Source organism: Sorex araneus, chromosome X, assembly GCF_027595985.1.
Source record: "Sorex araneus isolate mSorAra2 chromosome X, mSorAra2.pri, whole genome shotgun sequence".
Classification (NCBI taxonomy): Eukaryota; Metazoa; Chordata; class Mammalia; order Eulipotyphla; family Soricidae; genus Sorex; species Sorex araneus.
The window spans coordinates 313,880,152-313,952,240 of NC_073313.1; the positions used below are offsets into that span (position 1 = coordinate 313,880,152).

Consider the following 72,089-nt stretch of genomic DNA (forward strand, 5'->3'; position numbering starts at 1 on the left):
CTATACAAAATTGATTTCCTTCACCAAAAATAACAGTAATATTTTCATATTATTCCCAGGAAATCCACAAAACAATAATTCTTGTGGGTTCTCCAAGTTTTTCTTATAAATCAAGATGAGGCAGTAGATAATAGTCATGGAGCAAAGACAAGAAAGCAAAACAAATCAGTTGTCAGTATCCATGGCCTCTGATTCTCTTTTGACCATGAAACAGAAGTTCAATATATAGTTGCTAAAAGCTTATGGAGGCTCAACAAAGGAATGTAAACAGCAACAACCAGTTATGGAACAACAATGGCAGACTTGTCCATTCAAACTATAACCTGTCTCTTTAAGTTCACTTGCTAAAGACAAAATCTACACTTAAAATCTACACTTTGGCAAGCTCACATTTCTCTGCTAATTCTCTTAACTGTCCAGTACAGATTTTTAATAGTAATACTTAGAACTCTTACCAGTCAAAGGTCAGTTGTGAGCTTTATTGTAACATTTTATAAAATGAATTCCTTCCTCCCACACATCTTCAAAATTCATTTCTTCAAGGAACTGGTAACTCAATACCCAAATACGACATCCACAGTGATAATGTTATGTCTAAAATGACTTAACTAAAGACAACTCCAAAGAGCCACTAGCAGATTTCACACAGAAGTGTGATGTGACACTTTCAATGCTATCTTTTAGAACAGTTCAGTCTCCAAAGCATGAATTCAAACTGGAGCCACTTAACTAGGAGTATGAATGAACATACTCAATGGGAGATCTACTGGTCAAGACAGTCAGTGACTGGGTGGCCTACACACATCATAGCTTTTCTGTAAGATGCTTTCAAATGGAAGATAAGCCCTATTTTAAAGTCTCTTAGGTATTTTCAATGGTTTCTGAATTATCTGTAGGAAGCTCTGACTTAGTTGTGTAAAGTTTGATATATGTGCCCACCATTAAATCCAAATCATGTTTTATATCAAAATTTATATTAAGTAAAGCCAAATTACTCGACCTTTGGTCTCTCAAAGTGTTCCTCAGATAAGCTTTGAGATGCCTCCGCCCATTTTCATAGCGTTCATTCTCAACTTTCATCACAAGAAGAATGCATAGGACTTTTAGCAATGCATAAACATTTGGAAAAAAATTGATGTCTGGCAAATGGAGGGCTTCATAGATAGTAGAAGGAAGTTCTATGTCTTTCCCTCTGTGTTTCCACTTGATTCTCCAACAATGCAGCTCTGCTGAGAGAGTATCAGGATTCGGCAAGTCACTTCTGTACATGTCCGCATGGTGTTCCTCTGACGTGTTGAATTTGAGTTGACCCATGACAGAGGGCATCAGAGCTAAGCATTTAAGAGCTTTGAGGTGCTGTTCTGAGAAAATGTCCTTCAGTTCCTGAATAATGTGCTCCACTGTGGGAACACTTAGAGTTTCTTTATAGTAAATCTCAGAAGTCAGCTGAGATTCCAGGTTACTTTGCTGAGCTCTGCGGAATTTCCCAGGGAGTTTCATCTGAACATCAAGTTTGGTTGCCAAATTTGTGGCTTCCTCAAACCAAAATTCATGATAAACTTCGATATTTTTCATCACTTCACATCATTATTATTTTTAAGCACCACAGGTAAGCCAAATTACAACTACAAATCTAGTCTAGTCTCCATTTCCCCCTTTCTTGTACATATATATTTCAATTGATGTATAATTGATATAGTCTATTACTTTCAAGTATATAACACAATGCTTAGATGTTTGTGTGTTGCATTGTGAAATAATTATCAATTATGTCTCACTAACATCCATTAGTGCCTTCTCCCTTTAAGATCTATTATTCTCTGAGCATCCTTAATATGCAATCTCTACACTCACTGTTTCTTATTCAGTCACTATGCAGTACATTTGCATGTTGCATTACACAGTTTAATTACTATTAACTGGAAATATGTATGTTCCTTTTTTTGCATATTTGAAGACACTCAGCAGTGCTTAGGGGTTATTTCTGACTTGGTGCTCAGAGATCACTCCTGATGGTGCTCAGGGAACTATAGGTGGGTCCAGGGAGTGAATCAGGATCAGGAACATGCAAGGCAAGTTTCTTACCCCCTCTACTATCTTCCTGGTCCTAAAAAAAATTCTTTCTTTTTAAATGTCTTCTACCTTTTTTTTTTAAAAATAATACTTATTTATAATTTTTATTTCACCAATTTTTCCCATTCTAACCCCTGTCCCATCTCTGGCAACCTCCAATCTGTTCTCTCTGAGTTGTTCAATTTTTAGACACCTCCTACAAGTGACTTTGTGTAAAACGTGTTTCTCTCTGTCTGACTTACAACACTTGGAAGAGTCCAGCACACTTCATGTCCATCCATATTACCATAAATGGCAGCATTATCTTTTCATGGCTAAATAATACTGCAGAGTATATGTTTGTGAGAAACACTGAATTAGTTATAGTTCCACCTGTCAGATTTTGCTCTTGATGCCTTTTGAAGTGAGACAGGAAGGCCCAGGGAGAGAAGGTTGCTTGAGCATGAGGCAGCTGTGACAGGCTGAGCATGTGTGAGTGTCCAGCTTCATTTACCTGTTCTGTGACTCTGTGTCTCAGAGTGTCCTCAGGCCCAGCAGCAAGAACAAGACCTCTTGGTCTTTTATCTCTGGCTTCCTCTCTCACCTGAGCTGCCTGCTCACTCTCTGGGGCTCCTGCGCCTCATTGCAAGAAACCCTCCCCTGAATGCTCCAGAGCCTTCTTCCAGGCCCTGAGCTTTATAAAAGAGCCAAAGATGGTCTGTCTGCACTGCCCCTAGCTCTTTGGTTTCCTTTGAGCAGGCTTAGAGCTAAATGGTCCATTGGATATCAAATTCTGTTTCCACAGCTAGCTATTTTAAACGTCACCTAAGGCTTAGCCACGCAGGGGCCTACCTTGAAATTGTACTGAGGTCTTTAGCCATGCAGAAGTCCCAGACCAGGAGGACCTCACATGGTCCTGTGTTTGGAGCATCTGACCTGCTGCAGGACTGAGGGAGACATTTAACCAACTTTTGCCAAAGTGAGCAATGCCGCCTGCAAAGGCGAGGGCCACTGAGATGATCCAGGGGGGCAGTAGGAGTCTCAGGTGCCATTGGGAAGGATGTGCCCTTTATTCAGTCACTTGAAGAAGGTAGAATTTCAGGGCGGCACTAAGTAATTTTTATTTTATTTTTATTTGAATGAATCACGGTGACAGACTAGTAGAGATAAGGGCCAGTAATTTTCTTCTGAAAGGCAATGATAAGCCAATACATTTGGGAACCTTGACCTGAAGCTTGAGGCTCCATTCCGATTCTCCTCCCTGCCAGAGTCCCTGTTTTCTCCTTTTCTAAGTGGTATTGCCCAGTGGCCACTGGACAGGTCTCTGCTGAGATGCAGGACTGCAAGAAAGACCACCTGCCCCTCTGTCCCATGGTGAAGCTTGTGTGTGAGGCTACTGCCTCTATTTCACCTTTTCCCTTGATCAGCCCTGAGTCTCAGGAAATTCTAACAGTCCTGAACCCTGCCCTTTCCAGATCCCTTGGAAAGCCCTGACGCTCAAGTTCCCTGTCTTCTTAAATTGTCTGACCTACGAAATACATTGACCATAATGAATAAATATTAGGGACAGTTCATTCATTCATCCATCCATCCATCCATCCATCCATCCATCCATCCATTCATTCATTCATTCATTCTGCAGCTGAGGGTTACTCCTATGACTCCTGGGGATTCCTTATGGGTCTATGCTAACTCCTGATAGTTCTCTGGGGACTGTATGCAGTGCTGGGAATTTAACTTGGGTCAGACGAGTTGAAGACAAGCACTTTAACCCCTGTACTATCTTCTGCTTCCCAACCCATTCATTTACCAACTGTTTCGTGGAACACACAACAAACGCCAAGCACTGATTTGGGTGCTCAGGATATATCATAGAAGAACAGTGAGGATCCACATGTGTGTGACAACATGGCTGTGGGGTGACCATGAAAGCTTCAAAATTCTTCAGCCCTTGAAGAACACTTGAAGCCAAAGAGTCCTTCAAGGGGAATTTTTGGTATTATCAGAGAGCTAGTGGGAGGGACAGTAAGAACAGGGATTGGGATCACAATTGTGAAAGTCAGTCCAACAAATATGCCCATGCTTGTAGACTGAATGAAGGCTGGGCTTTAAATGAGGGCTTCTCCAGGGGGTGGCTGCAGATCTGGTTAAGAAGGAACCATCCAGGAGAACTGATCCATGGTTGGAAACTTGCCACAAGTGGGGGGTGGGGAGAGGGCAATTGGGATAGAGAAGGGACCATGATGACAATGATAATTGGAAATGATCACTCTAGACATGAAATGAGTGCTGAAAATAAGTAAAGTGATATACATAATAACCTTCCAGTACCTGTATTGCAAACCATAGCAACGGGATTCCATGGGATATCAAAAGAACTCCTGGCCACCCACCTACTAGATGGTCGGACTTCTTCGTCAAGACCCTGAATGAACACGTTGAGGCTCTTTGTGCTCCTGGAGTGAGCAGACGCCATTGGGCTACACTAGCACACAAACAGGGACGAATGGACACATTACTGGCACCCGCTTGAGCAAATCCATGCACAAAGGGATGACAAGTGAAGTGAAGTGATTGCAAACCATAAAGACCAGAGGGATAGAGTGAGAGTGCAAGAGTGAGTGAGTGAGTGAGAGAGAGAGACAGACAGAGGGGCAGAAAGAGGAAAAAAGTGTCTGCCATAGAGGCAGGCTGTGGGGAGGCAGTGGGAGGGAAACTGGGGATACTGGTGGTGGGAAATGTAGGTCCATTGGTGAAGGGACAGGTGTTGGCACATTGCATGACTAAAACCATGACCAACTTAATCACCTCATGGTGATTCAAATGAAAATTCAACAAAAAATTCAAATTCAATAAGAGAAATTAAAATAAAACCCGGTGGGGAGGGGAGGAATCCTTAAAGTCTGGTAAGTCAACAAGGAGGCCTGCCATGCTCTCTGGAGAACAAACTCTTCCAGGAATGACCCAGGCAGTGAGAATATGCCCACTTATTGCAAAGATGAAATGACATAACTCAGCTGTTTGCACTGTTAGGTGCACTGAGAAATGAGGAGATGGCATCTCAGGATTGGGCTGTTCTTCAGCACATATTGCGAGCTCCTAGGAGGGCCAGAAAGTGGCTCTGTAGTCCCAGGGCTGACTGTGCAGGACTGCTGGCTGCCACGCCTCTGCCTAAACCAGAAGTGGTTATTATGGGTTATTATAGCAAATAGGTGTGTCGCTGCTGCAGCGAATTGTGTGAGGAGTCTGTCCCCTGAAACCTGATGGGAGCCAACTCTAGGGCTCTGCGGAACTGAGCCGCCCTTTCCGCCGTTCAGACTTGACAGACTGGCTTCCCTCAGTTCTCCTTTAGCTGGGACTGGAAACACGCCAGTCCTACCCAGCCTTCGGTCACACACCGCGTCTGGCTGGTGTCACCGTGTCCAAGCAGGAGTGGCTACTTCCGGTTAGCAGGCGAGAAAGCAGAAGTGGAAATACTACGGTGTCACTGATGTCAGTCTTCGAACAACACAAGCTCCGGCGTGCTCCAGTCCATTGTATTTTCTTTCTTTTTTTTTGTGGTATATATATGTATATTTTAACTTATTATATAATAATTTTTTAAAAATGATAACAAAATACATGATTTTTATTTTATTTTATTAATGAATCACCATGAGACAAAGTTACAGACTTACAGGTTTTCATGCTTATGTTTTAGTCATACAATGATCGAGTGCCCATCCCTCCACCAGTGCCCATTTTCCACCACCAATGGTCCCAGCACCCCTCCCACCACCTTCACCCTGTCCCCTTCACCCCACCCTGCCTCTGTGGCAGGGCATTCCCATTTGCTCGCTCTCTCTTTTTGGGTGTTGTGGTTTGCTACAGAGGTATTAAGTAGGCATCTTGTTTGGTCTATAGTCTATTTTCAGCTCATATCTCCCATCCCTAGTGAACCCACGTAGCACCCTTTGCTTTGTGATCCCTTCTCTATCAGAGCTGCTTCTTCACCTAGCATGTGAGGTCAGCTTCCAATCTGTGGAGTACTCTTCTTGACACTTATCTCTACTGTTCTTGGGTGTTAGTCTCCCATTCTGTTACTTTATATTCCACAGATGAGTGCAATCTTTCTATGATGTCCCTCTCTTTCTGACTCATTTCACTTAGCATGATACTTTCCATGTTGATCCACCTATATGCAAATTTCATGATTTCATCTTTTCTAACAGCTGCATAGTATTCCATTGTATAGATGTACCAATGTTTCTTTAACCAGCCATCTGTTCTCGGGCACTTTGGTATTTTCCAGATTCTGGCTATTGTGAACAGTGCTGCAATGAACATATAGGTGGAGATGTCACTTTTACTATACTTTTTTTTGCATCTCCGGGATATATTCCCAGAAGTGGTATTACTGGGACAAATGGGAGCTCAATTTCTAATTTTTTGAGAAGCGTCCATACTGTTTTCCAAAAGGGCTGAACCAGTCGGCATTCCCACCAGCAGTGAAGGGGAGTCCCTTTCTCCCCACATCCGCGCCAACATCGGTCACTTTTGTTCTTTTGGATGTGGGCCAGTCTCTGTGGTGTGAGATGATATCTCATTGTTGTTTGATCTACATCTCCCTGATGATCATTGATGAGGAAACATTTTTTCATGTGTCTTTTAGCCATTCGGATTTCTTTCTTGAGAAAGTTTCTGTTCATTTCATTGCCCCATTTTCTGATGGGGTTGGATGTTTTCTTCTTGTGGAGTTTAACCAGTGCCTTGTAAATCCTTGAAATCAACCCCTTATCTGATGGGTATTGGGTGAATATCCTTTCCCATTTTGTAGACTGTCTTTGTATTCTGGTTGCTGTATCTTTTGGGGTACAGAAGCTTCTCAGTTTAAGATAGTCCCACTTGTTTATCTCTGTTTCCACTTGCCTGGTCAGTGGCGAGTCCTCTTTGAAGATACCTGTAGCTTCAATGTCGTGGAGGGTTTTACCGACCTTATCTTCAATGTACCTTATGGATTCTGGTCTAATATTGAGGTCTTTAGTCCATTTTGATCTCACTTTTGTGCATGGTGTTAGGTATAAGTCTGAGCCCATTCTTTTGCATGTAGCTCTCCAGTGTTGCCAGCACCATTGTTAAAGAGGCTTTCCTTGCTCCACTTTACCTTTCTTGCTCCCTTATCAAAGACTAGATGATCATATATTTGAGGTTGTGTAGACCCTGTTCCATTGGTCTACTGCTCTGCCTTTGTTCCAGCACCATGCAGTTTTAATTATTACCGCTTTGTAGTAAAGCATTATACAGATTCAATGCGATCCCTATAAGGATATTCATGACATTCTTCAAGGAAGTGGACCAAACACTCCTAAAATTCATCTGGAACAACAAACCCCCACAAATAGCTAAAGCAATTTTGGGGAAAAAGAAGATGGGAGGCATCACCTTCCCCAACCTCAAGCTCTACTACAAAGTGGTAATAATTAAAACAATCCATTGCATTTTCACCTGCTTTCTCTGGTTTGTTTCTTAGCCGTGGGAGCTTCTTCTCACAAAAGCCGTGCAGAAAGGCAGACAGAAGCCACTACCTCTGGCTAGGGATGGATTTCAGTCTGCTCAGTCGTCTCTATGGGATTGTTTCCAGAGACCTTGGAAAGTACTCCAGTTGCCTGGAAAACAATTCCAAAAATATGCCAACAGTCTGCAAACAAATGAGGAACGGGCCCCAGGAGGGAGCTGACAGTCCAAAGAACAGGTTCATGGCCCATCCCGAGACACTTCCCAAAGACAGGGAAAGAGGAGTCATAGGAAGAACCGTGCCCTCTCTCAGATGATGCAGGCACCCAAGCCAGGTCTGTGGGCTCTCACCATCTTGCTCTCTTTTCTTTTTTCTTAATTTTTTGTGTGTTTGCTTTTTGGGTCACACCTGGTGATGTTCAGGGGTTACTCCTGGCTCTGCACTCAGGAATCACTCCTGGCAATGCTCAGGGGGCCATATGGGATGCTGGGAATTGAACCCGGGTTGGCTGCGTGCAAGGCAAACACCCTGTCTGCTGTGTTCTCACTCCAGTCCCTTGCTCGCGCTTTTCTTAAGGGCCAAAATGCATGATTTCTGATCCTGCCATTGCACACATGACATCTGGGATCATAACAGGCAGTGCCGCCTCTTAGGGTTGTGAGGTGGGAGGTATGGGGTGGGGGGCAGTGAACTAGCAGCCTCATGCATGTAAGGCAGGCACTGTCCCACTGAGCCACATTTCTGGGCCCTGAGGCTTTTTATCTTTAAGAAACTTCAGAGTGACAATGTATGGTGGCCTATGCCAAAGCAAAGAGCATTCCCTGAGCTCCCGTGGTCCCTGAATATACCAGCCACTGGCTGTCAGAGAAAGCATCTCTCTACTTCTTTCTTGGTTTGTTCCCCCTGTCTAGGGACCCTTTCACACAAGCTTCTCCATCTGATGTGTTTGGAGCCTTATGTAAGTGGAATCACACTTGGAGTGCTGTGCATCATGATTGTAAGATTCATCCGTCTCATTGAGCTCAGCCGGCCATGGTTCATCCATTTTCTTTGCTGTCTTTGCTCTGAGAACAAAAATGATTTATGTTTTCATTCCCATGACGGGCATTTGTGTTGTTTCTGGTTGGGTGCTATCGTGGATGATGGAGCATGGCGTGGATAATGCCATGTACCTTCCCAGAAGGGGAAGAGTGAGACAGGGAGAATGAAGCCTGAGGAAGGAAAGGAAAGAGAAGCCAGAGGGAGTGGGCCTGGGCCTAGGCCAGAAAAAGTTCTCTCCATTTCCTGGTACTCCAAGCCCCCAGCCCCCAGGCTATGGGCACAACCAGCAAAGTCGATGAATGTTCAAGGTTTTATTGTAAAACAGAGTTGAAATCACGTGGATTTCACTTACATGGACAACAGACATTCACTGAACACCTGCCAGGCACCAGGCCCCATGGAGGCTCTCAGCCTCCTGCTCTCAGGATCTTGCCATCTGGTGCAGAGAAGACAGAGGCGTCGCCATCTTCCATGCAACTTATAAAGTGCCACCAGGGCCAACAATGAGGAACAGAGCATCCCTCCTGGGCCATGAAGGAGGAAAAGGCCCAGAGCCACAGCTGTTCTCTGGGTGGGTTCTGGAGCAGCCTTGGAGTGAGGGAGGTGTCTGAAGAGGGTCAGTACAACTGCCACAGGAAGCTGACCAGCTGGAGTGAACATGGTGTGCCAGGCCTGGGCAGTGGGGTCAGGTGTGCAGGAAACAGAACATGTGGGCACCAATAGAGGACAGTTTTTCCATTTTTACAGGCATGACAAAAGCCAGACAGAAAAATGAAAAGGGAGACTTGTTTTCAAAAGTAAGACAGGAAACTTTTCTCCTGCAATCCCCCTTCAGAGAGAACGTACTTTCCGAAGGCAGGCCTTACTTTTGCCTGGATTTAAGTTGGCTTAACTTCAAAAATTTCCATGAAACCCTCATTTCCCATTTTTCTCAAAGGCTCTAAAAATCTTTCCTCAAGGAGCAGCATCAATTTGCACAACTAGGTGATGTGGGTGACACAAGGTGTGGTGGGGGGAGTGATGAGTGACGTTGGGATCTGGGGTGTGGACACTACGGCAAGGTGCAGGAAACCCAGAGGCAACAGAATTGACCTGTGGCCTGGGTTTCACCCTGAAGGCACAGGCCTTCAGGGTTCTGAACTGCCACCAGATTGGGTCTATGTTTGGGAGGCAGCCTGGAAGATGGTTAGCTGAGGATGCGAGAGACAGAGACATGTTTCCAGGGCTCTTGTCCCTCCTTTGGTGGCTCCACCTCACCAAGGCTGTTCCTCAGAGCTTGTGAGAGCGCAGGAGACCCCGAACAGGAGGACAGAGGCAGTCTCTAGAGTCATTAGTGGCTGGAGTGGGAGAGGGGAGTGGGCAGTGCTATTACTCCTGCTGGAAGTAGAACTTGGTGACTTTGATGGCCGCATCGGGTGTGTTGGTGAGGCTGACAGGTCGGTCGGCCTCCAGCGCCGTGCAGAGATACCAGCCTGGGCAGGCCACTGACTCAAAGCTGGTGGTGGGGCCGTTGTCTGAGCGGATGAAGGTGAAGCGCTTGTCCTGCTCATTGTTCTTGCTCAGGTCAGTGATGTCAACAGGCTGGAGGTTGAGAGATGAGGGAATAAGAGCTGAGGAGCTGAGCAGACATCTCTGCACCTCACCTTGACATAGGCCTTCAGCTGGCCTCAAGCGAGTGCTAGAGAGAGGCTGACCCGGAGATCCCAGTGGGAGCCATGTCAGCTGACCCCCATCTCTTAGGCAGTAACGACACAAAGCAACTGTCTCATTGTCGCTTTTTGGCTTTGGGAAATCTGGGCATTCTAGTCACAGGCAAATAGGTTGAGTATATGACACTGTAAACAGAGGCCCAGGCCTGTGAAGGCTTCCCTTTGCCATGTTCTGTGCCTTGGAGGAGAGGGATGGAAGAGGATATTGGCAGGACATTGTGGTCATTCACTGTACAACATACAATGTTCTGGCCAGGCCATATCTTCATATATCGGCATCCCCCAAACAAGTGTTCTATCTGTGGATGAAGGTTCATGTTGTGGTTGTTCATATTGGAATCAAAATCTTATCCAATAAGGCCCTGAGACAAAGTCATCCTCTCTTAGGACTGGTAGCCTATTAGATAATAGAGAATCCAGGAGAATGGGGTCCAGGATGGATCCCCAACTTGGGGTTTGAAAAGATAAGGATTGGCAGAGAAAGGCAGAAAGGCTAGCAATGTTGGCATTACTATGTCATTGCTGGATCATGAGGGCAAGTCTAAGAAGGTTTGAAGCCCTTGGGAGAGAGGGTCACGGGGAGACTTGAGATCCCAGGTCCTTAAGTGAAGTCAGATTTCTGAGTTCACATTCTGTATGGTCCCCTCCTTCATTGAGCCATATGACTGGTTTTTGCCCATGGGGTGCAAATAAAAGTTTAATAAGTGTTTCCACACTTAGGATGGGTTTTGGGGGGAAGATGCCCCTTGGAGCCAGTAGCCTGGTTGAAAGGAAGCTCAAGGTAATTAGGAGTCTCCATGAGTCTGGAGGATGAAAAACCATCTGGGAGACTCCAGCACCCTCTCCAGCACCTGCTGAGTCCACACTGTAGGAGTGATCCCAGCAACGCTAAGTGGAACAGAATTGCCCAGCAAATCCTTGTCTACTCACAGAATGTTGGGAAAGAATATGCTGTGGTTGCCTTAAGCTACTGGGGCTTGGGCAGTTACTTTCTGAGTGAGGTCCTTACCTCCAACTGGAGCTTCATCTCATCACCAGACTTGACACAAGACAGACACAGCTTCCCCTCGTGGATCCCCAGGAACACAGTATGAGGCTCAATAGGCACCACATCTATCTTCTCTGGGGAAGAGCAAAGGAATAGGTCAGATGCAGAGAAAATGAGTCAACCTGAATTTTTTTCCTGGGGAACTTCTGTCTCCCTAATTAAAGCCAGTTCAGCAGGACAATGCAGCACCTTCTTGCAGATATCCAAATAGCAGATAAATGCACATGCACCATCTAGCTGCTCCTTGAGGACCAAACTGCCTAGATTCTGTCCTATGTGATTTCAGTCCTTTCCTCACTCCCACAAAATACCTGTGCTCCAGGTCAGTAGACAAGCTGCCCATGGATGAAAGACTAATATCCCAGGTCATGAGTGGGGGTCCCAGGACTTGGTCCACATAATCTGGCTGTCTGTGAGCCTGCCTTTCACCTGGGGATCTCATCTCCACTTGTAGCTGTGAAAGATCTCAGCTTCTCTCTCCTTCTGAGTTTCATTAGAATTACCAGAACAGGAAACACAGATTTCACTCTCTTTCAGAGAGAGGCCACGGTCGAGTTAGGGAAGAAAACTGAGGGTGGGGCAGAGTGGGGAGATAGGGAGTTGGAGACAATGCCCATCCTGCCAGCAAGAACATAAAAAAATTCTAGAAGGCTAGGGCAAAAAAAGAATCTCACATCACTTATCCAAATGCCCTCATTTTATTAATGGAGTGAGAGGGTAAAGCATTCCAAGTTCATCCAGCCCATTCCAAACACCAACCAGAATCTCAATATGGCAGATACATGTTGAGTATGAGTCAAGATTTGAACAATAGGAACAGGTACAGGGGGCAGAAGGGGTCTATCTCTGAACCCCATGTCCCAATGCTGGGCCTGAGACCGCCGTGCTATATGTGTGGTAGTGAAGTGAAGTGTGAAGTATCTCCCATCACTCTGTGAAGTGTGATAGTATCTCCCATCCTGGACTCTGCCCCTCCCTGCCTTCTTGAGCTTGTCCTCCAGTGTGCCCTCCAGTGGGTCAGACTTCTGCAGCTTCAAAACTTGACCACATAAATTCAAAGGATATGAGAACAGCAGCAAAGAGACCCCATGCCTACACATCATCATTCCCAGCAACCACTCACCTTCCAATTCAGTATTGGACCCTTGCAAGTATCCAGCCACTAGTTGGTTATTCCTCAGGTAGAATGTCTTCTGGTTGATATCCCAGATTCTGAAAAGCAAAGGACTCTGCTGTAATAGACCCCTGCTGTGGGCCTGGCCCTGTGCTCAGTTGTTGTTGAATGTGCCTCCTCCTTTCTGCCAAAGGTGTGGTCTTCTGGTTTACCAATGGCATGGAGGAGGAGGAGGAGGAAGAGGAGGAGGATGACACTGGTGAAGAGCCAGTCTCAATCCCACAACTAATGGGTGGTGTACCCATAATACACTCTTCTCTTTACCTCCCCCTATCATCTTAGGACAAGGCCACATAAGTGGAACACCCTCCAGTAGGATTCTCAGAGGGCATCGAGTCTCTCTTTCCACTGTCTAATATGGTAGCTCCCACCACTTATGGTTGTCCCCCTCTTGCTATATGGCACAACCTAGCCTCTCTCAGTTCACTCTATTTCTTAAAACTTAAAATGTAAATTTAGAACCACAGGATACCAGTGGCCAACACAGCAGAGTGTCAGATGCATCCAGGGACACTCCAAGCTTTAGATTCTTGTCCCCAGAGTCTCTCGTCCATCACCCAGTGAGCTGTTTCTGGCACCCTGTCTTGTGTGTGTGTGTGTGTGTGTGTGTGTGTGTGTGTGTGTGTGTGTGTGTAAGGGCCCTGGACTGAGATCAGGGCTTGCAGCTGTGGAGAAGGTGAGCAGAGAGTTCAGGATATGCCCTCTCCACTCCCTGATGCCTACTAAAGCAGGCTTGGACTTGGGCCCTTGTCCTTCTCTGTGAAGTGTGGCCAAGGACACTGACCATGCCAAGAGGCTGGAAAGTGAACACGAGGTGGACAAGGGGTGATCAGGTGATCTCATCACTTCTCCCTACCTCATTCTGTGATTACTTTTAGTTCCTGGACCAGTGTGAGGCTCAATTTTCCTTACTAGAACCCTCTAGAGGCAGCTCTTGGGCTTATTGTGATGAACGGCAGCTCCCATCTTTGATTGGATGCACAAACAAATATAAGTACACACTCACAAGGACGCACACATGCACTTATACGTATTCATGCAGGTACATATGCAAGCACCTGATCAACTGCCTCAAGCCAGTGAAACTCTGAGATGCCAAATGAAAGGACTCAAATATGACTTTAGCCCTGGGGCATCCATGACAGAGGGAACATAGAGAGGGTTCTCTAACCAACTCCACAGCCCGTCATTTCCACTACTATCAGCAGTGGTGAAATCATTCTCCCAAAGCTCCTTGCCCTGTTTGAAATAATCATGATAGTTTCCCTGTACCTTACAGTTCAGAGAACACTCTGCGGTTATACATTAGCCCCTTCTGGTAGGCAGAGAGCCAGGCTGTGCTTTCTCAGCCAGATGAGAAAACCAGGTATACCTACACCAAAGGCACTGTCCAAAACCAGTCCTGGACTTTTGCAATTGGTTCTGTGTCACTGTCTCCTCCTGGCTAGGCCCATATCTCAGAAAGTGTCCAGGGTCAGTCAGTCACTGAGTTGTCTGAGTCCCTGGACAAGTAAGGAGATGCTCCAGCCAAGCTTGGAATGTCTGGAATGCTTTAAAATGAAGACCTGAAGACCACGATGGGATGTGGCAGTCCCTTCCTTCAACAACAGACCCAAAGCTACAGTAGCCCCCGGGAGCTGCACTGGAGAGTCTTCCTCACCGCTTTCTCCCCCACCTCCTCACCACCTTACCTGAAGGCCTGCATCTTGCACAGTCTCTTCCCTGTGGGGTGGCAGTCTGCCTCTGAATGAAACAGGAAAAGGAAGAGCGCAATCAGGTGACTGTAGTTCTTGCGGATGTTCATCCTGTGAACCTCAACAAGGCAAGGGTGACTGCCATGGCAGGTCCAGAAGAGCAGCTTTTAAAAAGAGGCACGCTAGTGAACTTGCCCTTTTTTGAGAAGTGGAAATGACCCAAACCAGAGACATTTCCAAAAACGGAATGCTGCTGTCACTTTCAAGCCTTTAGAGTGTTGCAATAGGATGTTGTAACTGATTTCTCTCCCCTCCTTCACTGTGCAATTTCCTCAAAGTTCCATTTCCCCTTGAATGGGTTCCTGGGAAAAAAAGGGCAGGGTGAAAAGCCAACTCTCCCCTCTGCCTGCAGGGACCCTGAGACTGTGGGCTGACCTTTACAGAGTCAAGTTTTGAGCAGAAATGTCAATGTGTACCCACACCACGTGGTTAAAGCCAAGGGTAAGGCTTCCAACACAGGGAACAGTCAGCTGTCACAAGGTGTTCCTGGAAAGAGGGACAAACCTGCAGGACTCCTGAGTGGGGGCTGGCAAACACTCTGTGAAGGACCAGTCAGTAAACATTCTAGCACCATGATGACTTGAGTCTCCTGTCACCACTTTGACATACTGGTGGACAATCCGTAATAAAATATGCAGTGTTTTTGTTCCAATATAACCTCTATTTACAAACCCAGTAAGTGGGCAAGTGGTCTGAAGCTTTACTACTTCCAGAACACTGGAAATTTGAAGCCACTGCCCCTGTTCCTGCAGTTCATCCTGGAAAGTGGCTGAAGGCAGCACAGGGCCAGACTGGGGTTCTCATCCCGTCTGAGTCTCTTGTCACTTCATTCATTCAAGTCCCTGACTCTGCCTCTTCACGCTAATCTCATGTGGTGAGCTGGACTATCTTCCTCACATGTGCAAGGAAGGAAGCAAGGAGACAAAAGAGGAAGGGAAGGGAAAAGGAAGCCAGACAGGCAGAAGGGAGAGAGGCAAGGAGAAAATGTTCCCTAGTGAGCACTTATGAACCTTAGCTTCCTTCCTGACTGCATCCTAGACAGTTATACAGAGTAAGCACACTCCCTTTTTTGGATAGAAAAATGGTGGAGAGTGTCTACCAGATCTGTAGTAGTGTGGGAATATCGAACACTAGTGCAGAAGCATTCATTATGGCGTACATTGTGGCAACTTGCATAGTCATCCACTTGCACCCTAACACTGTCTTGAAAAAAAAAAAAAAAAACGAAGAAAGATCCAGAAGTGGTACGGCCTGGCCCACAGTCACCCAACTTGTCAATAGCAAAGGTATTTCCAGGAATCCAGACTGACTCCCAAGAATCACCCTGATGCTGTCATTGGTCTTGATCAGACTGACTTTATTGCCAATTAACCAATCTGGGTTTGGGTTTGAAGGAAGGTAAAATCTCCAAGGAAGAAGGCATGAATCTCCCAATCCCTGAAGAAGTTCCTTTTTCAGAGCAAATGAAATATTCTGAAAAAAAGAATGTATCATGCCCCTGGGAGTTTGCTTTGAAGGGAAAAATGGCACAAAGATATATACATGATCAAGCTGTGTCATTTTAAAGTAGCCAAGACCCTCTCTGGAACACACGAAGAGAACATAGAGACCTACTCTGAAGGTCAGTGAAGTATTTTATTTTACCTTGTTTTTATTGAAAGAGTCTCTTGCCCGCATGCCTGGCTGTCTTCCCTGGGGCCCCTCTGAGGGGGTGAGCTTCAGCTTCCCTCCCTGTCCTGAGCAGAGCTCCGGTGGCTGAAGACCTCCGGAGCCTAGCCACAGCCATGCTCAAGGCCCCTCTCCACATGTTTGGACGAGCCTCATGAATGAAGGTACCGGCAGAGGAGCCCTGGTGTATGGGATCCTGGGGTGAGACCTCCAAGCCTGCTCGGATCGGGACTGGGCCTCTTCAGCCCAGATTTCCCATTTTCCAGTAGGTAGGCAGTCACACTCAGGGACTGCCCCAGCGCCATATAATCCTACCAATGGCCAACATCCAGAGACTTAAAACCAAGCTCCTGGAAGACATCTTATAGCCTACTTCTCTCTCTGGGAGAACCTGGCAAGCTACTGAGAGTTTTCTGCCCACAGGGGAAAGCCTCACAAACTTCCCATGGTGTATTCATATGCTAAAACCAGTAACAATGCTGGGTTTCATTCCCCTGACCCTGAAAGATCTTCCAATGCGCCATAGTTAGGAAGGACAAGTAAAGAGAGGCTTCTAAAATCTCAGGGCTAGGATGAATGAAGATGTTATTGAGACTGCTCAAGATATTCGATGATCAGCGGGATGATGATGATGATGATGATGATGATTTATTGAAAGCTGACCAATGGAGGTGATGCATACCAACCTGTTTGTTACCTGTCAACTAAGCAGAATTTGCTGAGTTGGAGGTTGTACTTCCTGGAAAATTTATGAATCATCAGGTATAATTTGCTCATCAGACCTGTTAAAAGGGAAGGCAATATCCACTCCATGGTGATAAGCTTACTCTTACTGTCTCTATTATGCTACTTCTGGAAACTGTCCTCAAATGTTAAAGCAGGATTCCTCGAAAAGAAAAGAAAAGAAAAGAAAAGAAAAGAAAAGAAAAGAAAAGAAAAGAAAAGAAGAGAAGAGAAGAGAAGAGAAGAGAAGAGAAGAGAAGAGAAGAGAAGAGAAGAGAAGAGAAGAGAAGAGAAAAGAAAAGAAAAGAAAAGAAAAGAAAAGAAAAGAAAAGAAAACCCTCAAGGACCAAAAGAGAGAAGAAACTTTCCACAGCAAGACAGAGGAGCTCCTGACAGCCTCCTAGTCAAGGCACCACCTAGCCTGTCATCCTGGGTGAATGTCCTTCTGTCCCCAACCTAAAATCAGAATAGCAGAAACCCTAGTTATTTTCTCATTCTACCCACCCCAGGAAAGAAGAAAAGAGAGAGAGAAAGAAAGAAAGAAAGAAAGAAAGAAAGAAAGAAAGAAAGAAAGAAAGAAAGAAAGAAAGAAAGAAAGAAAGAAGGAAGGAAGGAAGGAAGGAAGGAAGGAAGGAAGGAAGGAAGGAAGGAAGGAAGGAAGGAAGGAAGGAAGGAAGGAAGGAAGGAAGGAAGGAAGAAGAGAAAGAAGGAAGGAAATTCTCAAGAGTATCATCGAGTATCATGCTGCTTAGAGTCAGTCAGAGGGATAGATACAAAATGATCTTTCTCATTTATCTTTCTAAATTTAGACTTTCCCCATTTAGTCACAGGTCTGTACTCTTTCCACACAGAGCATAGAAAATTGCCCCTTGGGCTCTTGAGGAGAGGGAGCCCCTGGAGTCTGGCCATGAAATTGGACCCACCTGGTATATACTGCTACTAACTAGCTGGAATCCTTGCTTGAGGTGCCAGAGCACTCCTGGTCGCAGCCATTATCTGGTACACAAGCTAATGCTAGAAGTTTTGTCCTGGGTTGCTATGAGAGCTGAGGTACTGCACATGATGTCCTTGGCCGGAAAAACAGTGCTTGCATAGTTTCTCCACACTGGGTGGGGATTACACTGTGGTTGGAACCCAGTCAGCCCAGACCTGGACTCTGGACACTCTTATTCATTCCATATTCAAGAGAAACCCTCATTCCCTATTCACAGGGAAGAAAGAAAAGGGAGAGGACTATCTCCATCCCTTTCCTTATGCTTGTGGCTACAATACAACTTTTGATTCTATCTTGTCAAAAACCAGTTGATGTTCCTGTGAGTTCTGCCCAGGGGAAATCTCTGTATCCTCAGTTCTTGGTGCTCAGTCCCTACTCCCCTTTCTGAATTAATAAAGGACCAAGATGCCTTAAAAGGGAAACATGACAAACCGGTTAAGTCCACATGCTGGGAGCAACGCAGAACAAGCTGTATGGAGACAGCATGGGGACTGTCTGGCAAAAGATGGCACCTGCTACTCAGAACTTGTTCAACTAATGGAGTTGTGTCTCCACTGTCACTTATTATTATTGATATAATAATATATTACTTCTTTCTAAATTAGAATTTAGAAAATGCTCCCGGAAGCATTGTGGCTGCATGACATCTGATAGCCTAGTTCTCCCTCTTGGAGAACTTGGCAAGCTACCGAGAGTTTACTGCCCACACAAGAGAGCCTGGCAAGCTCTCTGTGGCATATTCGTATGCCAATTACAGGAACAATGATGGATCTCATTCCCCTGATCATGAAGAGCCCTAATGTGGCACCATTGGGAAGAATGAGTAAAGAGAGGCTGCTAAAGTCTCAGGGCTAGGATAAATGGAGATGTACTGGGCCCGCTCAAGCAAATCATTGATCAATGCGATGACAGTGTACACATACCTTTTGGAGAGCCCGGCAAGCTACCGAGAGTATCCCACCCGCACGGGCAGAGCCTGGCAAGCTCCCCGTAGCATATTGGATATGTCAAAAACAGTAACAATAGGTCTCATTCTCCTGACCTTAAAGAGCCTTCAATCGTTGGGAAAGACGAGTAAGGACAGGCTCTAAAATCTCAGGGCTGAGAGGAATACAGACGTTACTGGTGTCCGCTCGAGTAAATCGACGAACAATGGGATGACAGTGACAGTCACAGTGATCATGAATCATGAATCATGAAAATTCGTGATATAATATTTTATTTTCACTTACTATGTCGGTGTCTTTCCATTTCAGGAGCTCCATTTGGTTCCTTGTTGGGATAGGTTTTAGTTTTCTGCCAAAATCATCATTCTTGTCTTTTAAATCCTCAAACAGGTAATTCATGGTTCTTGTAAAGTCTTCCCCAGGTAACACCATAACTGAAACCCCACTTTTTGTCTGTCTTTTTTCTGTATTGTCTGTTTTTTCTCTGGCACATAGGTTGTCTTGCAAACAGCCTAAATATTATTGCTTACTGAATACTGCAGAACAAGACCTGTAAAGATCACTTAATGCTTTGAGGGATGTTCTGTTTACCTAGAGACACTTGTATCTCCCTGCTAGTGGCCAAGGGCACTTTCTCCAAAAAAACCTTAAAATAATATTCAGAACTAGACTCATCACTGTTGACTCCTACACTTCAGGTTTCCTCCTAACATTTGACACACACCCTGGGATGCTTTACTGTAACTTTCTTCTCAGTGAAAGCAAAAGTACAAATTTGTTCACCCTGCTACCCCCAAGCCTCTTAAGTCTGCCTCAAGCTCAACTACAGCCTTGAAACCAGCAAATGCTCCAGTGAAAAGGCCCCCAGTGCTCAGCTTTGCTTCTCTGGCACCCTGAGGATCTTCCAAGCCTTGGTTCTCCTTGGAACCAAGAAGAACCTTAGGGTAGAAGAAGTGACTGGAAATTGGGGCAAGAAGCAGAAAAGGCAGAGCCTTTAATGCCACCCTCAGGCACAAAAAGGGTTTGCTATTTTTAGAGAAGAATGAGTTACAGAGGGACCTGGTCAAACTTGCTAATTTAAATTCCTTTAATCATCTGGGGGTCCGTAGACAGATGGATTGTGGTTTGGGTTGACTGGGTCTACAGGCAGGGCAGTGCTGTGCTGGAGAGTGACCGCCCAGTTTCCAGAACACTGTTCTGACATGAGACATCCGCCTACTCTGATGTAAACAATTACTCTCACTGCAGATGATTCCAAGCCACTGGCATGCCGTCACTTGTATGCAGAGCTGCGAAGAGATGTGTACCATGGCTCTCACTGGTTCCAATACGCCCCACAAAGATAAGGAGGACTGACTACTTTTCATCCTTTCCAAAGAAAACTCATCCCATTTTCCATTCCCCTTCTCCTTCTTCCTCCATCTGAATATGTCTCCTCACAGGTTCTATCCTCTGAATGTTCCTCCTCACAGGTTCTAACCTTGCCAGTCAACCCAGTTTGTCAGAATACTTTAATGGACCTTAGTATGGCCATATTTGCTGTGCCTCACGGAGCTGTTTGGGATCATCTGACAGCATTGGTACTAAATATGTGAGCAGCTGGCACTGGCTGTGCTTTATAAATAATGGTGATTTTAATGTGATTTTTATATACTCCAGGCAGCTCTTAATGTTGCCTAAAGGTTGTACTGCCCAGTGCACAATGTGGGTGGTCTCATCATCTAAAATAGGTAAATGTTTACTGAGATGATGGTGCAAAGACCCTGTCACTGTCACTGTCATCCCATTGCTCATCGATTTGCTCGAGTGAGCACCAGTATATGTCTCCATTGTGAGACTTGTTGTTACTGTTTTTGGTGTATCAAATATGCCATGGGCAGCTTGCCAGGCTCTGCTCTGTGGGCAGGATACTCTAGATAGCTTGCCGGGCTCTCTGAGAGGGATGGAGGAATTGGATCTGGGTCGGCTGTGTGCAAGGCAAATGCCCTACCTGCTGTGCTATCGCTCCAGCCCGCAAAGACCCTAAAATGGGTAAATATATTTGTACAAAGGGAAAGAAGGACAAGTCCCATTAGATGGCTTCCCTTTGCCCATCTCTATCAGCCCAACCGTACTAGGTAGCAAGTCAAATTAGTCAATTTAACCAAATCTAGCAGTTCATGGAAAGGTTCCTATAACAGCAGTTCACATTTGGAGGCAGGAGTTTACCCAAACATCTCTGCTCACCAAGCAGCAGTCAACAAAATGACTATGTTCTCCTGGCTGATGGAGAACATTGTGGATGAAGTAACATATGGTTACTTTATAGGGACCCTGCGCTCTTCCTAGGACTACATGGCAAACTTGTTCTGAATCCTTTCTGAGCCTCAGCATTATCTAAGATGGGGTTTTGCTCCAGCACTTTCTAGGTTTGATAGAGATCTGCATTGAAAGCCACTATTTATCAAGTTAGCATGCATTTGCAAAGGTACATGTTTCCTCTTGTGTTTTTGGCTTTGATTATTTACTTTAAAACTCTACTTCTCCATAGACAGAAGGTGAAGGAAATGGTCAGAGACCCGGGAAAGGGGGCAAATGTGCTTCCTGTGTGCTGTGCTTCAGACTTTTGAGTTCTATACTCCTAGAGATATTCTCTGCTCCTCACAACAGCTATGCACAGTGATTTTATTCATTTAACTTTAATGATGTGATTTTCATACATAACTTTGTATTCTAAGATACTAAATATACTCAGAAAAATCATATACTGACTTTGTATACTAAGCAACCAAGGCTAAGAAAGATTAAATCATTCACTCCAGGTCCTGGCTGAGGTAGAACTCAAACCTGACTTCTTCCTTTTCTGCTTCATCACACAGTTAAATGAAATGAGAATTGTTTATTTTTATGTTGTTTCTTTTAGTTTTAATTCACATTATATAGTAATTCACATTATATAGTAATGAATTACTACAGACTTTCTTGAACATTTAATTTTTTTTTAAATAAGAATTAAATGACTCTAATACCATACTTAGTTTAGAGAGAAAATACTTTGACTGATTATGAACAATGGTAGACAATTGTCTGGGCATTTCTAGGAGTTTCCAAGTTTCAGTCTTGAAAGTTCTACATCCCGGGAAACCTCTCAGCTACTAGAAAATGGAGATAAATGTACACTTTACAATATGAATCCTTAAAATAAGAATGCAACATAAGGTGGCAAAATCTGACACAAATATCAGGCACAGTCATTTACCAGTCACTGAACCTTACTATTTAGCCTGCTTGCAGTAATAGAGGCACGATTGACTTTATTAAACAAATAAATAGATTAAAGCACACAATAATGGCCCCAAACATTAGTTAGTCTTCCTCTCAATTAAACAGGCCATAACAGATACAGTGTTTCTCTATCAGGCTTCTTCCAATTAAGTTAATTTTTAATTAAAACTTTTATATTTTATGTCCTCCAATTATATAATCAAGACCTGGTCAATATCTACCATGTTTATATTTTAAGAAACAAGAATTATTTCCTAATTCTTTTCAAGAATATTTTCAAGGGACCAGAGAGATAGTGAAGGAGTTAAGATGCTTGCCTTATATGCAGCTTCCCTCAGATTAAATCCTGGCACCACATATGGGTCCCTTGGAGTAGTAAATCCTGAGCACTTCCAGAAGCAAGCAAGAAAAAGAAGGAAAGAAGGAAAGAAAGAAAGAAAGAAAGAAAGAAAGAAAGAAAGAAAGAAAGAAAGAAAGAAAGAGAGAGAGAGAAAGAAAGAAAGAGAGAGAGAAAGAAAGAAAGAAAGAAAGAAAGAAAGAAAGAAAGAAAGAAAGAAAGAAAGAAAGAAAGAAAGAAAGAAAGAAAGAAAGAAAGAAAGAAAGAGAGAGAGAGAGAGGGAGGGAGGGAGGGAGGGAGGGAGGGGGAAAGAAGGAAGGAAGGAAGGGAGGGAGGGAGGGAGGGAGGGAGGTAGAAGGAAAGAAGGAGGGAGGGAGAAGGAAAGAAGGAAAGAAAAAGGGACCCAGCCACGGCAGCCAAAAATCTCTATAATTCAGCCACCGCCATGCTCATGGCTATTCTCCACATGCTCGGGCTGAGCCTCACCCATGACCCACGAGTGAACCTATTCCTGGACCGTGCGGTCACATTTGCTTCATACCACACCCCCTACCCATACTCCAAGAGTATCGCACCACATTTTATGGGGGTTCAAAGTAGGAGGCAATCAATCTTAGAAGGACATATTGTTTTTACAGATATCTATCTATCTATCTATCTATCTATCTATCTATCTATCTATCTATCTATCTATCTATCTATCTATCTATAAGCACACAAGGATCAACCTTTAACCACATGTTAGTGATCTCTTACAGAAATGCTTAATGGTCCCTGGCTAAAATACAACAATCTTCACACTCTTTCTCCTAAGGAAACTTTTTTGTAGCATTTTCAGCATTTTTCATTACAAACAATACAAAATAAATAATTTCAGCTCTGCTTTGAGACAGGGGTTGGGACTCAGGATGAAGACATCTGAAATATGGTGGTGGTAAGGTGCAATGGTGATGATATTGGTGTTTGAATATAAAATGTAATAAAATATTGTGAACTACTTTATAAAATAAAAAATAAATAAAGGATAAAAAGCAAGGAAGGGAGAGAGAAGGAATGAAAGAAAAAAAAGAAAGAAAGAAAGAAATAGAAAGAAAGAAAGAAAGAAAGAAAGAAAGAAAGAAAGAAAGAAAGAAAGAAAGAAAGAAAGAAAGAAAGAAAGAAAGAAAGAAAGGAGAAAGTAGGTTCTCAAGTCTATCATTGGGTATCATGCTGCTTAGAGTCAGTCAGAGGGATAGATACAGAATGATCTTTCTCATATGTGGAATAAAAAGAAATATAGTAAAGGCAAAAAATGGTTAAAGGGAACAGAACATGAGGACTAGCCTACAGAAGTGAGTTCACCACGGCAGGCTGAGTGGGGATTGAGGGAAGGGGTATCTGGTGGAGGGTAGCGGACACTGGTGGAGGGTATATGGTATTGGGACATTTTATGCATGAAACACCATCATTGATGGCACTATTAATATTGGTGCCTCAAATAAACTTTTTATAAAAAGGTTTTCCTGGGTTCCCCAAAATGGTTTGTTTTTTCATAATATTTTTCTTCTGCTTTTCCCTCTCCTTTATCTGTATACATATTCACCATAAGGTCCATCCTGTAGAGACGAGAGGAGATCATGCAAGCCAATCGACCTGTTCAAGGTACACACTTGGCAGTCCCACCTTCACCCTTGATCCTCTGTTGTCACTCTTTTAGTTCTTGATTTCTTCGTGGATTTTTCCCTGTTCTTTCTTCTAGAACCCATGGGGCTAGTACAGTTGGTAAAGTGTTTGCCTTGCAGATGGTTTGATCTCTGGCATCCCATATGATTCCCAAAGACCACTAGGAGTGAGTGATTCCTGTGTACAGGGATTCTTGAATCCCTGAGAACTGACAAGCGTAAACCCAAAACAAAACAAAAAAAAAGAATAGAACCCTAACTTTCTAATGGTACCTCCTGACAAGCTCTTGGTCTTGAATATGTGGTTTCTTCTCCCAGGAAACATGGTGTCTTCAGTAGACTTACATGCACTTGTCTCCAAAATTCAATCCAAATTCACACATTTATTTAGCAGGTGCTATACTGCACCTACTACATGTCAGCATTAAATATGTTAGAATAAATCATTTTCTGGTAGAAAAAATGCTTCACGTTATGTCACAGACTAGTTCCAATGATCTTCTTTACACATTTTTTAAAACATCCATAGGTTTTAGAAATGAGTTAACATTTTATCCTTCTGACAATAAATGTACCAAATCTCAATGGAGAAGGCTATGGATTTGCCGCCCATGCATGTGGTTTACAAAAGCTTCTCCCTTCATGATCTCATTCAGTGTCTGTGCCATGATAAAGTGGTTTGAGACTCCAGCTCCTCCCCTTTACCAACTGTCTGGCCTTGGTTGAATTACCTAAACTGTTTTTACTTCAGTTTCCTCTTCTAAAAGTGTGAACAGTACTTGTACTTCCTCACATGGTTATTTTGAAGGTTAAATGAGATAAACCATGTAGAGAACTCAGCAGAACATTAATAGTATGCTCTATAGAAGACTTAGCCATCATTGTGCGTCTGAAATCCTGAGCACTTTAGGCTTCCTCTTGCCATTGTGAAATGTGAGGTCCAGAAAGGAGACATATTTCACATCATAGAGGTCAACTCCAAATTTATAGTACAGTCTTTAGACTACTGATCTTAAGTTCTTTCCTGTACCCCACTTGTACCTTAATCAGAGGTTGCAAACTGGTAGGTTAAAACAACCTCGTTGGCTAAATTTTTATTTGTCCACTTTATTATTTGATTTATAATAAATACTACACATTAAAAATAAGAATATCTTCTTATTGAGAAAGGAGAGGTCTGGACATCTGGGTCTATATTTTCACATGACAACCATCTGATGGAACTAAGTACTGATAGTCGGGTCTCATTGGTAATTTTCCACAGTCCCTCCCCTTCCCTATTATCCCTGAGATCTTATGGCTAAACACCAGATTCTATCATATTTCTCACTGAGCACATATTGTTATTTCTCTCATTTGACAAAAATGCCCCTAATTTCCACTTTCTATCAACAGGAGAGAAGACCAGCAGAGTCCGCAAGAGCTTAGGTTTTTCTCACAGTCGATGTGCTTTCTCTGCTGGCCCATGTTCAACTGCTGGCCCAACAAGTATTGAGTTTTCTGCCACTCCCTCAGAATGTCTTCCTGGTCTTCTGGAAGACAGCTACCTCTGCAGCAGTCAGAACTCTCCCAGACAGGCCCAGACACTAGGACACTCACATTCTTGCCATTTCCCTGCAAGCCTGTTCTTCAGAGTGTGACACATTTGGTAAACTCTAGACATTTATCTCCTAGTTTTTCAGATGGAAAACAGGAGTGAAATAGCTTACCTAACGCCATGGAGAGTGTCCGACAGGATGCGTGACCTTCTGGTGTCTCCTGGACGCTGACTCCCGTTGAGCAGCTTTCTCTGCACCACCCGTCCCTTCTAGGGCAGAGCAGCTCCTGCTCTCCTGAATACCTGAGGAGAGGAAGAGGAGGAGCCGAGGTTGCCTTTCCCACACACCCATCCAGGGCTTGCCATCCTAAAGAGGTGGGCAGGCCCAGCTTCCAGAAAGGTGACTCATGCTAACAGGAGCTAAACTTGTTCTTATCGTCATAGCAGTGGAGGTCACATGAAAGGAACTGAGCTGGCTTAGTGAGCTGGCCTCGCTAGGCCCCCAAACACATGGCACATGTAGTTAGGCATCTGTCTATCCCATCAATCTGAATTGATATGTACATGGGTATTATTCCAAGAACCAAGGACCAATCAGGTAGGGCAGCACTGTCATTGTCTTTCATTCCGTTGTTCATCGATTTGCTCAAGCGGGTACCTGTAATGTCTCCATTTGTGAGATTTGTAGTTACTGTTTTTGGCATATCGAATACACCACGGGTAGCTTGCCAGGCTCTGCCGTGCGGGCGAGATACTCTCGGTAGTCTGCTGGGCTCTCTGAGAGGGGAGATAGGATTCCAGGATCCAAAATTCCATAATGTCCTCATTTTCCTAAATGAGGAAAGCATATAAGGAATGATTCAACAAAAACATGCTCTTCTTATAGTAAGAAGGGCTGGTGGGGAAATGAAATGCCTAATGCTTTTCAAGGGGCTTATGGGTAGAAGCACGTTTGGGGGCATGTGATTGGGAAGGTTTCTCTGAGGAGGTGTTGGCTGAGCAGAGACTTGTGTCATGTCTGGTGGGGGATGAATGATTCAGGTGGAGAAGGCTCTGAGGTGGCAATATTTGTAGCCCATCTGCGGATCATGAGAAGGCCTAGAGTAACAGGGTTTCCATATTCTCTTCCATTACCTTCAGGGCTTACTCCCTGGCCCACAAGATGAAACACTTCTCTCCCCACCTGTTTTGCAGCTCCCTGTGTTCTAAAATTTCTCCTCTTGAACACTCAGAGCGAACCTGCCCACTGGCTTAGTGCTTCTGAATCCTGACAGAAAGGATCAGGCAACTTGGGAGTCCTTGAAACCATCTGGCTAATGCCAAGGCAACAGGAAGTAATGGCAGAGGCAGGTGTCAGGTATCCTGAGAGCACTGGGTCTGCCTAGTTCTAGAACTAGTCGCTTGTGCTCTACCTCAAGTCTGTTCTCCAGGACCCACCCTGACAGCTCCTCAGAGGACCGATAGGATCTATACTCCATGCAGTACCTCTGGCTAGGGTGGGTGACTCATTCATGCATTCAGTGACATGCTTTACCAATTAAGTGCATTGAAACAGATAATACACTGAGGGTACAGGGAGGGGAGAGTGCAGATTAGGCCTGCCCAGAGCTGCCTCCCTCTGCCCTCTTCAAACCCAGTCCCTCTTTTAGGAAAGGGCAGGCTACCCCTGCACACAGGATGACCCCTTCCTCAAAGCCCTGGAAGTCTCTTTAATGTTCTTCTGCCCTGTCTTTGGGGCCTGGACTTGCTCCCAGGGTCCCTTTGCTCAACCCTCGGGCCTAAGCTAGATTGCGAGGTACACGGGTTGCAGGGAAGGGTAGAGTGTCCTTTCCTGGGTTTAGCGGCCACAGGGACTTCCCATGGACCTTCACTTCCTCATACCTTCAGCCTCAACTCATTGGCTCAAATGCCAGGGCCGCTACCCCTGAGTGGGAATTTCTGAAGTACCTTCTTTAGAGAAACGCCTATTTAGTAAAGAATTAGGAGTTTAATGTTGTAAACCTGGAAAGTTGGCAGAAGGAAACTGTGCATTGTGCCCACCTCATCACCATGGGTGCCTCTCTGTTGTGGCAGGAAGACTTCTCTGAGCGGCAGCCTTCAATGCCTAAGAGGTTCCGGTCCTGTTCTCACAGACACAACCGTGTGACCTAGGAAAACCTGCAAAGTGAGAGGCAGACTATTGTTCACCTCGTGAGGACAGTGTGAGGACTGAGCTAAGAAACCTCAGGTGTTTACAACAGAGGAAGCATTGCTCAAGGATTAGCAATTATTCTCACAGTGTGTGGGTGGGACAGCTTTCCCAGAAGCTAGAGGCCCAATCTAGTTAGGGGAGAGAAAAGAGATGATTAGGGGGTTACCAGTCAGAGTCAGGGGATGGATTCCTAAGCACAGGCAGGTGTCAGGAATGGATGAGCAGCAGATGGGGTGACATCTTTTTGAGCCCAGATATCCTGACGGAAACCTCAGCCCCCTGACAGAAATCCTGCTTTGGGAGCAGAAATCTGGTCCCATGACTAGACTCAGTACTGGGACCCAGTAGGCCCCTTCTCTGAAGCCAGCGAGAGACACCCAGAGGACCCCTGAAGTCAGAGCAATGGTCTGGGTTTTGAAAACAGACAGTATCTGTTTGAAAAAGCTCACCATTCTGAAACCTGGCGCAGCTGCCATAGCCTTAAACGGTGACGTTGCACAGGGCATATGAGTGTCTTCCTGATTGACTCCAAGCTCAGTTTATAAAGCAATGACCCTGGGTCCCTGAATTCTAATCTCACAGATCTATCTTCTTTGGAGTCCTCAAATTCAAATTCCTCTTCCTTTTACCTCAGGACCCTGGCATAAGCTTTTTCCTGAACTGGAACATTCCGCCCCTTCATTCCGCGCCATTGAACAATCAAGTCTCCAGTCTAGTGTTTGTCCTCCTGGGGACAGTGCTGACTGTCTACTGGCATCTTAGTGGTTGATGAAGTGCCATAACACAGTCTGCCTAAAGCTATTCTAAACCATGTTACCTCAAAAATAATACAAATACACTTAAAAATGAACTCCTGCCACATTCTACTACTGAAATCAATCGATCAACCTACCAAACATACATTAATAATCCTCTCCCAGAAATCTTGACTCAGGCACTGTGCTTCTGTGATGCTCTGTGCAAAAGCTACCCTCCAAGGCTGGTGACTGTGAAGACCATGTCTGTTTACTGTGCTGTTTCCTTGACACAATACACAACCTGCCTCAGAGAGACTGGGGAGTCCCTCAACCCCACCCTCATTTCTGTGGATTCATGAGACTCTCAAGAACGACTTTCTTAAATGCTCTACATGGAAATATACATACAAGCTCATGTCAGTGAAGGTGAAAATATGTTCAATTCATGTTCTGGGAACAAACCCCATTACCACCATTTCAACTCCAAAGGCTAGTCATTAGAAGTGTTTCAGACCACACCACTACCTGGAATAAAGAACATGAGCCAGACAGGCCAGGCTGTGTGTCACTGTTCTCCAATCAAGACTTCAGAATTCATAAGCTTAAAATTGGCTTTTCCCCCCATAGGTACATAGAGAAACAGAGAAAGCAGGTCTTGGGGGAATGTAGATCGAAACACGCAGAAATGACATCCTTTGACTGCCTTCATTTCTCGCCACCTTCCTGTTCCCAACTAGAGTGTCTCAGAAGTCTGGCTACATTTCCCGTCACTGTCTCACAAACACTTTCACTGTAGCTAAATCTACCTCAATCCGGGATGTCTCTTGCCACCAAACGTGATTATTTCTCAAACAGACATGCAATGACGGGAACCCAAGAGACTGATGAAAATAAAAATACTACAGGAATGATTCCATCTAGGAAATGGTTGACATATGAAAGGAATCACTTCCTATATCTATAGAGTATGTTCCAGATCACTAAGCTCCCGGATGTGAGTGCATGGTTTCAATTATGCTTGTCAGAGTTTTTGTCTCCCTTTCACTGTTCAACCATCTTCCTTTATTTTGGGTCATAGATTATGAGACATAGGGTCTGAGTCAGAACAGCCCAAATCCTCTGGTATGGTTCCAACTGAATCTGAAGGAAGAGGGGCACTTCCTCTTGCTCTCACAGCAGCCAAGCTTCACTCCAACAGATGCTGTGGAGTGTTAAACCCTGAAGTATGATAAGTGGGTGGCGGGGGGGGCTTGGTTCTCAGGACCTAGTCTGCCATTCTGCACAACTCCAGGAAAGTGCCTCAGAGTACTACATGCATGGATAAAGGAAGCACGGGTTCTGTGGGAGTGGAAAGCAAGGACACCCCACCTAAAATTTGGGGGTAGGGTCAGGGGAGATTGGAAAGGAAGAAGGAAGGGAAGCCTAGAGAGGGGGCAAGGGAGAGAGAGAGAGAGAAAGAGAGAGAAAGAGAGAGAGAGAGTGAGAGAGGATGAAGGGGAGAAAATGAAGGGAACTTGGGTGATTATAAGCCAGTCAACAGAGTCCAAGAGCAGTATTCAAAGGAAAAGAAATGGGAGAAGCATACAGGTGTCAAGGACTGTGACTTCTAGATCTTGGACTGCCTAGGACTGAGCTTGAGTTGGGGGCTCCAGAACTTTCAACAAAGAAGACTCAGGACAGCGATCTATTTGGCAGTAGGGGGCAGGCTAGCAACACTTTGATTTGTGTTTTCCCTCTTCTGTTCTCTGCTGATCTAGGGAAGGAGAGTCGGGGTTTTGAGGATAACTGTGGTGTCTCAGCCACTTCCCACCCTCAAAAAAAAATAATAACTGCTTGATCTGAAGGATGTATCTATTCTCAGATTTATGTCACAGGTTCAAAAGCCCTGGAAAGGCCTGCCTCAAATGTCAGCCACCTGGGATTGCTTTCTTTTCTGAAGCAATCCTTTTCTGAAGCTTCTCTCTGGGAAAATACACACATGCAAACCACGGAGGTCTCCGCATGGGCCAGAATTCCTGGACAGACTGAGCTATAAACCACCGAGTATTTGATAACGGGAATGTGCAATAACAGATCTGTGTTCCATTGTAGAACTTTGCAACATAGTGGAAAGTGGACCTTGTCCAGGAACAGAACAGCCCAGAGCCTGGGGTTGCCCCAGACCTAGACGTTGCCCCGCTGGCAGGTTCCAGGATAGGGTCAAGGCTATGGACTCAGACCTCAGGAGGGACTGATTGGTTTGTGGCAAAAACAAGGGCTGTACACCTGAGCAGATTTGCCCCTTCTCTCCCTGGGTTCTGTGGAGATAGTTTTCTTCAAACTTGTTTGCTCTGGGGCTTTTTTTTTAATTTTTAAAAATTTTATTGACGCACTGTGAGATAGTTACAAGCTTTCATATTTGGGTTACAATTATACAATGATCAAACACCCATCCCTCCACCAGTGCGCATTCCCCACCCCACCCCTTTCCCACCCTCCTGCTCTGGGGCTTTCCGCCTGCCTGATAAAGTAGTGCTGGCACAGCACTTGGCAAGATTAGGGGGGCATTTTCTGGGGATCCAAACTTGTGTACTGTGAAGGAAGAAGACTGAGCAGAAGGAGAGGGTGAGCAGTCACACAGTCACCACAGCTCAGCCCACTCCCTAGGCGAACTGGAATTGATGTGGGCCTGACGAGGCAGCCCACGTCCCTGTGCGGAATGTTCACTGCTACAGGATTCCTCCTGGAGAGAGTGCGTGGCTCTTCCACCACAGGCCATTCTTGTGGGGCAGAGGCAAGGGAAGTGGGCAGAACCCCCAGCATCTGTAGGAACAGTGGCCACTGGCAGCTCTCATGCAACATGCAAACCACCCGTTAATGTTATGTCTCTAGTGTACATTGCTATCATCTCAGTTACAGAGGAGGAAACTGTTTGTCTTGCTCAGCCACCAGAATGCCCCTTTACATACATAAAGTATTAGAGGTGCAGTGAGAAAACCTAAGTTCTAAAACACTTACGTTCTCATTGACCTCCAAGCCGCTCCCCGAGACAAGCATATGCACCTCACCGAGGTTCAATTTGTACAACTCTAAAATGGAGACTGTTACACTTGTCCCACTTTTTACTTCCCTTAGCAAGACCAAACACAAGACCATGCGTGTGGTTTTGTGAGCTGCTAAGGCAATGTATAAATATTAGATTACAAAGGTTTCTTTATATATATATATATACATATATATATATGTATACACACACACACACACTCAGGACAGCTCTCTGTCTAAGAGAGGGCAGCATAAAACTACCCACTCACTCCCTAAGAATGCCAGGAACCAAGCCCTTTGGGGCATCCCCCTTGGCTAAATCAAATGCAAACAGTACCATTTTGCAAGTTGGGGAAGTCTTTTGGCAGAACTGAGGCCAGATATCAGTTCTTAGAATTGACAGCTAACAGGGTCAGAGTTTGACTCTAAAGCTACAGAAACAGGAGTCAGAAAGCTCAAAGGGTGTGTTCTCCCTCAGGTGGGCAAGAAGGAATCAGCATTTGTTAAATACCCACCGAAGTCAGGCACCCTGCCCAGGGCCTTTTATTTGTTTTTATTTCCTCAGTAACCATAGGAATTTGGCAAAGACTATCAGAGGCTGGGGTCAAGAGACCCTGGTTAAGGATGCTGAGCTGCCTTCCTGGCAGTTTTTCTCCAGCACCCCTGAAAGCTCCCTGCAAGGCAAGTTCCATGCCACAAGAGTTATCATGAAGGGCACTTTAGGGGTTGGCTAGCACTTGAAACTCTCTTTTTAAGGATCTCAAATTTTTTTATAGATAAAAATCTAATTCTTGGATCTCACATTGCATTTAAATTAATTATTAAATTGATTTGTGCTTCGTTTACAGTTGTATAGAATTTTCAGGGAGTTAGCTTCATGCCTCTGTGTGTTTATCATATTTGCTATACCCATCACCAAAGTTTCAATGCCCTCCGGTGACCAAAAGTTTTCTGAGTGACATCTGGCAGTGCTCAGGGGCTATTCCTAGCTCTGTACAAAAGGAGTTGCCACTGGTAGTTCTCAGGGTTCTGTTTGTGCCTGGGATTTGAACCAGGGTCACTATTTCAGCTACATGCAAGGCTAGTATCTTACCTCCAGTACTATCCAAAAGATTGCTTTCATCCACTAACTCTAGGAGTTTTGTTGCTTTGTTTTACTTATTTTTGGGGGGCAATGTGGTTTATAAACTATTAATAGGGTTTAACACATGAGTTATTCTGGCACACACCTTCCACCCAGGTGTTCACTGTTGCCCCAGTGTTCACTATTCCCTCCACTATTGCCCCAGTGTTCCTCACTTTCCCCCAGTCCCCATGGTAAGCTTCTTACTGAAGACAACTTCTCGGTTTCTATGGCATGTGGGCATTTGCTGTTACCCTACAATTCTTCTTCCTATTCACAGAAGAGAGAGAACATTCTGTGTCTGTCCCTCTACTTTCAACTTTATTCAGCATAGTATTCTGCAGATTTTTCCACATGAGAGCAAATTTCATGATTTCATTTTTTTCTTATGGCTTAGTAGTATTCTATTGTGGATATACACCAAAATTCCATTTTTTAGTTTTATAAAACATCTCATCTTTAATACATAGGCCTTACGAAGTAAAGTTATATTTACTGCTGTAATTTAAAAAATTCATTATAAATATATCAGTAAAAACAGGTATTTTCTTTAAAATTTCAACTACTCTAAGATCATATGATTATAAAATTTCTCTTATAGCTAGATAGTTTTTTCATACATCTTTTTATAGTTGCCAGCATATATATAAAGTAAAGGAAAAGTTCAACTAATAAGACTCACAAGTGAATCTTGGAAGACAGCAACTCACCACAGAAATGACTCCAGACCCCGTGCTGAGCTTATTTCACCAGGGTACCTCAGATGGAGCAGGCTTTCTCTCTCCATCTACTCCAAATGAACCAAAGCGGCCAGAAACCTCCAGAAGAAAAACCCAGGTACGCAGGACCAGCGACTGAAAATTCCCAGCCACAGAGTCGGGGATGGGCCATCCATCTCCCTACCCATCCAGTGTGCTGGATGTTATGGGTATTCAGGAGCAGGTAGGCACAATAGCAGCCATGCAACATCCTATGCTATTCATAACAAGCAATATACATAAATTATTTAGTATTTACCTGTCGGGCAGGCTTTAGTGGTGGTGAGAAAATTCTAAATAATAATGGAGGGAAGGTGTAATGTTGGTGGGATTGGTGTTACAATCTTGAATGTAATCAATTAGTGTGAACAACTTTATGAAAATGAAATTGAAAAAAGAGAAAAGAGTTCAACCAATAGCGCATAATACTCATATTATTTGTTTTGTTTTGTTTTTGCTTCTTGGGTCACACCCAGAGATGCACAGGGGTTACTCCTGACTCATGCACTCAGGAATCACTCCTGGTGGTGCTCAGGGGACCATATGGGATGCTGGGAATCGAACCCGGGTCAGCTGCGTGCAAGGCAAACACCTTACCTGCTGTACTATATAGCTCCAACCCAATTTTTGTTTTGGTTTTGCTAATACTCATATTATTTGGCAGAAGTTCAATCATTGCTTATGCAAAAATACTAAAAAATTATAAGGCTGATGTTAGAAAAATGAGGTCATGAAGTTTGCATATAAGTGGATCAGCATGGAAAGTATCATGCTAAGTGAAATGAGTCAGAAAGAGAGAGACAGACATAGAAAGATTGCACTCATCTGTGGAATATAGAATAATAGACTAGGAGTCTAACACCCAAGAATAGTAGAAATAAGTACTAGGAGGTTGACTCCATGGCTTGGAGGCTGGTCTCTCATTCTGGGCAACTCAGAGAAGGGAACACCAAGTAAAATGTGGTCGGAGGTCATGTGGGGGAGGGGTGGCGAGTGCCGAATGTAGACTAGAGACTGAACACAATGGACGCTCAACACCTTTATTGCAAACCACAACACCTAATCAGAGAGAGAGAGAACAGAAGGGAATACCCTGCCATAGTGGCAGTTTGGGGTGGGGGGAGACGGGACTGGGGAGGGTGGGAAGGATGCTGGGTTTACTGGTGGTGGAGAATGGGCACTGGTGAAGGGATGGGTTCTCAAACTTTGTATGGGGGAAACATGAACACAAAAATGTATAAATCTGTAACTGTACCCTCACGGTGATTCACTAATTAAAAATTTAAAAATTAAAAAAATTATAAGGCTGAATATTACGTTAATAATACGGTTATGATGTTGGCCTTGCTTGAACTTATAGTAGAACATGTTAATTCAATTCTTAAAAATTTGTAGATATTTCATTTGGCATTTTCATGTTGTACACCACAGTTTCTTAATCCAGTCACCTGATCCTTGACAAATGGGTTGCTTCCAGATTTTGGCTATTGTAACTAGTGCCACAGTGAATGCAGGATGTCTTTTCTAAATTGAGGTTTGGACCCTTGGGGTAGATACCTAGAAGTAGAATTGCTGGGTCATGTGTAAGGTCAATTCCTAGTATTTTGAGAAGTGCGCAGAGCATCACTAGGTGTGATCCCAAACCCAAGCCAAACCAAAAGGGCAGTGGCTTTCTCACAGTGGGATGTGGATGGGATCTGAGCATTGGCTCCACTGCAGTCCGGAGAGGGCTGTGTGTGCACAGGAATGTGCACATGTGTGTATGCATGTATGTGTGAGTGTGCACAGTGTGACCCGAGGTGATTTCTGATTCATTGGAAATAGCCTCCATCTAGATTGAAGTTTCCCAGAGTTATTTGTCCCACTGCCTCCGTTTTTACAACAAAAAGCACTCAGACCAGAGAGATAGGACAGTGGGTAGGGGAGCTTGGCTTGCAGGCTGCTGACCTGGGTTATCACACTTTCTTCGTTGTTTTTTTTGTGTGTTTTTTGTAACTGAAAAATTTCAGAGGGCGAATTTGTATGAATTTGTCATGATCTTACCTCTCAGTATTTTTCTTTGAAATTCTCTTCTGATGCTAAGAGGCCTCGGCACTCTTTTCCTTAGGGTTTGTACTCTTTCATCTTGCTCTCAACTTTTCTGTTAGTATTTCAGACCCACCTCTTGTAGAAAGCATTAAGTCAGGCCTAAAAGGCCAATCTGGCTATACATCTTTTCTCTGTAAAGTTTAGTTCATGTTCATTTCTAGAAATCTTGAACATATTTAAAATTGCTTATCTACTTTAGTTGTTAATTTCTCTTTTAGTTTTTTTTGAATGTGTCTTGATTTTTCTTTTCTAGTCTTATAATTCTTATCTTTGGAAGGATTGTGATTATTTTTTAAATTCCTGGTACCACTGGTTTAGAAGTTACATTTTCTCCATAAGTATTCACTATTAAAATCTTATAATAAATGTTTTACTTTTGAGGGCTGGAGTGATAGCACAGCAGGTAGGGTGTTTGCCTTGTACGCAGCTGACCCAGGTTTAATTCCTTTGTCCCTCTTGGAGAACCCGACAAACTACCGAGAGTATGTCGCCTGCACAGCAGAGCCTGGCAAGCTACCCGTGGAGTATTCGATATGCCAAAAACAGTAACAAGTCTCACAATGAAGACGTTACTGGTGCCCGCTCGAGCAAATGGATGAGCAATGGGATGAAAGTGATACAGTGAGGGTTTAATGATGCTATACATCTCAATTTAATTCCTCTAAAGTATATGACTTTCCGTTCATTTCTTCGTTTTTTTCTTTTTTTTCCTTTTTTTGGTATCACACCCAGCGTTGCAAAGGGGTTACTCATGGATCTGCACTCAGGAATTATTCCTGTCAGTGTTCGGGGACCATACCCAGGTCAGCTGTGTCAAGGCAAACGCCATACCATTGTGCTATCGCTCCAGCCCCTCTGTTCATTTCTTACTTCATTCATCTCCCACTCAAGTCTATGTATTATTGTTGTGATGTTTTGATTCTGTTATTTTCACAAATTCGTATATTTAACTTCTTAAAAAATTGATTCTATAGCAAAGTTTTTTCTTGTTCCCAGCCCATTTAACATGTGAAGAGAAATACAGAAAATGCTTCACTTCTATAATTTTCAAGGAATCAGTCAAAATAAAGCATTTTCACCTAACGAATTAAAAAATGTTATGAAAACCCATATATCAACACTTGTGAGATAGAGTTGAAATTTGATGGCAGTGACAGACTATCACATCAACCTTTTTTAGAAGTGATTGCATTAAAAAGTCATAACAGTGTTATACATTTTAGGTTCATTACTCTCATTTTAGGAAATCTTTTACTAGAAAATACTCCAAAGGATAAATGATACATCACTACTTAGAACACAAAAGAAAATGGCAAACTATGGATGGACAAAAGAGAAAATTATTGATTAACTGTTTATTGAAAATAATGCAGTCATTTGAAATATTACATTTTGAAGAATGGATAATAAACATGAAAATATGGTCACTGTAGGTGTCATTTCTCTCACCAGAGTTCCAGAAGGTTTCTTTTCTTTTTTAAATTTTATTGAATCACTGTGAGATAGTTACAAGCTTTCATGTTTGGGTTACAATCACACAATGATCAAACACCCATCCCTCCACCAGTGCACATTCCCCACCACCAATATTCCCGGTACACCCCCCCCCCCTTTCCTACCCTCTCTATGCTTCCATGGCAGGCAATATTCCCCATACTCTCTCTCTACTTTTGGGCATTATGGCTTACAACACAGACACTGAGAGGTCATCATGTTTGGTCCATTATCTACTTTCAGCACACATCTCCCATCCCGACTGATTCCTCCAGTCATCATTTTTTTTTAGTTATCCCTCCAGAAGGCTTCTGAGGTGTATAGTTCTTAGGGGAAAATTTCCCTCTATTTAAAAAATAGTTGTTAGTAGATGTCATGCCTCATGATCTGGTGACCATATTGTATGAGTAACAAATGGAGAAGTCTGTGACTCCCCATGTATAATGTACCATTCGGAGCAAACCAAATCTCAAGAGAAATAGTACCCTGATGCATTCTTGATGAGCAATCTGATTATTGAATAGAGTCAGACAACCACCTACTTGATTGTCATGAGAATAATCATGATGATACATAATCAGCTTGGCTTTAGGACCCAGCCGGAAAGGTTAAGGGTTTCTGTATGGAGGATACTCAGTCATCATCTGTGCCTACACTCACCCCTGATGTCATAAGCCTTTGACTCATCACTGTGACCATGGACCTACTCAATTTTCGTCAACATAGCCTTGATTTTCATACCTTTGTGCATGATACTTGTCCTCAGAATGACATTCTTCTTGCCAGAAATTCATTCTCTGTCTTTTGCTGTTTTTTGGGGGCCATCCCCTGGGGATTTTCAAGTCTTACTCTTGGCTATGTACTCAGGGATTACTCCCAGTGAGCAAAGGGGTAGCACTATAGCACTGTAGTCCCATTGTTCATGGATTTGCTTGAGCAGGCACCAGTACTATCTCCATTGTGAGACTTGTTATTATTTTTGGCATATCAAATATTCCACGGGGATTAAATCCAGATTGGCTGTATTACTTGCTGTACTATCTTTCCATCCACAGAAACTCATTCTCTTACAATTCTCATAGCACCTCCTTGAGAAACCCCCATTCTTTTTCTGTCAGAGTTGGGGCTTCCTCCCCCGAGGGCTTTCATGCCCTTCTAGAAATTTCTGTATTCTATAGTGTGCTATATTAAATTGTTATTCCATGTTTTCCCAGTGTTACTGAGAGTTTCTAAAAATGATAGGTTTAATTCATAATAAAATGGAACATTGTGAGAGTTGGATAATGCTGGTTTTAAGTTTTGGTCTCACTTCTATCTAATGCCAGGCACAAAAGTCAGATCAAAGTGGATTAAAGACCTCAATATCAGACATAAATCTATAAGGTTCATAGAAGAAAATGTAGGCAGAACTCTCCATAACATTAAAGCTAAAAGCATCTTTAAGGACAAAACAGAACTGACCATGCAAGTGGAAGCAAACATAAATAAATGGGACTACATCAAACTAAGAAGCTTCTGCACTTCAAAAGAAACAGTGACCAAAATACAGAAAGAGCCCACAGAATGGGAAAGAATATTTACCCAATCTCCATCTGATAAAGGATTAATATCCAGGATATACAAGATATTTGTAGAACTGTATAAGAAAAAAACCTCCAACCCCATCAAAAAATGGGGAGAAGAAATGAACAGAAATTTCCTGAAAAAAAGAAATACAAATGGCCAAAAGGCACATGAAAAAAATGCTCCACATCACTAGTCATCAGGGAGATGCAAATCAAAACAACAATGAGATATCATCTCACACCACAGAGACTGGCACACATTCAAGAGAACAAAAGCAACCAATGCTGGCATGGATGTGGGGGAAAAGGGACGCTCCTTCACTGTTGGTGGGAATGCCGACTGGTCCAGCCTTTCTGGAAAACAATATGGACAGTCCTTCAAAAGCTAGAAATTGAGCTTCCATATGACCCCACAATACCACTTCTGGGAATATATCCCGAGGATGCAAAAGAACATAGTAGAAATGACATCTGTACCTATATGTTCATTGCAGCACTGTTCACAATAGCCAAAATCTGGAAACAACCCGAGTGTCCAAGAACAGATGACTGGTTAAAGAAACTTTGGTACATCTGCACAATGCAGCTGTTAGGAGAGATGAAGTCACAAAATTTGCTTATAAATGGATAAACATGGAGAGTATCATGCTAAGTGAAATGAGTCAGAAAGAGAGGGACAAACATAGAGGGACTGCACTCATTTGTGGAGTGTAGGATAGCATCACATGAGGCTGACACCCAAGGACGGTAGATGCAAGGGCCAGGGGGATTGCCCCATAGCTGGAAGATTGCTTCATGAGTGGAGGGGAGGAGGCAGATGGAATAGAGAAGGGATCACTAAGAAAATGATGTCTGGAGGAACCAGTTGGGATGAAAGATGCATGCCGAAAGTAGATAATGGACCAAACATGATGGCTTCTCAGTGTCTGTGTTGCAAGCCATAATGCCGAAAAGTAGAGAGAGAGTGTGGGGAATATTGTCTGCCTTAGAGGCAAGGGGAAAGTGGGAAAGGGGGGGTATACCCGGGATATTGGTGGTGGGGAATGTGCACTGGTGGAGGGATGGCTGTTTGATCATTGTGAGATTGTAACCCAATCATGAAAGCTTGTTACTATCTCACGGTGATTCAATAAAATTTTTAAAAATTTTAAAAAAAGTTTTGGTCTCACCACTGACAAGCTCTGTGTTCTTAGATAATTTACTGAACTTCCTGATTTTCCTGTTTCTTTATCAGTACGATAGGGAGGTAAAAATAAAGAATAAATCCCCCAAATGCCCTTGTACACAACTTACTGGTATACATGAAAGGCCCAGTAAATGTAAGCTGTGTACCCAGGCCTATGAGCCACAGGATTAGGGACTCCTAACTCAGCACCACACCCATGTGTGAGACAGGCTCTCTGAGGCACAGCGCTCTCTGAAACCCTACACCATCAAGAGTTCAGTTCATGCCTGGGACTAAGGAGTTCCTTCTCTTGTCCCTTCCGAGTCCTCCAACATTGGGGGAATCCCTTTACACATTTCTTCCTTCCCCCACATGGAGGAGACCAGGGGATAAATCCTGTAAGTGTAGGTGGAGTCATATCCCTTAGCCACTTCCCAGGCTCCTGCCCACTGCCCCTGATGTGTCAAAAGACAGTGAGTCATGGCTGACATGATCTCTACACCCACTGGTCTTGATGTGAAGAAACTTTTCTTCTGAGAAATATCACATCCAGCATACTAAAAATTCAAACTTCTTTCTTCGTGGTATTCCTTTGAATTTTATTTAGCTCTAACCTCTCAGAATAAACTCTTGACCCCAAAATTACTTATTCGAGACCTCAGCTCTTACTATTACTAAAAAAGGATTAGGAGAGCTGTCTCTATCCTCAGATGCAGAAGTGACCTAAGAGCATGTAATGACAAGAATCCCATAATCTGTATGGTTATACCCAGCTATGAGTCTGGTTTCTGGTAATGAGAAGAATAATCTTGGATTCATCCCTTTTTGGCGTTCTGGGAACTTCTGGAAATTCTCAGGGATTACTCCTGACGCTGCACTCAGAACTTACTCCCGGCAGTGCCTGGGGGACCATATGGGATTCAGGGGATCTAACCCAGGTCAGCTATGTGCAAGGCAAGCATTATATGAGCAAGCTGTACTATCTCTCTGTTCCCTTTAACTCGTCTCTTAAGCCTTACACACTTATCTGTGAAATTGCATTGTTTTAAAAAAAACACCTCTAAGTTGCTACAAAGATAAAACAAACTGAATTGGTTAAAAAAATTATAAAACTTGCAGGTACTCAACAAATATTAGTTGTCTACTCCTCTTCCTTTCAAAATACTATTGTTTCCCAAATGTCCAATGACAAATAAATAGAAGTTGTGGCATATATACATATGGCATATATACAAAAAGGCACGTATAGCCTTTTCTCTAATACTATGCAGCCTTCTGTAAAAATGAAATCATGCAGTTCACTGCAACATGGATGGAATATATTAAGCAAAATCAGCTAGGTGGCAAAGAATAAATGATCACTAGATGATATCACTCATCTGTGAGTACAGATAAACAAAGTAAGGGAATAGACAATAATCAATTCATAACAAACCTTTGGCTCTGAATCACAGAGCTGATAAAATATGTTGAGGTGGGAAGAACTGTGAAGTAGACTAGAAGTAACATATGTGCACTGGTGGGGGGTCTTGGACACTTTGGTGGTGATGGGGTGTGGTAACTATGTATACTAAAACAATGTTAGCATTATTGTAAAGATGTGACCTAAACTATCATAACTAAATTTTTAAATATTAAAAACTTTCTTACAAAACCAAAAATATACACAAAATAAAATGGTATATTATATATGAATGCATAGTATATAGGGTATGTATAATACATATGCATTACAGATACATGTATAAGATATATGGTTATACAATCTATATTAATACAAACCTATTAATTATTCAATAAATAGGTTGTATAATAGGCTGTATAATTATTAACTATACAATCAATGTAACATTTCCAGAAATTTTTTTTCACTTTTCTGTCTTCGAAGTGACAGATGCTGCTAAATAACATCACATGAGGCTGACACCAAAGGACAGTAGATACAAGGGCCAGGGGGATTGCCCCATAGCTGAAAGACTGCTTCATGAGCAGAGGGGAGAAGGCAGATGGAATAAAGAGGGAATCACTAAGAAAATGATGGCTGGAGGAACCAGTTGGGATGGGAGATGTGTGCTGAAAGTAGATAATGGTCCAAACATGATGACCTCTCAGTGTCTGTGTTGCAAGCCATAAAGCCCAAAAGTATAGAGAGAATATGGGGAATATTGTCTGCCATGGAGGCAGGGGGAGGGTGGGAAAGGGGGAGTACACCCGGGATATTGGTGGTGGGGAATGTGCACTGGTGGAGGCATGGGTGTTTGATTATTGTGAGATTGTAACCCAAACATGAAAGCTTGTAACTATCTCACAGTGATTCAATAAAATTTAAAAAAAAACAACAAAGTGACAGCTGCTGGGTGGACATCTCACCAATATTGTACATCCTACATATGACACCAGAGCACCCCAAACAGACTCCACCAGATTTCTAATCCGCCTTTCAGATTTCTCTATCTGTACTGATGGCACATCCTTCCTTGCATCAGTTCACTAGTACTACAGCAACAAGTTGCCACAAAGATAATGCCTAACCATATACGTTTATGATTTTTCACTTCTGTAGGTTAAGAGTCTGACACTGATGTTGCAAGGAGAAGAACGAGGTTTCAGTGGGTCAGTGCTTCTGCTGGAGGGTCTGGGTAAGTCCCTCCCTGGCCTTGTCTGGCTTTTAGAGGCACCTATGTTGTTGGCTTGTGCCTTAGCGCTCCGGCGTCTTCTGTCACAGAGTCTACTCTGACTCACACTGCTACTTCCTATTCTGCTTACTCTTGTGATTACACTGGGCCCACCTGAATAATCCAAGACAACCATCCTGTTTGGGGGTCTTTGCTCCTATCTGCAAAGAAGCTTCTTTCCATATGAAGAAACATGACAAATAGTTTCATACAGAAGGCTATGGGCATCTTTGGAGAATGTAATTTAACCTGCCACTGTCATATTTCCACAGATACTTATGTGTAAAGTATCTTGAAATGCCAATAACATCTATTCTCAGTCCCACTACCCAGTACAGACAGAGCAAAAAAGGTCTCAGGTTGCAAGCCCTCTCTGGTGCACTGGCATAGCTGACAGGAGTTCGGTGCTCAGGACCATGCATGTTTGACCTGGATCCGTTAGTCATGATTCCTGTGGTCATGGGAGGGAGTGCATCCCTATCAGCCCTGTTACTCACACATCCAAAGGCCCCGCCTAGCCCACTCCCAGTTAGAACCACAATATCAAGCTTCCTAAGGACTGAAAATCTTTCCTCTAGCTGCAATTTCTTCTTCAACTCCAACCCATGCCAGATCTTTTAGAGTTGCAGTTTCTACTTATCAATAACAGTTGGACAAATAAAATGAGAAAAGTGAAAGTCCTGTACTTCACATGTTAATAAGGTGGGTGCTTTGACAATTTGTTTTTTGGGGAGGTGGGGGAATGGTTGTTCTTTCTTCCAGGTCTTATATTTTTGTGGGGGACTGGAAGTGTACAAACTGTGTTTGTTTTGTGAAATAATTGTTATAACAAATGCAACTTGCTATTTTTGTTAATACCTCTATCAAAATTAAAAGTTAGTTTCCCACGGCATGGTAATGGCTGAGAGGCAGAGGACCTGCCTTGTAAGCATGAAGCCATTTGTTCAATCCCTGGCACTATTCCACCTCCCAAGTAAGATCTCAGTGGCTCTGCTCTTTGGCAGTCCACGCATAACAGTAAAGCATTTAATTCTCCTGTACATTGTGACAAAGTATGTGTGAGCACCATAATCAAATGTGCAGATACTGGTCATTACAGCAACAATAAAAAATGAAAGAAAGGAGAACAAATAGAAACAACAATAAAATTAAATATGGTCCCCAACCCCAAAAAATATTGGCATGAATTATCCAACAGCTTGTAAGGGTTGTTTAAATCATAGCTGCGATTATATTTAAGCCTCCTGTCCTCTAAGAATCAAAAATTGTGAATAGGGCTGGAGAGATAGCACAGGGGAGAAAGGTGCTTACTTTGCGTGCGGCTGACTCTGGTTCAATCCCTAGCACCCATATGGTCCCTAAAACACCACTGATCACAGAGCCAGAAGTGTGGCCCAAAACACACACAAAAAAGAAAGAAATTTAATGGAGCTGGAGCAATAGCACAGAGGGTAGGGCATTTGCCTTGCACACAGCCTACCCAGGTTCGATTTCCAGTATCCCATATGGTCCCCTGAGCAGAGCCAGGAATAATTCCTGAGTGCAGAGCCAGGAGTATCCCCGGTACATTGCTGGGTGTGACCCAAAAAGCAAGAAAAAAAGATGTTTAAATTAATATGAAAATGAATAGCTCTCTTCTTCTACAGAAGGAAACTGCTTATTGGACAGAATGCTTTTAATTCTGTTTATTTTTTGGTGGTAGTAGTGGTAGGCTTCCAAGCAGTGCTCAGGAGACCCAGGGTCACTTTGCTCTGTGAGATGCTCAGCCAACCTGGCTGAAGAGTCTAGTGGTAGAGCTGGTGGATGTGGTGCGACTCAGATCTAATGGTGCTGGTAGCCACCAGGGTCATACCCAAAAGTGTTTGGGGAATTATTTGGTGTCAAAGATCAAACACAAAACAAATCTTGTGTTTATGACTCCTGAGTAAACTTCCCAAACTGTTAAAGGAATGCATCAATCCAATCTAGGGCCTTACAAGAGACACCCACAGGGTGTAAGAAAGCGCAGTAGAAATGACATCTGCACCTGTATGTTCACTGCAGCACTGTTCACCATAGCCAGAATCTGGAAACAAACCCAGTGACAGAGAACATATGACTGGTTAAAGAAACTATGTACATCTACCCACTGGAATACTATGCAGCTGTTAGGAAAAATTAAGTCATAAAATTTGCTTAAAAGTGGATGGTCATGGAGAGTATCATGCTAAGTGAAATGAGTCAGAAAGAGAGGAAGAGACATAGAATGACTGACTCATTTGTAAAATATAAAATAACATAACATGAGACTAATACCCAAGGACATAAGATACAAGGGCCAGGAAGATTATTCCATGGTTGGAAGCTTGCCTCATGAGCTGGGGGAGAAGGTAACTGGCATAGAGAAGGGGATCACTAAGTCAATGATGGTTGGAAGGATTGCTCAGGATGGAGATGTGTGCTGAAAGCAGATAAAGGACCAAACATGATGACCCTTCAGTATCTGTTTTGCAAACCATAATGCCCCAAAGTAGAGAGAAAGTCACTGTCACTGTCACTGTCATGCCGTTGAGAGAAAGTAAGAGGGAAATTGCTTGCCATAGAGGCAGGGGGTGGGGTAGGGTGAGGGTGGCGAGAGGAATACTGGGGACATTGGTGGTGGAAAATGTGCACTGGTGGAGGGATGTGTGTTCAACCATTTTATGACTGAAATTCAATCATGAAAGCTTTGTGACTGTATCTCACAGTGATTCAGTAAATAAAATAACTGTAGCACTGTAGCACTGTCACCCCGTTGCTCATCGATTTGCTTGAGCAGGCACCAGTAACATCTCCATTGTGAGACTTGTTACTGATTTTGGCATATCAAATACTCCACGGGGAGCTTGCCAGGCTCTGTCGTGTGGGCAGGATAATCTTGGTAGCTTGCTGGGCTCTCCAAGAGGGATGGAGGAATCGAACCAGGGTCGACCACATGCAAGGTAAATGCCCTATCCGCAGTGCTATTGCTCCAGTCCCGAAAATAAATTAAAGATATAAAAACAAAAGATCACCTCATAATATATCACCCTCCTTCAACCTTCCATGCATTCGCACACACCCTGACATCAGCTCTTCATCTCTGTGATCCTCCCCAAACCCTTAGTATACTTGACTTCGTCAGACTGTTACTGCTTCCTTCTTGCACATGTTTCTCTGTTGAAATCCCGAAGGTTCTCTTTGACCTGAGGGAGAACCACTTCCTCTTGGAGTCTTCCTGATTCCTCCAGCCACTAACCATCTTTCTTTTTTCCCTCAAGGATAGTTGGGTCTTTTTGTGCTCTCTAAATTGGCTGGGTAGGATTGTTAGACACACTCTTATAAAAAAAAAAAAGTTTGAATTTGATTTGCCTGTGCAACTTTCTAGCTCAGGCAAGTTGCTTAACTTCTCTGTGCCTCAGTGTCTTCCTTTGTGTTGTGGGATATGAACATGGCCCTAAGGGAGACTCCAGCAAGTAATGCACTCAGCTCAGTCTCTCCACAAGTCACCACTAGGTCCACATCCATCATACCAACAATCATTCCTCTGTGTTTTCCCAGTGTCCAGTCAGTGGCCTGACATAATCCTACGAGGCATCTCATTGTGAGTTACTTCTCCCAAGACAGGACTCAACTAATACTATGGTACTAATATAAATATTTCTAACTTCAAAATCTCCATTTGGTCAGCTTTTAAGAAGAGATACCAACATCAAAAAGCACGTTCTTTTGTGAGTGGCTGATCTTTACCTTTTTTTTTTTATTATAATGTAGGAGCACTGCTATTTACTCAGCCATTGATTAAGTTGTTGAATTGGGCATGAACTCCACATTACTTTTTAATTTCTTTTTTAAAATTTTATAAGTTAGTTCACAATGTTTGATTATACTGAATATGCAAACACCAATACCACCACCATTACCCTTTCCCGCCACCAAATTCGGGATGTTTCCATCCCAAACCCCAATCCCTGTCATGAAACACAACAAAAGTAATATATTTCATATTGTCTGTTATGAAGAACTGCTAAACATGCTTACAAAAAAGTATTCATATAGGAGACAGTGTGAAGATTGTTTAATTTTGGCAGGAACCATTAAGACATTCTATACATATCATTAACATGTTGTTAAAGTTTGGGTGGTGTGAGGTTTGGTATACATATCTGAAAATATGTATATATGCATATATATATTTCCCTCTATGATTTGTTGCCTACTATATGAACCCCATCAAATGTGGTGTGGTAATTATGGATAATGGGTAGGGCGTGTTTTATGATGTGTCACATGGCTGCTTTTGCAGCAGCGCAGTCCAGGAATATGTTTACTCATATGTGAGGCTCGGCCTGAGTGTGTGGGGAGCAGCCTTGAGCATGGTGGCAGTTGGGTTGTGGAGGTCTTTGGCTAACAGAGCTGGGTCCCTTGGGGCAGGGAAGGTTCTCACCTGCCCCCTCTGGGGCACCCCTTGTGAAACAGTCTGGCACGGAGTCCGGTGGCAAGGTTATGGGGGCATCATGTTATGCTCCCTTTCAGGAGAAACAGCCGTGTGATCTGGACAGTAGCTGATGACGAGATTATCTGGTGCCAGCAGGAAGTGTCTTATGAGTGTGACTCCTGGGTCCCCAGAGACTGGGGGATAGCGGGCAGTGGATCTCTGCTCCTGGTCCCCTTGAGACCAGTGTCCAAGGTCACAAAGTTCTGTGTTACCTGGGTTTCGTAGGACTTCACTCATGCACGAGGCTTGGCCTGAGCACATGGGAAGTAGCCCCGAGTGTGGCATGGGTTCCTGCCTGCCTCTGTGCTACAGGCCCTAACTGCATCTTTTATCTCTTTTGAGATTTATGGGTCTCTGAATTAAGGCCAATAAATGAGCTTGTATAGCTAAGTGGAAGTGGCTTGTATGTGTGTCTCCCACATACCTAACTTTTGGCTGCTTAATTTCTTGATAAACTTGGCCCCAAGTTGTTAAGGTCTGGCTAAAGGTACAGAAGCAATTTTGGGGTATCTGGAAGTCTGAAGGCACCATCAGGCTTTTATCCTTCAATCTCCCCCACTTTGTAATCAATCTCCCCTCTTTGTAATTCTTTGTAATAAGTCTCCCTTGATTTCTACTCATTTTATACGTTGGTTCTCAGCCCTATCAATTGATTCTGGGAACAATATGGTAATTTTAAAAAAATAATGTATTTTTCTGTTTTAAATTGTCTGAGGACTGGAGCAATAGCACAGCGGTTGGGCGTTCGCCTTTCACGCAGCCGACCCAAGTTCAATTCCTCTGCCCCTCTCGAAGAGCCCAGAAAGCTACCGAGAGTAGGCAGAGCCTGGCAAGCTACCCGTGCATATTGGATATGTCAAAAACAGTAACAATAAGTCTCTCAATGAGAGACATTACTGGTGCCTGCTTGAACAAATCGATGAGCAACAGGATGACAGTGACAGTGACAGTGAAATTGTCTGAGTTTGTGAGATAGAGTTACAAAGCTTTCACATTTGAGATTCAGCCATACAATGATGGAAAACCCATCCCTCCACCAGTGCACATTTTCCACTACCCACATCCCAGTTTTCACCCTGCCTCTATGGCAGACAAATTCCCAAATACTGTCTCTCCAATTTGGTGCATTATTTTTTGCTTGAAATTTCCCACCATCATTCAAGCCTACTTGCCAGGGGCAGATGCTAGTTAATTTATTTACCATTGCTCATTTTGAATATCATGAGAGCTCGAACTGCCGCAATTATAAATGTGAATTTCTAGATTGTAAATCGTTGGGTTCCAGAGACATCTCTGTATGGCAGAAACCCATTTTGGGAGTCAACTGTGTGTCTCTGGGTCAGGGCTCTTGGTGCGCTAAGATGGCACCCAGAGGCAAATTGTGGGCGTGACAGCCAGTAACTGGGCAGGCAGAGACTCAGGGAAGGACAACCTGGGTCCTCTGCCGCCATGTGTTCTAGAGATTTAGTCCTGGAACCTGCATACCTGGGCCTCGCTTGTGGAAGCTCTTGGTCACTGGAATTCCATCTGGAGTAGGTGAGGAGACTGCACACTGAGGTGTCCCAGTGAAATTGGTCCAGTATGGAGCCCAGAGAGATCTCCGACACTGGTGTCTTCCTGGACTTGCTGCTGGGACACAGTTTTTTGACAAATAGATCCCTGCCTCCTCCCTACACCCCTGTCTTCATTCAATAGTCCTATTTCCCTCCACTCTGAGTCTTCTGTGCCCTGGATCTTTGAAATCTATACAATCTTACACTTTTCTCTGTAATTTTCACCTGCTATTTTCTTGACTTCTATCCTCTAGTGATTTATGTTTCCACTCTCCCGAATTTAACAACCCCAGGGGTATCCCCTGTGTCCTGCAATCATTCACAGAATTTTCTCCTATAAAAGCTCAAGCACAGCCCAGGGATTGGCTCAATGGTAAGTAAGTTCAAGCCTAGCACAAGCATGAATTCACAAGCATTCAACCCATAACATTGCAAGACAGAAAGGAAAGCAAAATAGTCCATTCTGAGCAGAGTACTTTGTATGTTCTTCCCTTCTTCCCTCCTTTATCTCACTGTCTCTCCTTTTTCTCCCCTGCTTAGTTATTTTACCTGTTCAACTGAGCTCCATCACCTCCTTCTGTTCTCACTTTCTTCCAGACCTTCTCTTGGACTTTTTATCAATATTTCCCATTGCTATCTCCCCCTACCCCAAATCTCTTCCCCTCACCCCTCCACCCCACACTCTGTTCTTCAATTTCATTGTCTGACAAAACTCTGTATCTATCCACTATCTACTCATTTTCATCCTATACCAATGTCACTAAGCATCTGGGGAGAACATGACAGGTGACACTGATACACAGTGACAAGAACCTAATTAAGCTGACCTTTACAACGATTTAGCAACTCTTTCTTGTCTCTGTACTTTCGTGGCAGTCTTGCTTTTACAGAAAATAATTAAAATATTCTTCTCTTTCTTCAGTCCCCAATCCTACCTTCTATTCCCTTGCTTAATGGAGAATAACAGAAACTAGTAGAAGACTTTTTCAATAAATCTTCAGCCCACATTAAAACAAATGAAACTTTCTTCTTTCCATTTACCTTCTCTCCAGCAGCAACAGGAACACTACTGTGAGACAATGTTTGTCCATACACTTTTTTCAGATTGTCCCATTTGTTCTCCCTAAGTTCTTCACATCTTCAGTTCCTGTCTCTGACAATGAGAGCTTCTGTAGTTGACTTTGTGCTGAGGGCGTGCATTAGTGTGCTCAGTCCTCTCCTGGAAGCTGTTGTGCAGTCCCAACTATATTCCCCCTTTTCTTGTTCAAGTTTAGTCAAGGTCAGAAAGAAGGTCTCTGCTCCTTATTCCACCATTAAAAACTGAAATCTATTTTGTCTTATTTTCATTTTTGCTCGTAAAATCAAACCCAAAGACCTGGTGCTTATTTGTCATACAAATAAATTGCCCATGGGGCTAGTCTTCACAACTAGCAAAGTTTCAGGGATACAGGAGTCCTCTCTCCCTTACAGATTCAAAGGGAAAGAAGTCATTCTGAAGTACCAAGTAATTCTGGTTATTCATTTAAAAATGTGTTATGTTGAGATCGACCACAAACTATCACTTTTACCCCCATATATTAATAACACTTGCATTAGTGCTTATTACTGTCACCAACTTTTCTCTTCTTTTTTAAAAGAAATAAACCCTTGCAAGTATAACTTGAACAAGAGTAGCACTGTAGTACTGTCATCCCATTGTTCATTGATTTGCTCAAGCAGGCACCAGTAATGTCTCCATTGTGAGACTTACTGTTACTGTTTTTGGCATATCAAATATCAAATATGTCAAATACCCGTGACATATCAAATATGTCACGGGTAGCTTGCCAGGCTCTGCCCTATGGGCCAGATACTCTCAGTAGCAACAAGAGTATCTTTATAAAATATCAAAAGTATAAAAAGTTGTCATAGTCTGTAAAATTAACTCCCCAAAAGAAACTTGTATTTTTAATTTGTTGTTCTAGGGGCCAGAGTGATATTACAGCAAACAGGGTGTTTGCCTTGTATAAAGCCTAAGCCATGTTTGATCCCCATAATTCCTTTTGGTCCCCCACGCATTCCCAGGAGAAATTCCTGAGTGTAGAGCCAGGAATAACCCCTGAGCATTGCTGAATGTGATGCCCCCCAAAAGAATTTTAAAAGAACTATATTTAGTTTGCTGCCCTAATTGGACATGTGTTGTTATTGTTTTACAGGTAGAACCTCTGGGTTCGATCCTGCTCCTGAAAGCTGTCCCCGCCCCCACTGCATCTCTTTCCAAGAACTGTTGAGTGTGCCCCCAAAAGAGAGGGAAAGTTAATTAAATACCCCCATAAAGTACTTGAGATTTTTTATCATTACTAGGTAGGGTCTAATTTCTCTGCCTCTGAAGGTGGGCTGCATTAGAAGCTGTGCGCTTCGAATGATGACATGCTGAATGGCTTCCAGAGCGATGTCATTAAAGTTGGCAAATAGTGCTTGGTTCTCTCTCAAGGCACTCTTGGCAGCCAGTCAGCATGCTGGAGTGAAACCTTAAGAGCAGAACCACTTGGATCAGCCTGCATTAAGGAACCAAGGTTCACCTCTACCCCATCAGGGAAGAAGTATTCAGTTGTTCCAGTTTCCACCCTCTGAGCCCCAGGCTGAACCCCACTCAACTGCAGACTCAAGAGCAGGGTAAATACTTTTACATTTTTTTTAATTAAAAAATTTTTTTATTAGTGAATCACTGAGAGGTACAGTAACAGACTTACAAATTTGGTGCTTGCATTTCAGTCATGCAATGATCGAGTACCCATCTCTCCACCAGTGCCCATTTTGTACCACCAGTGGTCCCAGCATCCCTCCCACCACCCTCACCCCATCCCCACCATCCCTCCTCTGTGGCAGGGCATTCTTTTTTGTTCTCTGTCTCTTTTTGGGTGTTGTGGTTTGCAATAGAGGCATTGAGTGGCCATTGTGTTTGATCTACAGTCTACATTCAACACAAATCTCCCATTCCAAGCAGGTCCTCCAAACATACTTTACTTCATGTTCCCTTCTATGTCTGAGCTGTCTTCCCCCCCAGCATGTGAGTCCAGCTTCCAAGCCATTGGGCAAACCTCCTGATCCTTATCTCTACTACTCTTGGGTGTTGGTTTCCCATTCTGTTTCTTTATATTCCAGATATGAGTGCAATCATTCTACATCGATCCCTCTCTTTCTGACTCATTTCACTTAACATGATACTTTCCATGTTGGTCCACCTATATGCAAATTTCATGACTTAATCTTTTCTAACAGCTGCATAGTATTCCATTCCACATATTCCATAGTACCAAAGTTTCATCTCTTCTTGTGCACTCGGGCTTTTTCCAGATTATGGCTATTGACTTTTACATTTTTTTAAAAAAAGACAGTTTGGGGACATTATTTCACAACAATAGATAAATGAATATCTTGAATATAATGCTTTAAAAGCACTTTCATATTCTTTAAGGATATAAACACTTAAAAGATTAGCACATAGAGTTTCTTCCAGATGCACTGTGGGAACATGAAAGCATGTGATTGTGACACTCCAATGTACTAGATGAGAATTGGTAGAGTTGAAATGTGAAGTGAATTCACTTCAATTCAATTTTGATTCTAGTCTCATCAGCTAGAAAGTAATTAGAATACCTGCCTTTTTAGTATGAAGCATTTTATTGCCAACTTGTATAAGACTGTAGAGTAGGTATCCAAGTCTATATCAAAATGTGGATGGTTTTGCCTAGAAACCTTCTGTGTATGACCTACACATTTGTATGAGGGAACCTGAGCAGCTGTGTGTTCATTTCTGAGCAGAAATAAATTAAAATGCTTAGTCTCAATACCTTAGGAGTTCATAATTTGGCACCATGGGATAAGAATATGGGCTATCTTAAGAACATCCATCCTCACACTACCAGCAGAGTATTTGAAGTGATTGGGAAACAGGCTGTCACATCCACATCCATCCAGATCATCAGGGTCTTTTTGGGAACTGAGATGGTGTCTCTTCAGTTAAATATTTCGAAGACTTAGGAAGTGCCATCTACAAGTAGAACAAAAGTATAACCAAGGACACCACAGTGGGGAGAGACACCAACGTCCAAAACAGGAAAGGCGGTAACACCAACCTAAGTCCTTGTCCCTAAAGCAAGCTCCTAACTGCATCCCTGGGTGTACAGTCCCTAGTAGAATTTATTCTAGTGAGTTTTACAAAACTTTTATGCTTCCCTGATTGTTGATGCTGATCACCCATCCACTTCCCCTCTGCCTCGGGTGTGTGACAAAGTAACGACTGACTGATTGATGAGCAGTTTCTCACACTGAGGAAGATTTTCCGAACTGTTCTATGACGACCTAGCACAAGCAGAGAGTGACAGCCTCGGTCACATTTGTCAGCACATGTTTCTGTAAAGGTAGTTATGTTTTGATTCCCAACTTCCTGTTTTAATGATTCCCTTTAGTCATGGAAACAAAGTGCATGTGGAGTGTCACGTACAGTATACTGCTTGTGATCTAATTTCTGTATGGCTGAACATAAAAAAAGCAAATTCTAGTATAAGTTGGAGATCTATGTCTTCCTGAGAACCAAGAGTTTTCCTAAAAGTTCAGGTTTTGAGCTCAACTCCATGATTTTCAGTCAGCCGTTTTGAAGTGGGAGATTGGCATTTTCATTTTGTTCCTCATTTTTTTTTTGTTTGTTTGTTTTGGAATTGGCATTATTCCCAGTTGTACTCAGAGCTTACTTTTGGTTCTGAAATCAATTCCTGGCAGTGCTCAGGGAACCATAAGTGAGGTTAGGGGATCAAACTCGGTTGACTGTGAAAGACAAGTCACTTACCTCCTGTACTATCTTTCTGGCTCAGTAACATTTATTTTTTATTTATTTTTTTTTGCTTTTTGGGTCACACCTGGCGATGCACAGGGGTTACTCCTGGCTCTGCACTCAGAAATCACTCCTGTCGGTGCTCAGGGTACCATATAGGATGCTGAGAATCAAACTCAGGTCGGCCTGAGTGCAAGGCAAACTCCCTATCCGCTGTGCTATTGCTCCAGCCCCTATTTTTTTTTTTTTTTTTTCTTTAATTTTTTAATTTTATTGAATCACCGTGAGATAGTTACAAGCTTTCATGTTTGGGTTACAATCTCACAATTAGCAAACACCCATCCCTCCACCAGTGCACATTTCCCACCACCAATATCCTGGTATACCCCCCTTTACCACTCTCCCTCTGCCTCCATGGCAGACAGTATTCCCCATACTCTCTCTCTACTTTTGGGCATTATGGCTTGCAACACAGACACTGAGAGGTCATCATGTTTGTTCCACTATCTACTTTTGGCATGCATCTCCCATCTCAACTGGTTCCTCCAGCCATCATTTTCTTTTTTTTTTTTTTTTTTAATTAATTTATTTTTAATTAGAGAATCACCGTGAGGGTACAGTTACAGATTTATACACTTCTGTGATCACACTTCCCTCATACAAAGTTTGGGAACCCATCCCTTCACCAGTGCCCATTCTCCACCACCCGTAAACCCAGTGTCCCTCCCACCCTCCCCAATCCCATCTCCCCCCCACCCCACCCTGCCACTGTGGCAAGGCATTCCCTTCTGCTTTCTCTCTCTAATTAGCTGTTGTGGTTTGCAACAAAGGTGTTGAGTGGCCGCTGTGCTCAGTCTCTAGCCCTCATTCAGCCCGCAACTCCCTTCCCCCACATGGCCTTCGACTGCAATGTAGTTGGTGATCGCTTCTCTGAGTTGACCTTTCCCCGGAACGTGAGGCCAGCCTCGAAGCCATGGAGTCAACCTCCTGGTACTTATTTCTACAGTTCTTGGGTGTTAGTCTCCCACTCTGTTATTCTATATACCATAGATGAGTGCAATCTTTCTATGTCTGTCTCTCTCTTTCTGACTCATTTCACTCAGCATGAAACTTTTCATGCCCATCCACTTAACTACAAAATTCTTGACCTCCTTTTTTCTAACAGCTGCATAGTATTCCATTGTATAGATGTACCAAAGTTTCCTCAACCAGTCATCCGTTCTGGGGCATTCGGGTTTTTTCCAGATTCTGGCTATTGTAAACAGTGCTGCGATGAACATACATGTGCAGATGTTGTTTCGATTGTACTTTTTTGATTCTCTGGGATATATTCCCAGCAGTGGTATTGCTGGGTCAAATGGGAATTCAATATCTAATTTTTTGAGAGTCGTCCAAATTGTTTTCCAGAAGGTCCAGCCCCTATTTTTAACCATAGGAAATCTTGTGTTTAGAGACTATCAGGTCAATAGAATCTAGACCTTCTAAAACTGAAATAAAAAGATTTAACATAGCCAAACATGAGTTTATGCTATCTCAGTCTGGATGCGGGGAGATGGATGATACAAAGGGGACATAGTCTTGAATGAGGTTCAGGCTCTCTTTTTAATGAAAAATCTTCCTTCATACTAGAAACTAATCTTCTAGGTTCTCATATGCAGCTTGGAACCATTCAAAGCCATTGACTGAGCTCTTCATGTGTGTTCAACATTGATCTTGAGGTTTTGGAGTACAAGAAAAAAGGTATGGCTCTGAGAAGACTAGATCTAAGTCAAGTCTTGCCTTTCCTTCTTGCACAGAAACTGAAATAGAAGTGAGTAAACTCTCATGGAGGGAAGGAGGTTGCCAAGGGAAAAATAGAAGGGACAATAGAAAGAACAACATAAGTACTTTTATTGTAGTATATCAGCAGAGGGGCCAGAGATTAGTTGCTTTGAAAGAGAAGACAGTTCTTTACTTCAGAATCTATTTTCTGAGCTTCAAACCATTGGTTTTCTGGTCTCCCAAATTGCTTGAATGTGTTCCTTTCAGAAGATAGCTCCATCTGGGGTGGGATGGAGGAGAGGGGTGGGGGGTGGGGGGTGGGGGGCGGGAGTATAACCATAAAAGTTGAGATGCAACATAGGGATACATTTCACAGTCTATGTAATTCAGTTCATAATGCTGTACATTTGAAACTTATACAGGTTTGTGCATCAATTATATATCTTAATAAAACTGAGAAAAATAAATACTGGTGGGATGAAATGAGTTACAACACTCCAACCTCCCCAAAGCAGCACTGAGTTAATCTTTGTCGCCCCCTACAGCCTGAGTTCATCACTGCAGGCTCTCGACCTCAAATGCCTTTGGGATCCAGGGCCCATATTGCTTGGAGCCTGTAAATTTTAAAGGGATTGGAATTTGCTACCAAACTATTTTAAAATATAAAATCACACAAAATAAAATCTCACTGAAAATGCATCAAATAAATTAAATGCAGTGTTTCTGTTAGGATCTACACTTACCTGCTGATGCTCATTATGTTTCTTTCTGTGACTTTCATTTACAGAAAGTTTGTATGTTTTAGCAGAATGCTTTGTAGTTTTCTTCTTCACTTTGACTTCTCCTCCCTAAACCTGGGCTTGGATTTCCTTGGCCCATTTCTGCTTTTTGTAGCTGGTGGCAATGGATCTTCGTGTAAAAGATTTTTTAGCGGTTATTTTCAGAGGCTCGCAAAAAGTGGACATGAATCTGGAGATGACAATTTGGGCCAAAAAGGAAGTGTAGCTATATATTTGAACCATGGTTGGAAAGACTGAGGACACATGGTTTATAGGGGACCACCAACACACTGACTTCTTGTAGAATATTGGCCCAAGTCTCTTGGAATATAGGCAAGTTCCTCTAGGCTCAGCTGGTGCCTATGTGGGTATCCATACACACACAGCATGCTTATGCATGTTTACATGCCACACATATGTGTAGATATTCATGCTCATGAGTGTGCCGGAATACAATCACTGTCAGGACTTCCTCCTGGCTTGTGACAATCTGTGACAATCTCCCTTCTGCCTGACCATTTTTATTGGCCCTCAGGCCATCCTTGGCCCCTCCCCCAGACAGCCCTCATGCACACCTCACCCACACTAAACACTTTCTCCACCCCGTCTTCCAAACCAGTCAGGACTCTCTGGAGAAGGAATAACACAAGGTGTCATGTTCAGTGGGCTACTTACTAGTCTTTTGGCTCCAGAACAACCGGTTTACCTTGAGATAGACATGGATAAGATCTACAGTGCCTCTCCTAGGTATTTACATAATAACAGCCCCAATGGGCTGGTTGAGGAATGAAGTCTTTGGTGTGGTCGCCAGGGAGGAGGAAAATATTTTAGGGACAAGCTGTGGGAGGTTGGATAAAATATTCTTAGCATCTCCAAACTGTGCCTGTCAGAAGTTGCTTCCATTTCTTAATCTTAAGTGCCCAGAGTCCGAATATCCTATCATCTTTTCTATGGGTGCCCTGAAGTACCCATAGAATTTTCAACTCAAGATTTTCCTGTGTACTATCTGGAATGTCCTTTAGTTATTCCATATAAAGTATGGACAACTTTTGGCTTCTGTTCAGAGATTCTCCCCCTTGACCTCCTTACTATATGCCCTCATTGACTGGGACCATATATTCTGCATCTCTTTGTATCTTCTTTCCTTCCCCAGAACTAGCTCAGAATGGATGTGTACGAGCTGCTTCATGTTTTCTAAACACAGAAATAGTCTTTCTTTCTTCTCTTGGGAACTGTGTCCAAAATCATCCAGGCTTCTTCCCACCTCCCACACCTGGGTTTATGCTCTAAGGTGGTTAAAACATGAGGTACCAGAGATTAAAAAGATGAGCTCACCAAGAGAAGATGAAGCAGGTGTCAGACTCTTGGAACCAGCACCCCACTGACCTCAGGACTGAGCCAAACAAAAGGCAAGTGAGGTGAGTGGGGATAGGGAGGAAGCTGAGAGGTGCTACATACAACCCTGCTAGCAATTGATTTGACTTCAGGAACCCCTGCTAAAAATCTGGACCTACTTGAGATACTGGTGTAATTCCTCTAGTGTCCCTGTATAAAATCTAGCTATTGCTAGGTATTAATGGGTTCCACTATCTTCTGCTTAAAACACTGCTGAGATTTTTAGATTTATTTTTGGTGTGAGGCTAGTGGAGGTGGGGAGATATTTCCAAGCTGTCCTAACGGTGTCTATAACCACTTTAGCCACGTGGCCACCAGGGTATCCCTGATGGCACTCGCTAGGGGGACCATGGGTTGCTGAGAATCAGTATGGTCCCGAAAGCACTGCCAGGAGTGATCCCTGAGAGCAGAGCCCTATGCACTGTCTGATGTGGCTTGCAAACTAGAAGTTATGAATGAATAAAATGACTAAATAAATAAAGAACCCTTATTTTCCCTTCAATGCTTTCCAATATCAGGCCTACTCATGTCAGACCTGAGCTCCAGCCCTTCGAATGATCTTCTGTGTCCCTTAAAACTGTTCTGCATCTTCTCACTGAATCTAAGGATAAGTTGAAGGGCCAGGGAAATGGTCAACAAGATGAAGCATTAGCTTGCAGGTGTGTGACTTTGGGCTCAATCGCCAGCATTGCAAGCCCCTCACTTTCCCTGCACCCCACTGGGTTTAGCCCTGGTGACTCCTAGAACCACTGTTCCTGAAAAGCTCTAAATCTGCCTTGTAGCACATAAGCATTGAACCAACAGGCCACACAACCAGGCTGAAAATTTCCAGGAGTGATCTCAGGCCCTCATCTCTGCTGGGGAATAGGGAGCTCAAGTGTTTAATTTAAAAAAAAAAATAGAGAAGGTTTGTTTTTAATTAAAAACAAAAATCTCAAGTGGGCCCAGATTTTAAGCAGGGGTTCCTGAAGTCAACTCAATTGCTAGCAGAGTTGTAGCACCTCTCAGCTTCCTCCCTACTCCCCACTCACCTCATTTGCCTTTTGTTTGGCTCAGTCCTGAGGTCAGTGGGGTGCTGGTTCCAAGGTCAGTCTGACCCCTGCTTCATCTTCTCTTGGTGAGCACATCTTTTTAATCTATGGTACTTCATGTTTTATCCACCTTGCAGCAAAACCCGGTTGGGAGGTGGGAAGAAGCCTGGATGATTTTGGACACAGTTCACAAGAGAAGAAACTAAGGTTAGTTAACTTCATGGTATACACTACCTCATATGGTCCCGCAAGCACTGCCAGGAGTGATCCCTGAGAGCAGAGCCCTATGCACTGTCTGATATGGCTTGCAAACTAGAAGTTATGAATGAATAAAATGACTAAATAAATAAAGAAGAACCCTTATTTTCCCTTCAATGCTTTCCAATATCTAGCCTCTGATGGCCTTTCTTACCTCCTAACCCTTTTTGTCATTCTATGGAATTGATAAGTCACAGTAACTCATTAAAATTGGAACTACCAGACCCCAGGTTATCCAGATGTCCACTGCCGCTTGAACATACTTCATCCATTTCTCTCAGAACCTCTGTATGTGAATTTGGATATGGTTGTACTTCTAGTCCTACTCCTCAAACTCAGCTCAAATGTCATTTCCTGAGTCAGAGAGGGACAGACATAGAAGGACTGCACTCATTTGTGGAGTATAGAATAACATCACATGAGGCTGACACCCAAGGAAAATAGATACAAGGGCCAGGAGGATTGCCCCATAGCTGGAAGCCTGCTTCATGAGCAGAGGGGAGAAGGCAGATGGAATGGAGAAGGGATCACTAAGAAAATGATGGCTGGAGGAATCAGTTGGGATGGGAGATGCGTGCCGAAAGTAGATAATGGACCAAAAATGATGGCCTCTCAGTGTCTGTGTTGCAAGCCATAATGCCCAAAAGTAGAGAGAGAGAGTATGGGGAATATTGTCCACCATGGAGGCAGGGGAAGGGTGAGAAAGGGGGGGTATACCGAGCATATTGGTGGTGGGTAATGTGCACTGGTGGAGGGATGGGTGTTTGATCACTGTGTGATTGTAACCCAAACATGAAAGCTTGTAACTACCTCACGATGATTCAATAAAATTTTTTTAGACATTTCCTAAAAAAAAAAATCTACCATTTTTCCTGCAAACCTCTCTGATATTGTCATGGAATACCTGTAGCTTCACCCTAAATTGCACTTCTTTGTTCTCTTGCTCACTATGTTTCTCTCCTTTACAAGCATTAAGGTTTAGTTTAGTTTTCCATACTAAGCCCATCTTCTAGAATACTGTATCTCTTGCATCATGTTTGGTTTTTCTATACCTGGCACAATAATTTCTTTTTGAAAAAAATTAGGTTCACATAATCATCACAATTTAATTGTTATGAAAATTTTTTTCAAAAATAATTATATGATGAAAAGCAGAATAAAAACTTGAGAAATGGCACTGGATTCCTTGGGCCAGATTTATCTTGAGCTCCATTGTGTATGATTCATGCAACCTTCTGCAAGTTATTTCACTTCTCCTACATGGGCTTATGAATGTTTGCTTGGCAGAGTCTGTGGTGGAGACACGAAGCTCTAGTGCCCTGGCATTATACCAGGGGCCCAAGATAATCCCAGCATTTGAGTTGTTGCCCAGTGGAGACTGAGGAGTTGCACGAGACAGGAAGGATGACAGTAGCCCACACCATTTCTGAAGCCCTTTACCAGAGCAGCTTCCTCTATTAGAAGCTGAACACAGATTCTCTACAAAATGAGAAAGATTTGAACTCCGTGGGCCTGTGTCAGGCCCAACTGCAAACTCTCAGTGGAGGTCCAGCCATGTAGTCCCGATTTTGATGAGTTACTTTGATTTATCAATTCCACAGCAACCCTAAACTCAGTACATGCAGAATAAACACAATGCCTCTCCCTCACTGCTTCTCATAACCAAAACAACAGACCCAAATCAATACTTCCATCCACCAAAGAGTTCACTGCAAAGCACTTGAGAGGGAAATACTAAGTCTTGAACTAAACTGAAATTAGAAGCAGTCTCACACATTGTCCACTGATGAGATTTCTTAGGATAGATGCACTAGAGAGGGAACTAGGTTAGCCTTCTGAATTCCCTAGGATCCTATATTAAACCCTGCGTGAGGGCCAAGAAGTTCCTGCAATAGTTTTCTATTGCTATGGTAACAAATTATCACAAACATAGTGGCTTCAAACTGCTCAATTTATTATTTTACTGCTCTGGAGTCTGAAATGGGTTTCACTGGCCAGGGTGTCTGCAGGGAAAGGTAGTGCCTTTACCTTTTCCCACATATAGAAGCCAATAGCCTTTGTTGGCTCACTAGCCACACTCATTAGTATTAGCAGTATCACATCCTCTAGTTCTCTCTGACCCCTGCCTCCCCACCCACCCAGGAGAGGATCCCCTGGATTACAGTGGATTCCTGGGATCAATCATCACACAGTCACCCATACTCATCACACTTGCAAAGGATCTTCTGCTATGTAAAGGAACATTTTCACAGGCCCTGGGCATTGGAGTCTGGGCATCTTTGGGAGGCCCTGATTCTATCTGCCACACAGGCTGAGCTGGGTCTGAGGACCCCTGACTGGAACTCAGTCCCTGGCCACTCTACCGACTCTGTTCAAAGTAGAACTCAGTGAGGGTGGAGGGCTCTGTCTCCTGGGTGAGTCCTACCAGCTCCTGGGATTTGGCTGGGCTGCAGAGGAACCAGCCTGGCCATGCAGCAGACTCCAGCCTGAAGGCTGAGCCCAAGCTTTTCTGGAAGAAGGTGAAGCGTGTGGTCTGCTCACCACCTTTGTACAGGTCCTCGATGTTCACATCCTGTGGGGGGTAAAGTAGCCAACTGCAGAAGGGAGCTGGTTGAACCACCAGCCCTAGGGACCCTCACTCTGGGATGTTGCCAGCAAGGCACTTGGCAGAGAGGGTCTTTGCCCAGACAACTGCTTTCTGTAGGTTGCAGAGGCCAAGGTTCTTGGCACTGGATGTAGAAAAAGAGGCAAGGGACCTGTAGGGGAGGAAAGCTTTCAGGGTCCCCAGAAGGAGATGCAAGTTCTCACCTCCAGCTGTAGGGAGGGCCCCTCTTCTGTCTTCACACATGCCAGACAGCGGCTGCCCCCGTGCGTCCCCAGGAAGATGGGAAACTTGGTGCGCTCCAGTTCTCTGTTGGGAAGTACGCAAATTTTCTCTGCATGGGAAGAGATAGAAGAGCCAGATATCAGGGGCCCTGCATGGCAACCGCTCGTGGCCCGAGACTGGAGGAAGGAATGGGGCCAAGCATACAAGGCCTCAGCCTGCCTTGATGGTTGCTGGGACTTGGCTCCCTCCTGCAGTGGTGCTCAGCTGCTCCCTCCCATGGGCGCTGACAGGAAGGAGAAGGGGAATGAGTCCCTGTAGTGCCTCACCAGCACAGAAGTTGTCCGTCTCAGGATTTCCGGCCAGGAGCTGGTCACCTCTTATGTACAGAGCCTTCTGATCTTTGTCCTTGATTCTGGAACAAGAGGGCAGGGCTGATGGCCGGCTTCCATCTGCTGTCCTGAGTCCCAGCTCTTCCTCCCAGTCAAGGCACTTCTTGAGAGAATCCCTCTTTCCCTTCGTACACATGCGCACGCACACACACACATACACACACACACACAGAGACACACACACACACACACACTTAGATCTTGGTAGGGAAATCCTTTCTCTTAGATAGGTGAAAAGTGGTGTTCCACTCCGGAGTAGGTCAGCGCAAAGGCTGGAAAAAGCCTCCTTGAACAGCTGTACCCCCTAAGATTACCTGGATAATGAGGAAGCCAGTGCCTTCCTCCAGAAGGGGAAAGAGCTTTCTGACAGGTATCTCTGGGATACAATAGCCCAGAGGGACCGACACGCTTCTTCATTATTCTCCAAGAAACATTTGATATCATATCTCAGTGATCCCAGATTTTCTGGGCTTGCCCCAAGTTCTGAAACATATTTAATCTCAGGTACCAAGGAGATAGTTCAAAGGGCTGAAGCACATGTCTTGGCAAGGACGTGGACCCAAGTTTGAAGTCTGTCATTGTGTGCTCTCAAAGCACTGCAGAATGGGGGTGGTCCCCAGCACTTTACACTGCCAGGTTAGCCCCTTATTCATGGCAGTGGACTCAAGAGTTTCAGGGCATTGCTTGGGAGAATATCTCTCTCCCTACATATATACATGCATGCAATGTTTGTGTGTGTGTCTGTGTGTGCGCCCACACACACACACACACACACACACACACACGATGTTTATTTTCTCCAGTGAGGGAATTTGTAATGAACTGTAGTTTATTATTAGCATATTTTAAATACTTCTTTGTTTCATAGGAGAAGACCCACAAATCAGAAGAAATGCAATCCTGTGTGGTGGGAAGTATGCTGCATGGCCGACTGGCTCAGGGGAGCAGGGGAGGTATGTGCTGGGTAGGCCCCAGGGAGATTGCCTAGTGTGGGAGGGCACAGAGAGCTGGAAGGGCCTGATTATAGTGCTTTGGGGCTGGCTGTGGGTTCAACAGTTTAATGATCAGATTGGGAAGGTAAATACATGCTGGGAGAACTAGGAGGAAACCCTGGTGATGTGCAACATCAAAGTCTTGTACTTCCTGGCTCAGGGGACCGGCTGGGTTCAAAGGTGCCCATCAGCCACTCTTGGGCTATGGAGACATAGTTACCTTTTGAGGGCAGACCTTGGGGTCAATGGCATGACCTCTAGTAGATTTTTCTCTCTATATAAGAGCTAGTTAAAATGCCCTTCCCTAATGGCTGCATTTAAAGTAGGCACTCTTGTTCAAGAGAAATAAAGATCTGAAAATAGGCTGGGCTGAACAGCTGGTATCGTCCCACCCGCCTGGACAGCCAGCATGTGTGGGCAATGGACTTCTCTGCTGAAACTTTCTATTTAGAGACCAGAATTCAAGCCACCCCCGACGCGATGACATCTGTTTGGTCATTTGCGTCCTTCCTGCACCTTCCAGCCACCCAAAGTTAAAGCTTCCAGGGTCCAGGTAAGCATTTTATGTCTGGGAGCAGGCAGGTTCACTGAGAAATAAATTACATCCCAGAGGCCAGTTCTATTCTATTCTATTATCCTCTTTCTCATTTCTCAAAGGGTCAAAGTGATTTAGTACAAAAATCACCAAACTCTGAATAAAGATGCAAATGTGGGGTGAGATATAAAGCAAGGATGATCTGAAGCCCAACCTGGGAGAAGAAGACCAGAGTCTGTCACTGAGATACAACATTGTCCCTCAACTTTTGGAGAAAGGAAGACAGAACAGCAGAGAAGGTGGAGTCTGATTCCTGGCTCCATGCGGCAATTTATGTAACCTCTTTGAGTCTCAGTTTCTCGATATGTTAAAAGAATTTAGTGGAAACTCTGCTTGTAGATTTCTCAGGATGGGAGACTAGCATCATGCAGATACTCAGGATCATTATTATTGTGGCGATGATTTAACTAAGTATGGTGCACTACGAATTCCAAGGTGAGAAGGAGCTGTGTCCCTCTGACTCAGCCTTCTTTCCCTTCCATGCCATCCCCAGACTTTCAGGGACGAAATTGAGCTTCTGGTAGACTTACATGTAGTATCTTGCCATCGGAAGGGAGCACATTTCTGCAATCAGGAGTGACAGGTCCTTGCTGAGGGCGAGGGAGAGAGGGTTGTTAGAGAAGTAGAATGACTGGAATTGGGTGATGGCAGATACCTACTTCAATCATCTCATCACAGGATGGAGAGATCCCTAGAGGCTCTTAGCCAATACTGGCCTGCAGAACCCCTCCAAATTCCCCACCCACTAACTTGCAGGTTGTCTATTTCTATCGTATTTGGTGCCATTTGATAACCAGTCTGGCAGAAGGTAAGATAGTGATCTGAGCACAGCACCTCTCCCTGGGACTCTGGAGAACAGGTTTTTTCAAATCGTTTAACTAGGAGTACTTCCCAGGGATGAAACTTTGGTGGGATGGGTTCCAACCTGACACATTCAGGATGATCCAGGCTCAAATTTCACTTCCTGGTCTGGCCTAGATACCAGCTTCTTGGCACGCGAAGAAAACTAGAGCCAAGCAGGCCATGAGGAATAGGACTTGGGGAAGAGACCAGAAGAGTGAAATGCAAGGATGGTCTGACTGAAGTTATGGAGTACATTGGATTCTTACCCAGTAAGAAGGGAAACTATAAAAACAAAGTGAGAAAACTAATCTAAGAGATGAGGGGAGACTGGAAGAAAGGAGCAGAGCTCAGAAGAAAGGGGCACTGAGAAATGTTTTCCAAGGGGGGCGGAAGAGCAGGTTGGTACTGTTTGCAGAACTTTCTGCCACCTTAACTACACTGAACCCCAGGGGTGACTGGATTCCAGGGGACTTTTTTGTCTAGACCTGCCAACTTGTTCCCAAGTCACTTCCTATCCCTGGCCTTATGTTGAAAGTTGAAGGGTTGGCAAGAACGAAGGACAATAGGCTAGGAGATGAGTAAGGATTCTATGTAGTTAAAAATGTTCCTGTATCCCTCACTCTAAGGAAAAATAACAGATTGTCAAAATATTTTTGTTTTAAGGGGATTCCTTGCATTATTTTTTTGGCAATAGAGACAACATTGGAAAGAAACTAAATGCCCAATCATAGATCAGTCATTGATAGACTATAGCAAATTTAGTAAATAGGAAAATATATGCACATTAAAAATGATGTTGTGGAAAGTTTATAGTATAAACATGTTTGAAGTGTATGAAAAGAGAAGTGCAGTTGTAAATAATGTGATATCATGCTTCTATTTAATTTTGCCCACAAGGAGACACACACATTGAAACAAAGACAAGACACATTATTCCAACTCTTATCTGTGGTTCAAAGTATTATGAGTAACAATTTTAACTGTTTTTAACATTTTTCCTATCTCAATGTAAATTATCTTGTAGTGTAAAATTTTTCATTTTTTTCATTTTCATTTTCATTTTTTTCCTTTTTGGGTCACACCTGGCAATGCACAGGGGTTACTCCTGACTCTGCACTCAGGAATTACTCATGGCATTGCTCAGGGGACCATATGGGATACTGGGAATCGAACCCAGGTCGGCCACGTGCAAGGCAAACGCCCTACCCACTGTGCTATCACTCCAGCCCCTTTTTCATTTATTTAATAATTAAATTCTCAGTTAAATCTATTGGCTCTCAAACATGCTTCAATTGCGGGACTGGTTGCTCTTTCCTAAGCTAAAGGTTCTGAGTTGGAAGGATATGAGGGGACAGTGATAACTCAGGAACTGCATCGGAAAGTGTTGCACTAGTTTAATTTTCCCGCTTTCTAAGGAACACATAAATTACCAACAGCTCTTATTAAAATACATATCTTGTTTTTAATTAAAAAAAATACTCTTTTGTTCCGGGATGAGACCTCAGACTCTGCATTTCAAATGTGCAGTCAAGTGAAATTGAAGCTGCTGGTGCCTGAACCATACTAACTTGCAAAGGACTAAATAATTCCTCAGCCCAGACATGCCAGAGCAGACCAAGTAGAGTACCCTACGTGAAAATGGAAGGGCAGGCTATGACTTGCTCCCACACTTGGTCAACATTAGCTCAAGAAACCCACAGAAATTCAGTCTGAGGCAGCCAAACTGGATCCCTTGGGGCACTAGAAGTCACATGTCATGGCCCAGCCCCAAATTCCAAGGTTTCTTCTCAAGACTCCCATACCAGATACCCCTGGGAGTTCTGGTTAGGTTGTGATTGAGTGAGTGAGGGTGAAAAACCTGTTGCTTAGCCCATCAGAGAATTTGAGGTTTTAAGGTTAAACATTTCCATGGTCCCTTTGAACACATCATGCGCTCCATCCCCCAAACTTCCCCCACTTTATTGTCCTCAACTGACCTTTTCCTAGGTCTTGGTCCTCCCCTAGATACCACTTCACACTGTTTCAGGCCTCATCCCCTGCATTAGATCAAACACCACCTATAGAGTACAGACTTTCTCCATGTCCCTAGAAATTCACCCTAATTTCTTCTACATTATCCTCACAATATTGATGTGAAATCCATTTTCTCTGAGATTTGTATTAACTTCTATGGAGACTCTTTTTTGATTCCTTTGATATTTGGTCACTGCCTAATCATAATTCTGACATTGATTGATTTCCTTTGCACATTTCCCTTTACACTTCTCTCATCATTTATTTTCCCAGAGTCCCCAGAGAATTATTAGGGACTTTTACTTGCAATTTTCAATCTTAGCAAAGGCTTCCCCTTCAAAGTCCCTAATAATTCTCTTTTGTATTCCCAGGTCCCATGGGGTAGTAATTCCTCATTATCAGAACTACAATTTATATGTAATGCCCCCTCAGCACAGACTGGACATCCTTCTTTACATTCAAGAACTCTATCTCCAGGAGAGCTGATACCTTGCCTTCATAGCTTATTAAATATACTAAATATCAAATAAGTCTTTTCCTTCTCCCAGCACAATATTTCCCTCCAAATTTCATCTCTTACTGGCCAAATCTTTCTTTAGTCAGGAGATCAAAACCTAGGGAGTTGTTGAAAACTTCTCATAAATATCATAACTCCATGTCATATTTATCAACTAATCCCAATAGTATATGCCTTCAAAATATTACTTTGCTTTTGGATAATCATAGGAGTTATGTATTCTTGGCTTTTCTACCTTCAATCCAACCCAGGCTTTGTGAAGTACCTGAGCTTACATTCCAAGTACTATTTCATCACCTCTTGTCCTGATCTAGAATTTACAGTGAATGCCCATTGCACCACCATCTGCCCTGATTTACCTGTATGAGTTTATCTCACTTCTTCATGAACATAAAATCACTCTATAGGCAAATTATTTCTTTCATATATTTTATTGGGTATATGCAGAGTTGTCTTTGATTCCCCTGCCTCACAAGTCATCCCTTATCATCTCCATGTAGTAAGATTCATTGGTTATAGTATCATTATATACAGGTTGAATATTTAGTTCTTCCAAGTTAATTATCATCTTGAATATGGGGCCGGAGCAATAGTATAGCGGATAGGCGTTCACCTTGCACGTGGCCGACCCGGGTTTGATCTCCGGCATCACATATGGTCCCTCAAGCACCATCAGGAGTAATTCCTGAGTGCAAAGCCAGGAGTAACTCCTGAGTATCGCTGGGTGTGACCCAAGAAGCAGGGTGAAACATGAATAATAGCTCATACATGCAAGGTTATATTGCTTAATTTACAATTCCCAAATTCCTTCCAGATCAAACTGAGATTCCACAACTCAGAGTTTAACAAATCTTTACTGTTGCAGCACTATTCTGAACTCCTGTTAAATTTTATCTTTACAATAAACAACATTGCTTATTGTTATTCATATAGATATGTGTTTCCCTTCTAAAAGTTGGAAAGGTCTTGAAGCTCTGAGGTATGGCATATAGCTCTCTCCAAACACCCTGATCACCCTGATACATATTGGTGTTTATGAGCAGTCCAGAAAACTACCACTGCAGATTTGAATGGCAAGGTTGACCTAGATAGATAATTAGTCTGTCTTGCCATCTTAAAAGGTTTTATTTCATCCATGGACCTCCAATTTATTGATAATTAAATGAAATATTGGCAAGATCATACAAGTTTCATAATGAAATTTAGCACTAAACCCACTGAAGGTGAAATGGATAAGAGAGACCTGCTTTTCCTGGCACATGAAATGGCAGAGATACTCTAATCCTGCTAGCTTTTTCCTTGACTTTTAAAGCTGGCACATTTCTGAAGAAGCACCCCCACACAGTGCCCTCTCCCCCCCATACTCAAGGCTTCAGTAAACACTGTTGAATACCATTCTTCTATCAGATTTCTTCTGAGCTTACTTTCTAAAGTCAAAGCCTCTAAATATTCTAAAGACTTGCTTCACCATTTTCTTATATTCCTTTTATGTGCCTCTAGGTTTACTTAGCATTCCACTGTATTTCATGGATGAGAATTTTGTTTTGGCAGAGAGCTTTCCAGAAAGAGTTAAAGACAGAGGACCAATCAGAGGTATTGACAGAAAAAGAAGAAAAAATAGTTAGAACAAGAGATCATACTGCCTATCACTGACCTGCAAATCCTGGATGCTGGAACCACCGACTGATTTATCCAGGGCATGAGCTGAGTTTATACTGTCCAATTGGGTTGGGTCAGGCCTGCAGCAATCTTTATAATTGGCTCTAGAATGGGGGAAAAGAGCTTAGGGATTTCACAATGTATTCAGTACAGTATGGATAATAAGAAGGTGGGATCATTAATGAATGTTTGTTAAAGGGGGAGAGAGTCACCTATAAAACCTCCATAGAAGCCAGCCATTGGGCTATACTTGTAGCTACTGTCATTGACAGTGTTAATTATGGTTTGGGCAGTCAGATAAACAGTCCAGGGATTAGATGTCTTTGTTTAAACTTCCTCTTATTGTCCCATGGTATTTCATCCTGGTCTTATAGAGGTTAAAGAGACAACAGTGAGGTTGTCTAAGGGACCAAAGAACAGAGGGGAATTGGCAACTGAAGCTAGATTATGGTGACTAGGAGAGTAAAAGCAAGATCTAGTGGCATTGTATATCTTACCCTGTTTGGAATATGAGCAAAAACTTCTGCCTTACAATAGATTTATTAGAACTATTAGGTTGTACATCAACTTGATGAGACAGAATATCTGAAGAAACACATGTGCTGAGAACATTATCCTTAGATCCACACTGGGACCCAGTAGGCTCCTTATGTCCCAGAACTACTAAAGCATGCTACATATACATTATGAGCAGGGAAAGGGTAGAGAACACAGAATTCTAACTGACACTACTTAGTTAAATTCATTCATCTATTCATTCATCCAGCCAGTCATTTATCCCTCCATCATACTTACATCCATCCACTTTTATTTTCTTCTACACACAAAACCTTCCATCTAACTAAATAAAGTGTCATCTAGCCAACCACATGGTCCTAAGTTGCGTAGAACATTGAGCATAGTATTTTGAAGGACCCATATTATAATTCCCTCTAAAGACATCTGCAAAATTCCACAAAAGGTTTAGTGTGGAAGTTGTAGGCAATACCCATACACTTATAGAGTGAGAGATGAGAAAATATGGGCAGAGATGGGATATTTCTAGTTTTTTTTTATATTTCATTTCTTGTGGTCCTGGGGATCAAACACAAGGCAAGTCCCCCATCACTGATCTACATCCCTAGCCCAAATTTCTGGGTTTTTTAAAAGAGTGATAATCATTCTTCACAGACTCATACAGTCCTGGGCCTCTTTTTGAAAAGGGAAATATCATGGGATATTAAATTAGGCAACCAAAGAAGGTTTACTACCCATTAGCACTGCAGGGCAACAGACATACAGCACATGGTTGCTGTTGTTGTTAAATAGTCTTATGATTTTGCTGGGAATCTAATAAGGAAATATTTGAAAAAAGAATTAAATCCATATTTTGTGATATGTGAGCCAAAACATACTAATTTTTAGAATTTAGTAGATCTTAGAATAACATCCTGGTCTCAAAATGAAGAACTCTGGTCCATGGCATCCTTGAGAAATAGTCAACTCAGTTTTAATATCTCCAAGACAAAGTCCTCACCACCTCTTAAATAAGCCATAATGATATGTGTGACCCATATGGTTAACACTTTGTGGTCATGTATAATTTCCACTCATAGTCCTGTTGTGTTTTGTGGAATTACACAAAATGAGTATATTCTTTGCTAGGCAGACTTTTGAATGATAAGGGAGCTCTCTCTCCTTTTTTGTTGTTCATAACTATTCCACTTTTTTTTTATTGAATCACCATGTGAAAAGTTACAAAGCTTTCAGGTTTAAGTCTCAGTCATACATTGATCAAACACCCATCCCTTCACCAGTGCACAAGTTCCACCACCAAAAACCCCAGTATACCTCCCACCCCACCCACCCCTCCCCTGCCTGTGTGGCTGATGATTTTCACTTTACTTTCTCTTTACTTTGATTATATTCAATCTTTCAAAAGAAAACCTCACTATTGTTAATTGGAATTTGCCTCCCAAAATCAGATCTGCCGAAAAGGCATCATTTGATAATTTGTTTTCTGTTACTGAGAATGAAGAGCATATGAGGCTTTTGCGGCCACGTGGTTTGGGATTACTGGTATTTTAGTAATTAATTCCAGAGAAATTTATGCCAGAATTCACATCACTGCAAGCTTGTACCTCCGGTTAGTGGGCTCCATAAGATGGCAGTCACCAGGCCGCGGGGAAAGGAAAGGTCGAGAGAGAAAAACCTTTCCCTTATAAAGGTTGTCTCTTTAACCTCTATAAGACCAGGATGAAATACCATGGGACAATAAGAGGAAGTTTAAACAAAGAAAGCTGTAGCTTAGTTCACAGTCTAGAGGCATTTCTGCAAGAAGCTGCTGGGTTCCGGAAGAAGTCATTAGGGCTTGGGATCATAGTCTTTTAGGAGTAGAGGAACCATTCATGTGCGGCTGCTCTCGAGTTCTCGGTCTGGACCGGGAGCTCTCTAACTACTAACATCTTGAGAATAAAGATCCTTGTATCACTTGTCATCCCGTTGATCTTTGATTTGCTGGAGCGGGCTATACTAGCACTCGACAGGGACAAATGGAGATGTTACGGGAGCCCACTCAAGCAAATTGAAGATCAACGGGATGACAAGTGATACAAGTGATATATATATATATATATGTATATAAATACACACACACACACACACACATATATATATATATATATATATATATATATATATATATATATATAGGCTGGAGCAATAGCACAGTGGGTAGGGCATTTGCGCATTTGCCTTGCATGTGGCTGACCCAGGTTCGATTCCTCCTCTCTGGAGAGCCCAGTAAGCTACCGAGAGTATCTCGCCCACATGGCAGAGCCTGGCAAGATACCCTTGGCATATTCAACATGCCAAAAAAAACAAACAAGTCTCGTGATGGAGATGTTGCTGGTGCCCACTCGAGCAAATCAATGAGCAACGAGATGACAGTGACAGTGATAGTTTATATATATATATATATATATATATATATATATATATATGTATGATTTGTTGTCTACTGTCTGAACTCCATCAAATATGGTGTGGTAATTATGGAAAATGGATAGGAAGTGTCCTTATAATATTCAGAAAGCAGCCTGGAGCGTGTCAGTGGTTGGGTAGTGGAGGTCAGCTGCCGGGGCTCGGTCCCTTGGAGCGGGAGGGCCCTCACCTGTCCCTCACTGGGGAGCCCTGAGTGAAAACAGCCTGGCGCGGAGTCTGAAACACACTTTCAGAAACACATCCCAGAATCTATGTTCTCTGCAGCCCGGAGAGACCTCATGGCAGGAGCTCCGCTGTTGTCGCTGCTACTGCCGTAAATAAGCTTCAGCTGGGGGGTAACTAGTGAAGTCCACTGAGGCAGCCCCTTCTGGCCTGGTCACCTTGATAGTCCCTCTGAAAACTCTTAACTTGAGGGCTTACATATGGGCCTTTCCTATGGTCTTTTCTGTCACCTTGAGGAGGTAAGGAAGGGCACTGGAGTCTTAGACATAGACCCCAGACCACTTGATTAGAGCTACCATGATCAGTAAGGAAGATCAAAACCGTCCAGGAATAGAGAATTTTCAACAAGGATAAGCTACAGAGGAGGAGGGTGAGTGAAGTTAAGCACCCAGGGGTGCTCAGGGCTTGCCCATTGCTTTGTGCTTAGATATCACTCTCGGTAATGCTCGGGGGATCATATGTGTACCCAGGACAGAACCGGAATCAGCCATGAGCAAGGCAAGTGCCTTAGCCCCTATCCCATCTCTTCATCTCCAGGATCAACGCTCCAGTAGGAGGGTTGGGGGAATGGAGAGTACTTACTTTTAAAAGGAAGATAATAATGGAGAATACTATATTCACCGTGAATGCATTCACTTTTCTTTACCCATGTATTAGTTATCTATTGCTGTATAACAAGTCATCCCCAAACCAAGCAACTTAAAGCAGCTCACACAGTTCTGGGAAATTGGTATTTAGGGCA

The 72,089-nt window shown here is 43.3% G+C and overlaps 2 protein-coding genes across 3 annotated transcripts; both read right to left on the bottom strand.

Annotated features, from left to right (window-relative positions):
- Window positions 1-8,812: 8,812 nt before the first annotated feature.
- Window positions 8,813-25,682, bottom strand: IL1RN (interleukin 1 receptor antagonist). 2 transcript variants are annotated; one of them, XM_055122577.1, is made up of 5 exons: window positions 25,576-25,682; window positions 14,210-14,261; window positions 12,468-12,556; window positions 11,306-11,418; window positions 8,813-10,168 (listed from the first exon to the last, which is right to left on the bottom strand). In XM_055122577.1, the coding sequence occupies exons 1-5, from the start codon at window positions 25,583-25,585 to the stop codon at window positions 9,956-9,958; spliced, it is 477 nt and encodes a 158-aa protein (XP_054978552.1). In that variant the 5' UTR covers window positions 25,586-25,682; the 3' UTR covers window positions 8,813-9,955. The 2 variants fall into 2 exon arrangements, with proteins under 2 accessions (XP_054978552.1, XP_004609311.2); XM_004609254.3 differs by lacking the exon at window positions 25,576-25,682 and adding an exon at window positions 16,627-16,681.
- A 34,985-nt stretch (window positions 25,683-60,667) lies between these two features.
- LOC101549189 (interleukin 1 family member 10) lies at window positions 60,668-63,673 on the bottom strand. Its single transcript, XM_004609253.2, has 4 exons — window positions 63,642-63,673; window positions 61,462-61,547; window positions 61,117-61,244; window positions 60,668-60,880 (listed from the first exon to the last, which is right to left on the bottom strand). The coding sequence occupies exons 1-4, from the start codon at window positions 63,671-63,673 to the stop codon at window positions 60,668-60,670; spliced, it is 459 nt and encodes a 152-aa protein (XP_004609310.2).
- Between the last annotated feature and the right edge of the window lie 8,416 nt (window positions 63,674-72,089).

What these genes read in the sequence shown, in the direction of transcription:
- IL1RN (XM_055122577.1), bottom strand. An exon ending in GTCCAATACTGAATTGGAAG is followed by an intron (nt 11,419 to 12,467) that starts GTGAGTGGTTGC and finishes GCTCTTCCCCAG; the next exon opens with AGAAGATAGATGTGGTGCCT. An exon ending in AGATGAAGCTCCAGTTGGAG is followed by an intron (nt 10,169 to 11,305) that starts GTAAGGACCTCA and finishes CTCAACCTCCAG; the next exon opens with CCTGTTGACATCACTGACCT.
- LOC101549189 (XM_004609253.2), bottom strand. Translation starts at nt 63,673, where the DNA reads ATGTGCTCCCTTCCGATGGCAAGATACTACAT. An exon ending in CCGATGGCAAGATACTACAT is followed by an intron (nt 61,548 to 63,641) that starts GTAAGTCTACCA and finishes CTCTTGTTCCAG; the next exon opens with AATCAAGGACAAAGATCAGA. An exon ending in GACGGACAACTTCTGTGCTG is followed by an intron (nt 61,245 to 61,461) that starts GTGAGGCACTAC and finishes CTTCCCATGCAG; the next exon opens with AGAAAATTTGCGTACTTCCC.